The following is a 72,089-nucleotide window of genomic DNA, read 5'->3' as shown; positions in this document are numbered from 1 at the left end:
TCTTTTATATCTGTGAAAAATGATATTGGAATGTGGATAGGGATTGTGCTGAATCTGTAGATCCCTTTGGACAGTATGAATATTTCAACAATATTAATTCTTTGGTGAAAGGAATATATCTTGGGCCCCCAAAATCACTAAGGAAAACTCAGGCTGGAAACTGCTTAGGGTCAACCTGCCTCCTATTCTACTCAAAGTCACCCCTCAGCTCACTGAGATAGATGCATAATTGATTGCCTCCCTTGGAGAGGCTAAACAGAAACTCAAAAGAATGTAACCATTTGTGTATCCCTTATATCTGTGACCTGGAAGCTCCCTCCCCGGCTTCGAGTCTTCCCGCCTTTGCTTCAAGTTGTCCCACCTTTCCAGACTGAACCAATGTACTTCTTAATATATTGATTGATGTCTCTTGTCTCCCTAAAATGTATAAAACCAACCTGTGCCCTGACCACTTTGGGCAATGTCCTCAGGACTTCCTGAGGCTGTGTCACGGGCTCGTCCTCAACCTTGGCAAAATAAACTTTCTAAATTAACTGAGACCTGTCTAAGATTTTCTGGATTCACGCTTCCAAGCCATTTATTTGTGTCTTCTTCAATTTCTTTCATCAATGTTTTATAGTTTTCAGTGTACACACTGTTCACCTCCTGGTTAAATTTATTCCTGTGCATTTTATTTTTTGGTGCTATTATAAATGAGATTGATTTCTTAATTTATTTTTCAAATAGTTTGCTGTTAGTATACAGAAATGCGGCTGAATTTTGCATGTTGATTTTGTATCTTGCAACATTAGTAGATTTGTTTATGAGTTTTAAAAGTTTTTACGTGGAGTCTTTAGGGTTTTCTTATATAAGGTCATTTCATCTGCAAACAGAGACAAACTAGAATGGCTACTATCAAAGAGACAAAAGATAACAAGTGTTAGTGACAATGTGGAGAAGAGGGAACCCTTGAACACTACTGGTAGAAATGATTTGTATAGCCATTATGGAAAACAGTATGAAAATTTCTCAAAAAGCTAAAAATAAAACTACCATGTGATCCAGCAATCCTAACTCTAGGTATATGTCCAAAGAAATTGAAATAAGTAAGTCAAAAAGATATCTGGACACTCATGTACATTGCATCACTATTAAAAATAGCCAAGATATAGAATCAACCTAGATGTCCCTCCATGATGAATGGATAAAGAAAATGTGGCATATATATATATTTCATACCTTACATTTATACATTTATTTTATATATATATATATATATATATATATATATATAAAAACCCAAAGAAGCAAAGAGGCAAAAAAGCAAAAGCAAAGAGCACAATGCTAGATATATATATATATATATATATATGTGTGTAGATATATATATGTGTGTGTATATATATGTGTGTGTATATATATATATGTGTATATATATATATGTAATATATATGCCCCACAGTAGCCACTGGAGAAACATAAGTGAATAATATTCCACTCCATATATATTCCACTCCATTTAGCCCTAAAAAATAAGTAAACCTTATCATTAGAATCAACATGGATGAACCTGGAGGACATTATGCTAAGTGGAATAAGCAAGGTACAGAAAGACAAATACTGTATCATCTCACTTATATGTGGATTCTATTAAAAAGGTGAACTCAAAGAAGCAAAGAGGACAATGCTGGTTACCAGGGGCAGGGATATGGGGCAAACAGGGAGATATTAGTCAAAAGGTACAGAGTTTCAGTTATGCAGAATGAGTCAGTTCTGGAAATCTAATGTAGATCATGGTGACTATAATCAATAATACTATATTGTATACTTAAAATTAGCTAAGAAAATACATCTTAAATCTTCTCACCACAAAAAAAGGTAACTATGTGAGGTGATGGACATGCTAATTAACTTGACTATGGTAATCATTTCACAATATATACATTTATAAAAACATGTTTCATACTTTACATCTATACAATTTTTTTTTTTTTTTTTTTTTTTTTTTATGGGAGACTAGAGTTTTATTATTACTCAAAATAGTTTCCCTGAGAATTTGGGGATTAGAGTTTTTTTTTTTTTTAGTCTTTTTTTTTTTTTTTTCTTTTTTATTGATCATTCTTGGGTGTTTCTCGCAGAGGGGGATTTGGCAGGGTCACAGGACAATAGTGGAGGGAAGGTCAGCAGATAAACAAGTGAACAAAGTTCTCTGGTTTTCCTAGGCAGAGGACCCTGCGGCCTTCCGCAGTGTTTGTGTCCCTGGGTACTTGAGATTAAGGAGTGGTGATGACTCTTAACGAACATGCTGCCTTCAAGCATCTGTTTAACAAAGCACATCTTGCACCGCCCTTAATCCATTCAACCCTGAGTGGATACAGCACATGTTTCAGAGAGCACAGGGTTGGGGGTAAGGTCACAGATCAACAGGATCCCAAGGCAGAAGAATTTTTCTTAGTACAGAACAAAATGAAAAGTCTCCCATGTCTACCTCTTTCTACACAGACACAGCAACCATCCGATTTCTCAATCTTTTCCCCACCTTTCCCCCCTTTCTATTCCACAAAACCGCCATTGTCTTCATGGCCCGTTCTCAATGAGCTGTTGAGTACACCTCCCAGATGGGGTGGTGGCCGGGCAGAGGAGCTCCTCACTTCCCAGTAGGGGCGGCCGGGCAGAAGCGCCCCTCACCTCCCGGACGGGGCGGCTGGCCGGGCGGGGGGCTGACCCCCCCCACCTCCCTCCTGGACGGGGCGGCTGGCCGGGCGGGGGGCTGACCCCCCACCTCCCTCCCGGACAGGGCGGCTGGCCGGGCAGAGGGGCTCCTCACTTCCCAGTAGGGGCGGCCGGGCAGAGGCGCCCCTCACTTCCCCGACGGGGCGGCTGGCCCGGCGGGGGGCTGACCCCCCCACCTCCCTCCCGGAGGGGGCGGCTGGCCGGGCAGAGGGGCTCCTCACTTCCCGGTAGGGGCGGCCGGGCAGAGGCGCCCCTCACCTCCCGGACAGGGCGGCTGGCCGGGCGGGGGGCTGATCCCCCCACCTCCCTCCCGGACGGGGCGGCTGGCCGGGCGGGGGGCTGACCCCCCCACCTCCCTCCCGGACGGGGCGGCTGGCCGGGCGGGGGGCTGACCCCCCACCTCCCTCCCGGACGGGGCGGCTGGCCGGGCGGGGGGCTGACCCCCCCACCTCCCTCCCGGACGGGGCGGCTGGCCGGGCGGGGGGCTGACCCCCCACCTCCCTCCCGGACGGGGCGGCTGGCCGGGCGGGGGGCTGACCCCCCCACCTCCCTCCCGGACGGGGCGGCTGGCCGGGCGGGGGGCTGACCCCCCCACCTCCCTCCCGGACGGGGCGGCTGGCCGGGCGGGGGGCTGACCCCCCCACCTCCCTCCCGGACGGGGCGGCTGGCCGGGCGGGGGGCTGACCCCCCCACCTCCCTCCCGGACGGGGCGGCTGGCCGGGCGGGGGGCTGACCCCCCCACCTCCCTCCCGGACGGGGCGGCTGGCCGGGCAGAGGGGCTCCTCACTTCCCAGTAGGGGCGGCCGGGCAGAGGCGCCCCTCACCTCCCGGATGGGGCGGTTGGCCAGGCGGGGGGCTGACCCCCCCACCTCCCTCCCGGACGGGGCGGCTGGCCGGGCGGGGGGCTGACCCCCCCACCTCCCTCCCGGATGGGGCGGCTGGCCGGGAGGGGGGCTGACCCCCCCCACCTCCCTCCCGGACGGGGCGGCTGGCCGGGCAGAGGGGCTCCTCACTTCCCAGTAGGGGCGGCCGGGCAGAGGCACCCCTCGCCTCCCGGATGGGGCGGCTGGCCAGGCGGGGGGCTGACCCCCCCACCTCCCTCCCGGACGAGGCGGCTGGCCGGGCAGAGGGGCTCCTCACTTCCCGGTAGGGGCGGCCGGGCAGAGGAGCCCCTCACCTCCCGGACGGGGCGGCTGGCCGGGTGGGGGGCTGACCCCCCCACCTCCCTCCCAGACGAGGAGGGAGGACGCTCCTCACTTCTCAGACGGGGTGGCTGCCGGGCGGAGGGGCTCCTCACTTCTCAGACGGGGCGGTTGCCAGGCAGAGGGTCTCCTCACTTCTCAGACAGGGCGGCCGGGCAGAGACACTCCTCACATCCCGGACGGGGCGGCAGGGCAGAGGTGCTCCCCACATCTCAGACGATGGGCGGCCGGGCAGAGACGCTCCTCACTTCCCAGATGTGATGGCGGCCGGGAAGAGGCGCTCCTCACTTCCTAGATGGGATGGCGGCTGGGCAGAGACGCTCCTCACTTTCCAGACTGGGCAGCCAGGCAGAGGGGCTCCTCACATCCCAGACGATGGGCAGTCAGGCGGAGACGCTCCTCACTTCCCAGACGGGGTGGCTGCCAGGCAGAGGCTGCAATCTCGGCACTTAGGGAGGCCAAGGCAGGCGGCTGGGAGGTGGTTGTAGCGAGCCGAGATCACGCCACTGCACTCCAGCCTGGGCGCCATTGAGCACTGAGTTAACGAGACTCCGTCTGCAATCCCAGCACCTCGGGAGGCCGAGGCTGGCGGATCACTCGCAGTTAGGAGCTGGAGACCAGCCCAGCCGACACATCGAAACCCCGTCTCCACCAAAAAAATACGAAAACCAGTCAGGCGTGGCGGCGCACGCCTGCAATCGCAGGCACTCGGCAGGCTGAGGCAGGAGAATCGGGCAGGGAGGTTGCAGTGAGCTGAGATGGCAGCAGTACCGTCCAGCTTCTGCTCGGCATCAGAGGGAGACCGTGGAAAGAGGGGAGAGGGGAGAGGGGAGAGGGGAGAAGGGGGAGGGGGGAGGGGGGAGGGGGGAGGGGAGAGGGGAGAGGGGGGAGGGGAGAGGGGAGAGGGGAGAGGGGAGAGGGAGCTCTATCTACCACACAGTCCTTCGGATTAGAGCTCATTTATACAATTTTTATTTGCCAATTATACCTCAGTAAAGCTGGAAGAAATAAATATTGGGTTTTCAAAAAGAAAGTAAATCTTATTTTATCACTACTCTATTCTGCACCTTCTAGTGACTGTCCACTGTATACAGAATAAAAATTACGCTCTTTAGCCTAGCCTACAAGGTCAAAAATTATCTGGTCTCCTGCCACTTCTCTGAACTCATCTCTTATCAATCACTTCCACTCTTGATCACTCTGCTCTTCTCTGTTCTTAGAACATCTCAAGTTTATTCTTCTGGAAGAGCTGTTCTTTCTGTCTGGAAAGCTCTTCATATTGATCTTTCCATGGCTGGCTCCCTCTAGTCATTCAGGTTTTGTTTTATATGTCATTTCTACAGAGTGGCCTTCCAGATCACCCTAGCTTTTAAAGCCTTTTCCTCCCAATTACTTTTATCATACAGCCCTCTGCATTTTATTCATGACACTTATCAATATCTAAAATTATTTTGTATTTTGTTTGTTTCTAGAACACAATCTTCTTGAGGGCAAAGACTTTGTCTTTTTTGTTTGCTGATGTTTCTCCAATGCCTAGAGCAGTGCCTGGCTCATAATAGTAGGCATTTCAGTAAATGTGTGGCTTGAATGAAGAAATCGAAAACAAGTTGCAGCTTTTGAAGAAGTCCCTATGGGGAGGTTTTTGTTTTTCCGAAATAGGCTGAAAAAACCTTTAAGTAGATGTTGTCAGGAGAAGGTCTAGGCTAGGGAATTCCCAATACTGTGTAAACTTTATCATCTCTATTATTCATTGTTGTGTGTCCTATGTTCTTGAAATAGTGCCTGGCTTATCGTAGGTGCTCAGTAAAGATTTGTTGAATAAATGAATGGTGCCTGACACAAAGTGTGAACTGAAAATATTTGGAGAAAAAAATTAGAAATTAAGACATGCGACAGATACCTGGGTGACTGGTTTACGTCTTTCCCCTTCCCATGTTCAAATTACTCCCCTCAATCAAGAATATTAGCTTATTTATTCAAATACATTTATTGAAGACTTAATTTGTACAAGTGACATTGTAATATGACCAATTATCCAAATTAACTTACTGAAAGCATTACTAAACAGAACTTCTTTAATAGTTGAGTTGATCTTATATCTTTGTCAGCTGGGCAGTAAGAAAGTTGGTGGAAGATCAGGATCATACTACACTATGCAGTGTATGCAGTAACAATGTTACAGACTGAACAATATTTTTGTCTACCCTTAATGCTCATGTCAACTGTTGGGATTTTAAGAAAATGTTTCTATGAAGTTCCATGTATTTCCAGAAATCTCACAAAAGGATTAACTGTGTTGGTCAAAGTGGTTTTCTCATGTGCAAGTCTCATAGCATTATTTGGATGCCTGCTTATTGGATAAAAATTTAAATGTCAATTATCTTGGCTCAGAAAGACAACTGATTTCAATTGTTTTCGGACAATGAAGAGCTTTGCAATGTCGAGGACACTGAGGGGTGCTATAATGAGCCTCCATGCACGTATATCCATTTAACCTAATGAGGTAAATTCCTACAAGTGCAATAGCTGCATCAAAGTTTATGCGTTCTTAAAATGTTCATACTCATTGCCAAATTACTTTCCCAAATGGTTAGAGCAAATCTATATTCCTGCCAAATATCTGTGCAATATTGCTGTTGTCTCGTTTCTCTTCTAGAAGTAGATATTCTCACATTTTCTTAACCTTCTAAATTTTGCATATAATTTTCAAAATCTTATATCCTTTTGATAATTCAATTTTTATTTCCTTGACAGTTATTGAGGTTGCACATATTCTCATATGATTATTATTATTTTAATTATGTGAATAGTGTGTTTATATTCTTTGCCCATTTTAAATTTTATTAATCATATTTTGTATAATCAATTACTAATTACCGAGTTGAAGGATTTTGCTGTGTATTAGAGCTGTAAACGTTTTATCTCTGTCTTATATTTTAAAAATGTATTCTCCTGGGTTTTGTCATTTTAGTGTATTTGTAGAACCTTTGGATGTGTAGGAGATTTTAATATTTACATGATTAAATTGATCAAGTTTATATTTTATCCCTTCTTGATTTTTTACCCTGATAGGATATGTATACTCAGACTGAATTTACAAAATATTGTCCTATATTTCCTCGTATGATATCCATTTCACCTCATTTCATTTTTTAAACTATGTGATTCCATTTATAATAAGTTCAGATAATCATTCAAAATATTTACAAATAAGAAACTAAATTTATTTTTTCCAAGTGTGTATTCAATGGACCCACTTACATTGAATAATCCTTCATTCCCTCACCTCTTTGATATATTCATTTTAATATAGTTCATCCCTCTGTATACTTGGAAGTATTTCTTGACTCTTTTTTCTATTCCACTAATTCATTTGTCTATTCTTTTGTCAACAGCATGCTCCTTTGATTACAGTGGTTTTATTCAAGATGGATTAAAGACTTAAACGTTAGACCTAAAACCATAAAAACTCTAGAAGAAAACCTAGGCATTACCATTCAGGACATAGGCATGGGCAAGGACTTCATGTCTAAAACACCAAAAGCAATGGCAACAAAAGACAAAATTGACAAATGGGATCTAATTAAACTAAAGAGCTTCTGCACAGCAAAAGAAACTACCATCAGAGTGAACAGGCAACCTACAAAATGGGAGAAAATTTCGCAACCTACTCATCTGTCAAAGGGCTAATATCCAGAATCTACAATGAACTCAAACAAATTTACAAGAAAAAAACAAACAACCCCATCAAAAAGTGGGCAAAAGACATGAACAGACACTTCTCAAAAGAAAACATTTATGCAGCCAAAAAACACATGAAAAAATGCTCACCATCACTGGCCATCAGAGAAATGCAAATCAAAACCACAATGAGATACCATCTCACACCAGTTAGAATGGACAATCATTAAAAAGTCAGGAAACAACAGGTGCTGGAGAGGATGTGGAGAAATAGGAACACTTTTACACTGTTGGTGGGACTGTAAACTAGTTCAACCATTGTGGAAGTCAGTGTGGCGATTCCTCAGGGATGTAGAACTAGAAATACCATTTGACCCAGCCATCCCATTACTGGGTATATACCCAAAGGACTATAAATCATGCTGCTATAAAGACACATGCACACGAATGTTTAGTGCGGGACTATTCATAATAGCAAAGACTTGGAACCAAGCCAAATGTCCAACAATGATAGACTGGATTAAGAAAATGTGACACATATACACCATGGAATACTATGCAGCCATAAAAAATGATGAGTTCATGTTCTCTGTAGGGACATGGATGAAATTGGAAATCATCATTCTCAGTAAACTATCGCAAGAACAGAAAACCAAACACCACATATTCTCACTCATAGGTGGGAATTGAACAATGAGATCACATGGACACAGGAAGGGGAACATCACACTCTGGGGACTGTTGTGGGGTGGGGGGAGGGGGGAGGGATAGCATTGGGAGATATACCTAATGCTAGATGACGAGTTAGTGGGTGCAGCGCACCAGCATGGCACATGTATACATATGTAACTAACCTGCACATTGTGCACATGTACCCTAAAACTTAAAGTATAATAATAATTAAAAAAATGTAAAAAAAATAAAATAAAATGTACTTTGCTATCTGTTAGGTCAATTCCCTTCATAGTATTCTTCTTAAAAAATATCTGGGTGCTTCTTGTACATTTCTTCTGTCATCTAACTTTAAATTTATTTGTTATATTGCAAAAAAATCCACTTGGATTTTGATTGAAACATTAATATATTAACTAATTCTATAGCTGAGAATTAGCACTGTCAACTATCAGTAAATAAATAAATCGTAGCTTTTTAACCTTAGATTGCTATTCAAGTAGTAAACCATTTTGATTGCAATTCAAAATATGCAATTCATTATGTCTAATTCTGTGATTTGCTGCTCATGTGCTTTTTCTATGGCCTTCAACATTTCATTAAAGATCAGCATTCACATGGATGTCTTGTGCTTCAGTGTCAACTGTTCTGGAGGGCACTTGCCTTACGCCTGGAGGTGACCCCCAGAGCCCTCAAATATGATTTTCATAAAAACCAACATAGTCTCATTTTATCTCATGTCATATTAAACATATTATATATTTGAAAATTCAATCCAAACAACAGAAAATTAATTTATATTTTGGAATACATTACATCTTTATAGTATTTTCTTCCTTCCAAGGACAATGCTATGTCTGTTCATTTATTCAGGTATGGCTTCAATATGTTCTTTTATAATTTTTCATTATAAAGTGTATTTCTTGGCCGGGCATGGTGGCTCATGCCTGTAATCCCAGCACTTTGGGAGGCCGAGGCAGGCGGATCACTTGAGGTCAGGAGTTTGAGATCAGCCTGGCCAACATGGTGAAACCCTGTCTCTACTAAAAATACAAAAATTAGCTGAGCATGGTGGCACACGCCTGTACTCCCAGCTACTCGGGAGGCTGAGGCAGGAGAATCACTTGAACCCGGGAGGCGGAGGTTGCAGTGAGCCAAGATTGTGCCACTACACTCCAGCCTGGGCGACAGAGCGAGACTCAAACAAACAAACAAAAACTGTATTTCTTGTTATTTTATCATTTTTGTGGAAATTGGAAGTGTGATTTCTTTTTCTTTCCATTTCAAATTCTAATTGTATATTGTCAATATAAAACAAAACTAATCTTTTTTCTAGCCAACTTACTAAATTTTCTCACCCTGATAGCTAATTTACTGGGTTACTTTGTGTTTTTCTAGGTATAAAATAATAATATTCTCAAATAATATTAATTTTGTCCCACATTCAAAAATGTATACTGCCTGCCTCGGCCTCCCAAAGTGCTGGGATTACAGGAGTTTGAGACCAGCCTGGCCAACATGGTGAAACCCCGTCTCTACTAAAAAATACAAAAATTAGCCGGGTGTGGTGACAGGCGCCTGTAATCCCAGCTACTCGGGAGGCTGAGGCAGGAGAATCGCTTGAACCTGGGAGGTGGAGGTTCCAGTGAGCTGAGATTGTGCCACTGCACTCCAGCCTGGGCAACACAGCAAGACTCCCTTTCAAAAAAAAATAATAATGTATACCACATATTTAATTTTCCTATCTCATTGCATTAGCTATTGCAAGTAATAATTACAGAGAGAGAAAAATGTTTCATATACTAATGCTTAACAGTTATACAGAAAACCTGAACACTATGCAGTCATTAACAATGAAATTTTGAAGAATATTTAATGACATGGGAAATGTTTCTCATGTATTAAGTGAAAAAAGGGATTTGTTTTTGGAATATGATATCGATTTTAAAACACACACACACACACAGTCATATACATCATTCTCAGTGGAAGAAAAGGCTGGGTGAATACACGTCAGTACACAAGCTATTATCACTGGATGATAGAATGTTCCCCTTTTTAATATTTTGAGGTATTTTTCAAATTTCCATGATAAGCACATATAATTCTTATGATCAGAATAAATGCTTTTATTGCAATATATAGAGATTTGTAGGGGAAGTGCTGCCAGACAGTGAGAGGGATCTCCCTAGTTAGTCTATAGTGTCTACCCATTAAGTTCCAAAATATTAACTGCAAAGAGATTTTTCATATAATGGCAGTTGCTCAACCTCCTGTCTTTATATTTCTATGACTCTAGTTGCTATCTTCGCAGATTTGTGGAATGCTGGCATTGCAACTCTCTTTAGTGCAAACTGGTTCTGGTAATGCTGTCTGCAAAATACATTTGCTGGAAAATATATTTGCAATATGGCTACCCTGTTGGATATAAGTAGGAGAAAGGAACAATTTCTGCTGAGTTCTGTCCAAAAGACTCTCCCCTGTTACTTAGAGTCCCTATGCCCCCTCACCCCATAGATACTTTTCTGTTTTCCCAACCATCAGTTATCTCCTTAACTGACACAGTTACAGTTAAAACTTGTCCCCTTGCAGTTTTGCTGGTGCTTTACTCTATTTCATACAGGTTATAAAAGTGATTGTTCTGATACCTGAACGCTGAGTGCGAGCCCGCAGAGATGAACCCGTTAAGATGAAGCTGATCAACTAGCTGAATGAGCGAGAGGTCCAGCTTGGGATGGCCGATAAGATGTCCTGGCCTTCCGAGTACAAGGACAGTGCCTGGATCTTCCTGGGAGGACTTCCTTATGAACTGACTGAAGGGGACATCATCTGTGTGTTCTCACAATATGGGAGATTGTTAACATCAATCTCATGCGGGATAAGAAGACTGGGAAATCCAAAGGATTCTGTTTCCTCTGCTATGAAGGCCAGAGGAGCACAATTCTGGCCATTGACAATTTTAATGGGATCAAGATCAAAGGAAGAACTATCCGAGTGGATCATGTGTCTAACTATTGGACTGCTAAGGACTCAGAAGAAATGGATAATGTGACCAAAGAGCTCCAAGAGAAGGGCTGTAGGGCTTGTACTCCCTCACCAAGTTTGTCTGAGCTCTGAAAATGAAAAACCAACAAAAAAGCACAAAAATGACAAAAAGGAAAAAAAAAGAAAGAAAAAGAGAAAATTGGCCGGGAGGTACAGGCAGAGCAACCATCCTCTTTCATCACCCAGAAGCAAGACAGTGAAAGAAAAGGATGACCCTGGCCCTGAGTAGCACAGCAGCAAGAACTCAGAGAGAGCTCAGAAGTCAGAGCCCAGGGAGGGGACGAAGCTCCCTAAGGCCAGGACTGCCTACTCTGGTGGAGCAGAGGACCTAGAGAGGGACCTGAAGAAAGAGAAACCCAAGCATGAGCACAAGTCCTCAAGCGGGAGGGAGGCAAGAGAAGAAAAGACCAGGAATAGGGACAGAGGGCGGAGCTCAGACACACATTCTAGCCAGTACAATGGGTGTTCTGAAGGGCGTAGTCATAGAAGTAAAAGTAGGAGCCGAATTTAAGTTCTTTGTAGATTCTGGATATTAGCCTTTTGTCAGATGGATAGACTGCAAAAATTTTCTCCCATTCTGTAGGGTGCCTGTTCACTCTGATGATGGTTTCCTTTGCTGTGCAGAAGCTCTTTAGTTTAATTAGATCCCATTTGTCAGTTTTGGCTTTTGTTGCCATTGCTTTTGCTGTTTTAGTCAAGAAGTCTTTGCCCATGCCTATATCCTGAATGGTATTGCCTAGGTTTTCTTCTAGGGTTTTTACAATTTTAGGTCTTATGTTTAAGTCTTTAATCCATCTTGAGTTAATTTTTGTATAAGGTGTAAGGAAGGGATCCAGTTTCAGTTTTCTGCATATGGCTAGCCAGTATTCCCAACACCATTTATTAAATAGGGAATCTTTTCCCCATTGCTCTTTTTTGTCAGGTTTGTCAAAGATCAGATGGTTGTAGGTGTGTGGTGTTATTTCTGAGGCCTCTGTTCTGTTCCATTGGTCTACATATCTGTTTTGGTACCAGTACCATGCTATTTTGGTTACTGTAGCCTTGTAGTATAGTTTGAAGTCAGGTAGCATGATGCCTCCAGCTTTGTTCTTTTTGCTTAGGATTGTCTTGGCTATACGGGCACTTTTTTGGTTCCATGTGAAATTTAAAGTAGTTTTTCTAATTCTGTAAAGAAAGTCAATGTTGGCTTGATGGGGATAGCACTGAATCTATAAATTACTTTGGGCAGTATGGCCATTTTCACGATATTGACTCTTCCTATCCATGAGCATGGAATATTTTTCCATTTGTTTGTACCCTCTCTTATTTCCTTGAGCAGTGGTTTGTAGTTCTCCTTGAAGAGGTCCTTCACATCCCTTGTAATTTGTATTCCTAGGTATTTTATTCTCTTTGTAGCAATTGCTAATGGGAATTCACTCATGATTTGGCTCTCTGTTTGACTATTATTGGTGTATAGGAATGCCTGTGATTTTTGCACATTGATTTTGTATCCTGAGACTTTGCTGAAGTTGCTTATCAGCTTAAGGAGATTTTGGGCTGAGACGATGGGGTTTTCTACATATACAATCATGTCATCTGCAAACAGAGACACTTTGACTTCCTCTCTTCCTATTTGAATACCTTTATTTCTTTCTCTTGCCTGATTGCCCTGGCCAGAACTTCCAATATAATGTTGAATAGGAGTGGTGAGAGAGGGTATCCTTGTCTTGTGCTGGTTTTCAAAGGGAATGCTTCCAGTTTTTGCCCACTCAGTAAGCAAATTTACAAGAAAAAAACAACCCCATCAAAACATGGGGGGAAGGATATGAACAGACACTTCTAAAAATAAGACATTTATGCAGTCAACAAACATATGAAAAAAAGCTCATCATCACTGGTCATTAGACAAATGCAAATCAAAACCACAATGAGATATCATCTCATGCCAATTTGAATGGTGATCATTAAAAAGTCAGGAAACAACAGATGCTGGAGAGGATGTGGAGAAATAGGAATGCTTTTACACTGTTGGTGGGAGTGTAAATTAGTTCAACCATTGTGGAAGACAGTGTGGCGATTCCTCAAGGATCTAGAAGCAGAAATACCATTTGACTGAGCAATCCCATTACTGGGTATATACCCAAAGGACTATAAATCATTCTACTATAAAAACACACGGACACGTATGTTTATTGCAGCACTGTTCGCAATAGCAAAGATGTGGAACCAACCCAAATGGCCATCAATGATAGACTGGATAAAGAAAATGTGGCACATACACACCATGGAATACTATGCAGCCATAAAAAAGATGAGTTCATGTCCTTTGCATGGACATGGATGAAGCTGGAAACCATCATTCTCAGCAAACTAACACAAGAACAGAAAACCAAACACCACATGTTCTCACTCATAAGTGGGAGTTGAACAATGAGAACACATGCACACAGGGAGGGGAACGTCACACACTGGGGCCTGTCGGGGGGTGGGGGGCTAGGGGAGGGATAGCATTAGGAGAAATACCTAATGTAGATGACAGGTTGATGGGTACAGCAAACCACCATGGCACATGTGTACCTGTGTAACAAACCCGCACGTTCTGCACATGTACCTCAGAACTTAAAGTATAATAATTTTTTTTTTAAAGACATAGGAGCCGAGATAAATCCCATACGCATAAAAGGGCCCGGCGCTCCCGGGAGCGGGAGTCTTCGAATCCCAGTGACAGTAGGCATCACTGAAGACTGCTCAGCTGCTCAGCAGATTTGGAAATAATTTTTTTTTTTAATGCAGTCAAATTTAGTTGGGTTGTTACTATTTTTGTATGTAAAACTTCTGGGGCTGCGCTTTTAATCCCTTGAGTATTAGAGTCATTGGGAGGGCTGCAGTTTCAACAGCTAGATATCCTGGATATTTTTCACACCATCCATTGTCCCTGTACCAGAATATGTGTCCTGAATTTTGGTTCATAAATATGGCTCTTGAGCCCATAGACCCCAGTTGAAGATGGAATTTTCAGGAAAGGGAAAATAAGAGATAATTCTATAATTCTAGTCTTTGTTTTCAATGTTTAGAGCCCAGCATCATGGGACCTTTCCAGTTACTAGGTTTGGACAGCTTGATGTGAATGAATGGAGTAGGATTTTTAAGATCAACCGGCCCCATGCCCAAACCCTACTGTTTAAAAAAATTGTTAATGTCTTTTCTTTTTCATTACAACTTTTTTGTTTGGAAAAAAAAAAGTAATTGTAACTTTTGTACCCCAGTGGAATTAAAGAACTTTCAGTGTCATCTTTAATACCCTTTGTCTACTCTTCCTACAGAGATTTTGTTTAGGGAAGATGTTCACCTGAATTTACTTCTAGTTATGAGTCAGCCAATCTAAGCCACAGAAACATCTTAAATATTGAGAATGGAGGTCCCTAATGCTTTGTTGTCTGTAACTTTTGTTTTCTTTTTCTCCTGGTGGAAATAGAGTAGGGGGCGATGGAGGTTAAGGAAATCACAGCCAAGGCTGTCAAAGGCCCATTAGGTGAAATCTAAGACAAGTCTGACACTATACTTTCCTTCAAACACTTAGGCTGTGGATATACCCCTTACGCCATTTGATTTTATGTTAAAACATCTGAATTGCTTTATTGGTTAAAGAAGATTTTCATGGAATTGTTAATTATTTATTTTAATGGACTGCTGTATACCGAGTGTGTGCCCTTAGTTTGAGGAAATCAGGAAATCCATCATCTTGATACAATTTGGATTTGTAAAATATTTTCTTCCTTTCTTTTATTTCCAAACAGAAATGCCGCTATTTAAGAGCAAACTGTTGCTTTGTCAAAGCCCATATTCTGTTACTCATTGTTATTTATACAGACTCTAATAAAACATAATGCTACCAATCAAAGGTGATAGATACAAAGCATTGTTTTGTCTTCTGGCATTATGGATTATGCTAATGGCCATCTGCCCATAATTGATATTTTGTTCTTCAGTCATAGAAAAAGAAACATAATCAACTATAAAAGACTATTTTGTTGTGAATAAATGCTTACGCAATTGTCTTTTATTCTCCATTATGTTTTTTCATAATTTCCTAGTTAATTATTTAGTAGTATAATACTTTTATAGCAATAGAACTGTCATTGCATTCCAAAAAGGGATTTGAAATATATTGTATACACACGGTGATGTCATCCCTAATATCCTCATGCAGCTGGGAAAAACAAATCAACTCAATGACATTTAACACATATTTGGGCTGATTTTTTGTTTGTTTTTCTACATGTTGGAGGATAACTCATACTTTAGTTTTCTGTAGAGTAAGAATTATATATAAAAAAAATCAATCCAGAAAAATATAGACTTAATGGTTATGGTGGATAACCAATTAAGCCAAGTCTCCTTGGATTTTGTATATACATTCCTAAATTAAAGGAAAATTCATTTTCTATAAAGAATTTGTCGGCAACTCCACTCTCCATTACAATAAAAGACTCCCTTTTGCAGGTGTGCCTGAAAGTCGTCGTGGACATACGAAGTCAAAACAAAACATTCATGGTGTGTGTGAAGAGAACGCCACTAAATACTACTAAATGCTAGAAGCAAACACAAAAGAAGTTAAAGATGTGGAACTTGCCCTGGAAGAATTTATGATTCAGCTGGGAGCTGTACTCTACAACTTAGGAACATTTATAAGCAAGACATCCAGGGTGAATTGATAGAGGTTGTAAGTGCTGAAAAGTAAGGATTCATGTGATAGAACTGCCAGCAAAAATTGCTCACTATTTTTAAAGGTCTAATGTCACTAAGAAGACAAATTAAATCTTTTCTGAGATCTCTGGAATCTGCATGCATAGAGTAAGTAGATGTCATTTGAAGACGGTAACAAAAAAGCTCTACATTGATAACTGAAATGTCATCACTGGGGATTTATGTCTTTGAATTAGGCACTTCCTTCCCCATGAATTAGGTATGATTAGTATCTCAGAGAGGCTAAGTAGTGAAATGCACCTATATCCATTTATACTGGTGAGGTAAATTCCTATGTATAGAGTATACGTGAACATGATCTACCTCAGCATTCATGCTTGTCTGTATATAATTCAAAGATGTATTATAGATGTTTTTCTTCTCAAAAAAAAGTTTTAAAAAACTAAATTTGAAGTAATTTTTATCCATCTTTTGCTTGTATTTATGACACTTTTCAACTTATTCTACTCTCAACAAATGTATTCAGGAGGAGTCTGTAAAGTTCCGAACGTCTATCAATACCCATGACACCATTCCCACGATTTTCTCTTTATAAATAGGAACCGCATGAGTCCAATATGCTGACCACAACTAACCAGGGATTAGGGCCAGCTATATAGAGAACAAGAACTAAAGCAATCTAATCATCTCTCTCGGGGAATTTTAATTTGGAGATATAGAAAAGAGCAGAAACAGAATGAGACAAAACAAGAAGTAGGAGAATGAGGCAGTAGAATCCAGGATTATTCAGAAGCTGTCACATGAGAGGAGACTACAAAGAAGTCAGTGGGCAATAATCAAAATGGAACAGAAGAAGCAGATAAACAGAAATGCTGAGTCAGGAATGTGGTAGAGTTGCTAGAATAGGGAGCAATTAACATATGTTGGTGAGGGGATAGGAGTAAAACTGGGTTTCTTCTTGGAGAATCTCTCCTGTCCTCCACTTGTCTGTGTATCTTTCCAATGAACACTTTTGAACTTGAACTCAGTCAACCTGAACACAACTCTGTTCCTTGCACACTGAAAGATCCCAATAACACAGTGTCTCATCTAAATTTGAGAACCTCCTGCTGAATTCCATTCCAAATTTCTTCTCCCTGCTTCTGTCTCTCCTATAAAAAAAAGTTCCCAAGTCGCCGGGCGCAGTGGCTCACGCCTGTAATCCCAGCACTTTGGAAGGCCGAGGCGGGCGGATCACCTGAGGTCGGGAGGTCGAGAGCAGCCTGACCAACATGGAAAAACCCCCTCTCTACTAAAAGTACAAAATTAGCCAGCTGTGGTGGCGCATATTTGTAATCCCAGCTACTCGAAAGGCTGAGACAGGAGAATCGCTTTAACCTAGAGGAGGAGGCTGTGGTGAGCCGAGATCGCGCCACTGCACTCCAGCCTGGGCAACAAAAGCAAAAACTTCATCTCAAAAAAAAAAAAAAAAAAAGTTCCCAAGTCAAGACTCCATTTCCTTTTGTTTGTAAGTACAAAGAAAGAATGGGTGCTTGCTTAAGAAGGCCTTTGTCTATCAGAGGATACTAGCACTGGTTTGCAAAAGTTGTCTACTTACTGTCTTCTATTCTTCCCCTTCCATTTCTTCTTGATCTCATTCCAATTAGGCTTTTGACTCTACCATTCCACCACAACTACTTTTATGTATGCCAGGAATCATCTTCACACTGTTAAATCCAGTGTCAAATCCTCCATCCTCATCTTATTTAACATATAGCAGCATTTGAAATAGTTGATGACTCCCTTTTTCCCAAAAACTTCCTTCATTTGGCTGCTGACATTATACTTCCAATTTTCCTTCCACCCCACTGGCCACTCCTTCTCAGTCTTCCTTCCTAGTTCAATCTCATCTGCCCAGACTCGTAATGTTGTCATGCCACAGGGCTTAGTCTTCGAACCCTTTTAAAAATCTACACTCACTTTCTAGGTGATGCCATGCAGCCTTAGGCCTTCACAATCTATTAGCTGATGATTTCCCAATTTTTGCACTCGTTCTAAGCTATCCTCTCTACTTCAAACTCATATATTTAATTGCCAAATCAAGATCTCCATTTGGCTAAGTATCGCAATACTATTAGGTACCCAACTGAATTCCCAATTTTTTCTTCTTCTCATAATTTTCTGTTCCTTTTAAGTTCTGAGTTAATGTTAATTCCATCCTTCTAGTTGCTCAACTCAAAATTTCTGGAGTCACCCTTGATTTCTCCCTCCTCTCAATCTTAAAACCATCCAGAAATGCTCTGAGTAATATCTTTAACATATATACAGAATCTCTCCACTTCTCACCCACTCCCATTGCTACAAACTCGATTCAAGACACATATTCTCCTGTCTTGATTATTTTAAGAGTTTCCCTGTTTACAAACCTGGTCCCATAAATCTGTTCTTGACACATCAACCAGGGTGCTAAGAGTTTCCCTGTTTACAAACTTGGCCTCATAGGTCTGTTCTTGACACATCAACCAGGGTGATCTTGTTGAAACAGAAATCAGATCTTGGCATTCCTCTGCTAAAACATAATTTTTGGCTTGAGATCTCACTCAGAGTGATAGCATTTAAAACTTGCCACCTGGCAGGGTGCAGTGGCTCATGCCTGTAATCCCAGCACTTTGGGATGCCGAGGTGGGTGGAACACTTGAGGTCAGGGGTTTGAGACCAGCCTGGCCAACGTGGTGAAACACCGTCTCTACTGAAAATACAAAACAAACAAAGAAACAAACAAAAAAAAAACCAAATAGCTGGGCATGGTGGCGCGCATCTGTAGTCCCAGCTACTACGAAGGCTGAGGCAGGAGAATTGCTTGAACCCGGGAGGCAGAGGTTGCAGTGAACCAAGACCATGCCATTGCACTCCAGCCTGGGTGACAGAGTGAGACTCTGTCTCAAAAAAAAAATGCCACCTTTTCTTTCCATCTGACACTGCCCATTTAATTCTCCCTATTGCCCTCCCCTGCTTTTTTTTTTCTCTGTAACACTTTGACTCTTCTAAAATACTATTTGTTTTACGTATATATATTATTTATTGCCTGATTCTGCTCATGAGACTATACATTTTTTTCTTTCTTCTGCGTGACTCAAATATATAAAATAAGTATTTGCTAAGTGAATTAGTTAAGTCACTGACGTGCCCTAACACTAGAACAAGAAGGAGTCACCTGAATACAAATAAAAAGGCAAAAATATTAGGAATCTGTATTAGTCCATTTTCACACTGCTATAAAGATACTATCTGAGACTAGGTAATTTATAAATAAAATAAGTTTAATGACTCACAGATCCACATGGCTGGGGAGGCCTCAGGAAACTTAGAATCATGGTAGAAGGCAAAGGGGAAGCAAGACTCGTCTTACATGGCGGCAGGAGAGAGAAAGAGAGAGCAAACGTGGAAGTGCCACACTTTAAAGCCACCAACTTCCATGAGAACTCACGCACTATCATGAGAACAGCATGGGGGAAAATGTCCGCATGATTCAATCACTTCCCACAAGGTCCCTTCCTTGACACGTGGGGATTACAATTTGAGATGAGATTTGGCTGGGGACACACAGCCAGACCATATCAAAAACCTTCCCTATATCCCGTCACAAGCTAGCTGAGTCTTTGTTAATTGCCCCTTCAATGTATTTTCACAGCAAGCTGTGAATACTCTATCAGAACACTTTTTGTACTATTATAACCATCTGTTTATTTGTCAGTATTTTAAACTATTGACAGTGGGCTCCTATGTGGCATGGATGGTTTAATATTTACTTATGCTTTGAATTGATTGAGCATAGAACCATCTAAAAATAAGTATTTAGTACAGTTTGCTGAATATATGGATAACTCCGTAAATACGGGTTCTTGTGAGTCCTGGAGACTGCCTTACCCACACATTGTCAGTGTTGACATTGTCTTCTTCTTGGAAGAATTAGAAGTCTTTCTCAGCTATGTATTTAGGATAAGTCCTTTTCCTTATCTAGTTCAGATTCCTCACCAGAAACCTCTATTGGCTTACTCCAAAGAGGTGGGCTAAACAAAGCTGACAAAGCCACAGTGAGTGGTGGCTTTCTTATTCCCCTAGAAAGACTGGGTGAGACTTAAAGCTCCCAAGATTCCTGTCCCAGAATGAATGAAGCATCAGAAAATAAACAACCGTTGAGTGTAAAAAATTGTATCTTCAGTCTCAGCACACATAAAGACACCCCTCACTCTGAGGTATTATCTTGCCCTTTGGAAAAACAGACAAGAAGTACAAGCTATCTCTGCTTATATTTGATGGCTTTTCTCAGGTAAATACAATTTGAGCTCTGAAACAGCAGATATTTCCCATCTTTGTTCAAAGAGACCCACTGCTCCCTTCTCTTAGTCTACTCTCTCCCTCCAAAGTTACACTGTGTTAGACATGGCTCAGGCGTGGTTAAAATGTTGTTTTTACCATTAGATGAAGCAGTGTAAAATTAATTTCGTTATTCGGCTGGTTTCAAAAATACCTTCCTTTGCTGGCTGTGATGGCATCCTTACAGATGTCCCTGTCAACCCGTTGACTAAATTGTCTCAGTAACTGGTACTAGGGAATGTGATGCTTTATGGATTTGAAATAAAGCTATGAAAAAATATAAATTGTCAGGGTGATTTTGTTGTTGTTTGTTTTTGTTTTCCAGCCAGGCCTATTTCTTCTAAGACAAGGTTTAGCATCTCCTCTTTCTTTGCTTTTTTTTTCCTTTTCCTTTTTGATAGACCTTAAAGGAAATATGCCAAGGCAGCTGCAGTGTGAAACCAATAGGGAAAAGGCTTATGTCCAATCATTCCTCAACCCTGAAAAATCACACATTCTCCATTTCTAAACAATGAACAGATGGGTCCGGGAATGCAAGAGAGTAGAATGTAGTAGAGGGGTATGTTGTAGACAGTAGCAGGTTGTTTCATCTACTTTCCACCCTTTGACAATTCCAATGTGTTAGGAGTATTCAAAACTTGACCTATTATCAACCAACCCCCTAATAATCAGTTAGCACCTTAATTATCAGCTAACTGGTAACTAATATTAGTGTTATCAGTGGAACTTTTGGCATAGATTACATGGTAGTCAGCATTTAAACATTTTCCTGAGGAAATTCTGGTCATTTCCTTGTGAAAAGCACATTTTACATTTATAAAATAATCCCGCAGCAGAGTGTCAGGTGAAACATCATTCTTGATATCATTTTCTATTAAAAATCCATGTAAATAGTAAGCACTCAATAAATGCTTTGTGAATTAAGTCTGAGCCCACACTCAGACCTAAGACAGTGGCAATCCATTCAAAGAAAAAAAAATAGAGACTCAATAAATGGTCAGGAAGCTAGGCTGGATTGTCCCATTCCCAATCCAATCTTCCTCCCACTAAGCAACTTGCTGTCATGACGTAGGAATTATATTAAATACTCTGATTCTCAAGCCTGGAATTCTGTAGGACAGTAAACTGGAAGGAGCCTAGTGATAGTTGGTATCTAGATGCTAAATGTAATTTATATTTTTACTTTTTGCATTTTTATGAGGCAGAAAATAAAAGTACACAGTTTGAAGACAAACTGAGCAATCATCTACCAGTTAAACAAAAGGTTAACTTATTTTCGTGCCAAATTCAGGATTCTAATTATACTCAACTATAATCATTGTTCTATTCATTCTACTTTAATGTCTTGAGAGCTGCTCAAAAGTAGGGACAATATTCCATTCTCAGTCCATGTGGATAGCACTCCGGCCCAAGGAAGCTGCTCTCTAAGAACCGAACTAATTAATAAACTGTTATTAATAAAAGAAATGGCTTAATTGCAGTAAAGGGCCATTCGCACACACAGTGGAGCGCACACACGCACACACACACACACACAATTTAAGATTAGTCATTGGCTGGGCGAGGTTGCTCACACCTGTAACCCCAGCACTTTGGGAGGCCAAGGCGTGAGAATCATCTAAGAACAGCAGTTTGAAACCAGCCTGGCCAACATGGTGAAACCCCGTCTATACTAAAAATACAAAAATTAGCCCAGGGTGGTGGCAGGTGCCTATAATCCCAGCTACTGGGGAGGCTGAGGCAGGAGAATATCTTGAACCCAGGAGGCAGAGGTTGCAGTGAGCCGAGATTGTGTCACTGCACTGCAGCCTGGGCAACAGAGTGAGGCTTCGACTCAAAAAACAAACAAACAAAAAAAGCAGGGGTTACAGTCCTAGTCTCTGATAAAACAGACTTTCAACCAACAAAGATCAAAAAAGACAAAGAAGGGCATTACATAATGGTAAAGGGATCAATTCAACAAGAAGAGCTAACTATATATGCACCCAATACAGGAGCACCCAGATTCATAAAGCAAGTTCTTAGAGACCTACAAAGAGACTTAGACTCCCGCATAATAATTGTGGGAGACTATAAGACCCCATTGTCAATATTAGACAGATCGATGAGACAGAGAATTAACAAGGATAATCAGGACTTGAACTCAGCTCTGGACCAAGCGGACCCAAGAGATATCTACAGAACTCTCCACCCCAAGTCAACAGAATATACATTCTTCTCAGCACCACATCGAACTTATTCTAAAATTGACCACATAATTGGAAGTAAAACACTCCTCAGCAAATGCAAAAGAACGGAAATCATAACAAACAGTCTTTCAGACCACAGTGCAATCAAATTAGAACTCAGGATTAAGAAACTCACTCAAAACCACACAACTACATGGAAACTGAACAACCTGCTCCTGAACGACTACTAGGTAAGTAACAAAATTAAGACAGAAATAAATAAGTTCTTTGAAACCAATGAGAACAAAGACACAACGTACCAGAATCTCTGGGACACAGCTAAAGCAGTGTTTAGAGGGAAATTTACAGCACTAAATGCCCAAAGAAGAAAGCGGGAAAGATCTAAAATCGACACCCTAACATCACGATTAAAAGAACTAGAGAAGCAAGAGCAAACGAATTCAAAAGCCAGCAGAAGACAAGAAATAACTAAGATCAGAGTAGAACTGAAGGAGATAGAGACATGAAAACCCTTCAAAAAAATCAATGAATCCAGGATCTGGTTTTTTCAAAAGATTAATAGATAGACCGCTGGCCAGAATAATAAAGAAGAAAAGAGAGAAGAATCAAATAGACACAATAAAAAAAATGATAAAGGGGGCTGGGCATGGTGGCTCATGTCTGTAATCCCAGCATTTTGGGAGGCTGAGGTGGGCAGAACACCAGAGGTCAGGAGTTCAAGACCAACCTGGCCAAAATGGTGAAACTCTATCTCTACTAAAAACACAAAACTTAGCCAGGCATGTTGGCAGGTGCCTGTAATCCCAGATACTTGGGAGGCTGAGGCAGGAGAATCACTTGAACCTGGGAGGTGGAGGTTACGGTGAGCCAAGATTATGCCACTGCACTCCAGCCTGGATGACAGAGCAAGACTCCGTCACACACACACACACACAAAAAAACTGATAAAGGGGATATCACCACTGTTCCCACAGAAATACAAACTACCCTCAGAGAATACTATAAACATCTCTACAAAAATGAACTAGAAAATCTAGAAGAAATGGATAAATTCCTGGACACATACACCCTCACAAGACTAAACAAGGAAGAAGTTGAAACCCTGAATAAACCAATAACAAGTTCTGAAATTGAGGCAGTAATTAATAGTCTACCAAGCAAAAAAAGCTCCGGACCAGATGGACTCACAGCCGAATTCTACCAGAGGTACAAAGAGGAGCTGGTACCATTCCTTCTGAAACTATTCCAAACCATAGAAAAAGAGGGGCTCCTCCCTAACTCATTTCATAAGGGCAGCATCATCCTGATACCAAAACCTGGTAGAGATACAGCAAAAAAAGAAAATTTTAGGCCAACATTCCTGATGAACATTGATGCGAAAATCCTCAATAAAATACTGGCAAACTGAATCTACCAGCACATCAAAAAGCTTATCCACCACGATCAAGTCAGCTTCATCCCTGGGATGCAAGGCTGGTTCAACATACGCAAATCAATAAACGTAATCCATCACATAAACAGAACCAATGACAAAAACCACGATTATCACAATAGATATAGAAAAGGCCTTTGATAAAATTCAACACCCCTTCAAAATAAAAACTCTCAAAGGAACGTATCTCAAAATAATAAGAGCTATTTATGATAAATCTAAAGCCAATAACATACTGAATGGGCAAAAGCTGGAAGCATTCCCTGTGAAAACTGGCACAAGACAAGGAAGCCCTCTCTCTCCACTCCTATTCAACATAGTATTTCAAGTTCTGGCCAACGCAATCAGGCAAGAGAAAGAAATAAAGGTATTCAAATAGGAAGAGAGGAAATCAAATTGTCTCTATTTGCAGATGATATGATTGTATATTTAGAAAACCCCATCATCTCAGCCCAAAATCTCCTTAAGCTGATAAGCAACTTCAGCAAAGTCTCAGGATACAAAATCAATGTGCAAAAATCACAAGCATTCCTATACACCAATAATAGACAAACAGAGAACCAAATCATGAGTGAACTCCCATTCACAATTGCTACAAAGAGAATAAAACACCTAGGAATACAACTTACAACGGATGTGAAGGACCTCTTCAAGGAGAACTACAAACCACTGCTCAAGGAAATAACGAGGACATAAACAAATGGAAAAACATTCCATGCTTATGGATAGGAAGAATCAATATTGAGAAAATGGCCATACTGCCCAAAGTAATTTATAGATGCAATGCTATCCCCATCAAGCTACCACTGACTTTCTTCACAGAATTAGAAAAAACTACTTTAAATTTCATATGGAACCAAAAAAGAGCCCGTATAGCCAAGACAATCCTAAGCAAAAAGAACAAATCTGGAGGCATCATGCTACCTGACTGCGAACTATATACACTACAAGGCTACAGTAACCAAAATAGCATGGTACTGGTACCAAAACAGATATGTAGACCAATGGAACAGAACAGAGCCCTCAGAAATAATGCCACACATCTACAACCATCTGATCTTTGACAAACCTGACAAAAACAAGCAATGAGGAAAGGATTCCCTATTTAATAAATGGTGATGGGAAAACTGGCTAGCTATACGCAGAAAGCTGAAACTGGATCCCTTCCTTACACCTTATACAAAAATTAACTCAAGATGGATTAAAGACTTAAATGTAAGACCTGAAATCATAAAAACCCTAGAAGAAAACCTAGGCAATACCATTCAGGATATAGGCATGGGCAAAGACTTCATGACTAAAACACCAAAAGCAATGGCAACAAAAGCCAAAATTGACAAATGGGATCTAATTAAACTAAGGAGCTTCTGCATAGCAAAATAAACTATCATCAGTGAACAGGCAACCTACAAAATGGATGAAAATTTTTGCAATCTATCCATCTGACAAAGGGCTAATATCCAGAATCTACAAGGAACTTAAACAAATTCACAAGAAAAGAAAACGAACAACCCCATCAAAAAGTGGGTGAAGGATATGAACAGACACTTCTCAAAAGAAGATATTTATGCGGCCAACAAACATGAAAAAAAGCTCATCATCACTGGTCATTAGAGAATTGGAAATCAAAACCACAATTAGATAACCTCTCATGCCAGGTAGAATGGCAATCATTAAAAAGTCAGGAAACAACAGATGCTGGAGAGGATGTGCAGAAATAGGAACACTTTTACACTGTTGGTGGGAGTGTAAATTAGTTTAACCATTGTGGAAGACAGTGTGGCTACTCCTCAAGGATCTAGAACCAGAAATATCATTTGACTCAGCAATCCCATTACTGGGTATATACCCAAAGGACAATAAATCATTCTACTATAAAGACACATGCACATATGTGTTTATTGCGGCACTATTCACAATAGCAAAGACTTGGGACCAACCCAAATTCCCATCGATGATAGGCTGGATAAAGAAAATGTGGCACATATACACCATGGAATACTATGCAGTCATAAAAAAGGATGAATTCTTGTCCTTTGCAGGGACATCGATGAAGCTGGAAACCATCACTTGCAGCAAACTAACACAGGAACAAAACCAACCACTGCATGTTCTCACTCATAAGCGGGAGTTGAACAATGAGAACATATGGACAAGGGAGGGGAACATCACACACCAGGGCCTATTGGGGGTTGGGAGCTAGGAGAGGGATAGCATTAGGAGAAATACCTAATGTAGATGACGGGTTGATGGGTGCAGCAAACCACCATGGCAGGTGTATACGTATGTAACAAACCTGCATGTTCTGCACATGTATCCCAGAACTTAAAGCATAATTTAAAAAATAAAAATAAAAAATAAGCAATTCATACTTGTTTAAATTAAATGTAAATTTCTTTAAATTTCTATATAACATGTCAGAAGCATGATACCATCTTTAAATGACTGTACTATATATTACTTTAAGTGTTTGTGAATTCCCATGTCATGGAGAAATAAATTATGAAATATAAATATGCTGTCATATTTTTTTGCAATAATGAAAATTTATCAAATGCACTGTATTACACCATTTGAATGTGGCATATAAAATCTATGGTTTATTAGTTAATTTAAATATTGCATTAACAATGTCTTATTCTATAAAATTTAACACAATCTTATTTGCAACTTCAATTGCCACAGCTCCCACTGAAAACAGAGACTGCCACAGATTGACCCACAGGTACTGGACTTTTCTCCACAATCGCCATTACCAGCTGAGTGTGCCATGTTCTTTCTTCCAGGAAAATCACAGCTCAGCAAGACTGGTGCAGTATTCTTAAGAAGACCTTCCTGTTCCTAACACAGTATCCGTATCTAAAAGCAATAAGGTCATCATTCTCAATCAAAAAAAGATGAATTATTTATGAACCTTAGAAATCATGAGTGGGATAAATAAGGATGATAAAAGGAAAGAGTATCTTTCTTCTCAACAGAATTAAAAATTTAAAAAATCAGACTATTCTTAGTTAAATAAACAGCATATGGATAGTGTCATGAGTAGCCTGCTTATTCATTCTTAATCCCTTATCAATCTCTTATTTCTATGGATTAGCTTCTTAGCACAGCTCATTTATGCAGAAGAACCTTGTCCAAATAAGGGAGAGAAATACTCTTGAAATGTTTGGCAGGCCACGAGTGCAGAATATTTGAAAGAAAATGTCATGTCGTGTCCACCTGGGTATATTTACATGTCTTTTCTTGATTTGTGAACCAAACAGTGTAGACTCCACTTGTCTTCAGTGGCTGTTTGAAGAATTTAAAAGAGTGAGACACCACTAGATCTCTGTGCCATCAGACAACCTAGGGTATTGGTTGAGACAGGTAAGCCTGAGTGTATGCTGAAAGGTATTCACTAGAGGATAGATGGGAGTGAGTTTCAGAAAACAGACTGATCTTGACAGTGAGCCTCTCTCCTACAGAAATCATTCATTGTGGGTAACTTTGGGAAGACAATGAGTTTTTATGTAAAGAAGGATGTTTTTGCTTTGGTTTTTGTTTTGTTTTGTTTTTGTTTTGTTTTGTTTTAGTTCTTGTAGTAAACTGATGGCAGGGAGAATGCTGGAACCCTTGTCAAGTCACTGATAGAAGGGGCTAACTGACCATACAAGCAATTGGTTTAGTGATATAATGTGCCAGAAAAGCTACACAGCTGAGCTGACATCTCCAGAATGAAACAATCATCATTCCCACAGATCAGCATACAGCTGCTTTTCTGGCTTAGGTAGGGTCACGAATTTCATTATCTTTTATTTATTTTAAACTTCATTTTATTTTCATGACATTGGAAAGATAAATATGATTCATACAGCTTGATGTTGTAGCTCAGGTGAGGCTATGGAATAGTAGCTGGCTTGCTGAGTCAATTAAGCCATAATTAATCACTTATTGACTGCAGAAACATACCAAGTTTATTTAAAGTTTGGTGACGGCAGTAGGGTATGTGTGTACAAATGTGTGTATGCGTCTGTAAAGTGTCTTCTCTGGTCTCCAGAAACCTAGAGATGAAATTGTGTTCCTGAAAATAGCCTGATTAAAATGCACTCTTTCCTGAACTCTTGTGTTTGTCTCATTGGTTTCCCACATCCACTTTTACTTATACTCATATCAGCCTGAGCAATTGGAGCCATTGGCCTGGAACACAAATCTGATTATGACATTCCACTGTTTAAACTCTCCAATGGCTTCAATTTTGTTGGAAAATAAAACTAAATTCTTTATGATGACATGAAATGACCATCACCATTGGCACTTGTCATAGCTTCCTTTACGCACCCTCACATAACCAAAAGATAAACTACACTGGACTGTTCCCAGAAAACAGCATAGGATGTTTAATTCCAAGATTTTGAACATTCTCTTTTATTGCCTAGAATGCTGCTACCACCACACTCCATGAAGTCTTAACTCCAGTTTTAGCCTGGAGAAGCGTGAGTCTACTTTGAAAGACAGATACCCAAAATAGACAATTAGTCTTCTGCAGCAAAGCAGCAGATAAAGAGAATTGAAAATACCCTTGCAATGAACACCTAGTTAGTGCTGAACTAGATATAAAAAAAAATTCTTTCATGTACTTAGTTGAGATCGTAATTTCTGGTGTCCGAAATTAAGAAAAAACTGCTAAGTAAGAAGTATGTGAGTTAATATTAATGCTGTAACTATTACAGGGATAAGAATGATAAGGGGTTGTGGGTATCAGTAATATAAGAATTGGAGCTTTTGACCTCCATCTGAGAACAGATTAGGCCTTTGGCTTATGGAGGAAAATAATTTGAAGTAAAATCCTGGCTTAAAGACAGGAACCTTGAAGGTCTGCATCTTTGGCTAAATGATGAGGTATGGGGGAATAAAAGAAATGACAAATTAAGATTCCTAACAATCCAGGGATACAACAAGTGAGAAATTTTGTGTTTTCATGTCTCTGGGTAGGAAAAAACCATCAAAATATCTCTTCTAAAAATTCAAAGCTCTAGGTCTGTGCCACATGTGGATATGAAACTACACTCCACCTGTGTGATGCAGGAAACCTCAAGCCAAGAAATTGGCATAAAATTGGAAATAAACTGCCTTTATCCCTGGACATTGGCAAACATGAAATCATCCTGAAAGAATTTGCCTCCAGTCCAGATGACTCACAGCTTCCTGAAACTACTCGTAGACATATAATAGTGAAACCGCAGACCAACAACAGGGGAACAATCCTTTCTTTTTTTTTTATTATACTTTAAGTTTTAGGGTACATGTGCACAATGTGCAGGTTAGTTACATATGTATACATGTGCCATGTTGGTGTGTTGCACCCAGTAACTCGTCATTTAACATTAGGTATATCTCCATTTAGGGAACAATCCCAAGAGCTACCAAGGGAGGGAGAAGTTTACCTAACAAGAAGTAATATACCATTACATGGGTGTAAGTTTCTCAAAAGCAGTAAAAGAAGCCAAAAGACAATGAAATCATTACTTCAGGCAATGGAAGAAAGTAATTGCAAACCTAGCAATCTGTAACTGACTGATTATAATATAAAAATGAACATACATTCAGATAAAGAAAGACTGAGAGGTCACCAGATTATAGATTTTGCTATAATGTTAATGGAACTACTATATAAAAATAAAAATTACACTCAGAGGAAGGACTGAGATGTAACAAGCAATGGTGAAAAAGAAGCTGATAAATACGTGGGTAATTTAAGCGTGAGCTACATAAAACAATAACTGTAGCTTAACTTTAGATGGGCATAAAATGAAATGGAATTAAAATACTAGACATCTAAGAAGGGAAGAGCATGATCTCTGTAAAAAGTGATCTAAGAACTTTATTGTGCAAAAGGGGAGTAGAGGCACTGATAAGTTTAGAGTTTAAGTCACTTCTTTAAAATCTCAAAATTGATGACTAAAACATTAGAAATAAAATGTGAAAAAAAGGAAAACAGAAATGAATGAAATGTATTATTTATATGCTAATGGAGGAAAATGTAACAAAGATGAGCAGATTAGTAAATAGAATGCAAGAAAGGAGGGAGGTAAACTGAAGCAAAGAGAGAATCTAGAAAGAAATGCAAAAAGAAAATGGTACAAATATATTGAAATATATCTGTCATCACAATAAATGTAAATGTCCTTAATTGTCAGTTAAAATCAATGGTCTTATATTGCATATAAAACATGTAGCCATATGTTGTTTATAAGAGAGATGATTAAAATGTAAAGACCTTGAGACGTTTAAGATAAAGGAATGGAAGAAATCAAATCAGGATTAATGTGCCATGGGTATATTAATATCAATATTAAGCAAAACAGAATTTGGACAAAAGAGCATTTTTAGTTATATGATAATGCTAAAATGTATACTAAAGAGATATTAGTGGGAATTTATAAGCACCTAACACATAACATCAAAACATGTAAAACCAAAAATATTAGAATTATAAAGAGAAAAATCATAAATATATGATCATGGTGGAAGATTTTAATATCTCTTGCTCAGAAACTAATGAATCAATCAGTAATATATATAAAGACTATAAAATATTTGTATATCAAAATTAGCAAGCTTTATTTAATGGACATATAGAATCTCACACGTAGCAATTAGATAATAAAACTTTTTTTTAAAGCACCAATGGGGCTTTATTAAAAAATTAACCACATTTTTTGTGGCACATAAACACCATGGAATATTATGCAGCCATAAAAAAGGATGCGTTCATGTCCTTTGCACAGACATGGATGAAGCTGGAAACCATCATTCTCAGCAAACTAACACAAGAACAGAAAACCAAACACCGCATGCTCTCACTCATACGTGGGAGCTGAACAATGAGAACACATGGACACAGGAAGGGGAACATCACACACCGGGGCCTGTCAGGGGGTGGGGGACTAGGGGAGGGATAGCATTAGGAGAAATACCTAATGTAGATGACAGGTTGATGGGTGCAGCAAACCACCATGGCACGTGTATACCTATGTAAGCAACCTGCACGTTCTGCACATGTATCCCAGAACTTAAGGTATAATTAAAAAAAATAATTTTAATCCACAAAGAAAATCTTAACAAATACCAATCAATATCATATGGACTATCCATATGGTTTGAGATGAAATGAAATAACAGAAATAAAAAGCTAAAAGTAAACGAATTCCTTGCTACTTAGAAAGATTAAAATATATTTATAATAACTTATGGAACAAAGAGAAAGCCATAATAGAAATTAAATCATATTTTGAAATGAATGACAATGAAAACATTTCGTATCAACAGTTGTGATACACAGCCAAAGCAGTAATGACAGGGAAAGGTTTAGACCCAACTGCATGCATCAGAAAAGATGAAAAGCTTAAAACGAGGGAGCCAAATGTGCTACACAAAAACCTAAAACAAAGAATAGCAGCACAAAAGCAAATAAAGTAGAAAAGGAGCATGTAAATATAAAAACCGAAGTAAAGAAAAAACAAAGAAATAATAGGAGCAATAATACAAAATGTATGTTTTTTTAAAAAAAGTCAAATAGATAAAAACTCTAGAAATAAAGATTAAAAGGGTAAACAAAAGAGCCAAATAAACAATATTATAAGTGAAAGTATGAACGTAACTGCAAATATACTTATAAAATTGTAAAAGTATAAAGGAATATTATGAACAACTTTCTGCCAGTATACACTTAAACATGTATAAGATGGACAATTTCCTAGCAAAACTTCTCAGAAGTGTGTCACAAAAACACTGAAAACCTGAATAAACTTATAACCAGTAAATATATTAAATCAGTAGATAAAAATCTGCCTGTGAAAATATGTCAACACGCACACACATAAACATATATGCACATATCCAGGAAATTTTCTAGTCAAGTTCTATCAAACCTTTAAGGAAGAGAGACCCCCGTATCATACAAAGTGTTCTTGGGGCCCAGCTTCAGTGTGATTGAAAAGCATCTTGGAAAGTTACGATGTGCAGTAGCCAAGGATGAGAACCACTGATCTGGACCTACCCCTTCCTTTTGTAGCTGAGAAAGGTGAGACTTAGCCAGGTAAAGTGATTCAGCTCACGGAGCCAGTTATGTTCCTTGAATTGCAGGTGATATTTTTATTGGCACGGGAAGATCTCGTGAAAATCTCACTCGGACATTTTTCTCATACTGACCTGTAAATCTTACACTTTTCATACCTTTTCTCTTTTGGGAATGGTTATCAGTAGTAGAAAGTTGTGTTTTTGATGAGCCCATGATAGGAAGTAACACGTGGTTACTGAGCGCCATTTCACTTTGGAGCAGTTTTGAAATTGAAATCAAATTTTTCAGGAGGAGTAAAGCAGCAGAAAACAAATTTCCCACTTGACCAGCTCAACATTAGGTTTTCACAACACAGAAAACGAAATAGAAGTATTTCCTACTTTTTTTTTTTTTTTTTTTTTGAGACAGAATCTCACTCTGTCGCCCAGGCTAGAGTGCAGTGGCGCAATCTCGGCTCACTGAAACCTCTGCCTCCCGGGTTCAAGCAATTCTCCTGCCTCAGCCTCTGAGGTAACTGGGATTACAGGCACATGCCACCACGTCTAGCTAATTTTTGTATTTTTAGTAGAGACGGGGTTTCGCCATGTTGGCCAGGATGGTCTCGAACTCCCCACCTCAGATGATCCGCTCGCCTCGGCCTCCCAATGTGCTGGGATTACAGGTGTGAGCCACCATGCCCGGCCCCTTCTGTGTTTCTTATACTTAATCTCAAGAAAAGGCTATCCCCAGTTTCTTCCTGGCTAAAGAACAAACAACGAGAAAAAAACTAACTTCTTGTTAATTTTGGCCAAGTTGTGAAAAATTAGGATTTTCAAAATGATTTTACTAAAGCTAGAGGGAAAGCAAAATGAAAACAAACTAAAAGAAAGGGAGGATCAGAAAAATAGTCATATCTCAACTGCAGTTTTCTAACCTGAGGAGATACCGATATGGTAAGAAGGTCCCCATGCATAATAAGAACCCTGCCCAGAAAAGATCCCCATTGCATTCAGAAGGTCTTTTCATACAGAACTTGAATCAGCTGAATTCGATCAAGGGTGATCAGAGTGTTGATGGCCCAGCTCCAAGTGCATCGAGCAAACCTACACTTTTCCTGGTACATAGTAGCAAGATCATAAAGCACTAAAACTCAAAACCATCCTCCAACCACCTTCCCTTTGTCCTGTGGTTATCTCCTCACAAGTGCCTACAACATCTTACTCTTTGTCAATACTTTCACCTTTTACTTTTGTCAATGGAACAAGTCTACAACCTCCAGGCCTTAGAATTAGTGGCCTCCAAGGTCCATCCATGAGATAATGAGGTAAGATGTTTCCAAATCATTTCAATAATCTGAGAGCACTTCTTCATCAGAACTCTGGCAAAACTCAGTGCTAACTTCAGTGACTTTGTTTTCACTTCTTACTAATGTTCTAGTCAAATCATAAAGGTCCTTTTGCCATTGGGGTGTTCAAATGAGATAGCAGGTCTCATCACAACAGTAGCAACACACAGGTTTTGTCTTGAAACTGCCTATCAAAAATGGGCTTCCATAGAGTGCTACTATATTTTCAGAGGTAGGCAGCTTAGTGGATTAAATAAAAGTTAACAGTAATCCAAACTTTAATTTTACCTTTAAGTATCCATTCTATTTTCTCTGCAAACCTAGGAATTTGCTATTGGAATGTGATAATTTATGCATTTTCTGCAGTGCTTTCTTCCAAATGTCTGACAAGAGTTAGTGTTATTTTAAAAATCAGTATCAGTTTCTACAACTGTCATATTTTTTCTCTTTCTTTATAATGAATTTATTGTCTAAACACATACTTGTATGTGCAGCAACATGGATGCAGCTGGAGGTCATTTTCCTAAGTGAATTAACGCAGGAACAGAAAATCAGATACCACGAGTTCTCACTTATAAGCAGGGGCTAGACATTGGGTATTTATGGACACAGGATGGCAACAACAGACACTGGGGACTAATCGGGGGGGTTGTTTTTCAATCCAATGAGTACTATGCTTACCACTTGGGTTACAGGATCATTCATATCCCAAACCTTAGCATCACGCAATATGCCCATATTACAAACCTGCACATGTACCCTCTGAATCTAAAATAAAGAATAATTTTTTTTTTTTGAGATGGAGTTTCACTTTTGTTGCCCAGGCTGGAGTGCAATGGCATGATCTCGGCTCACTGCAACCTCTGCCTCCCGGGTTCAAGCGATTCTCCTGCCTCAGTCTCCCGAGTAGCTGGGATTACAGGTGCCCGCCACCACAACTGGCTAACTTTTTGTAATTTTAGTAGAGACAGGGTTTCGCCATGTTGGCCACGCTGGTCTCGAACTTCTGACCTTAGGTGAGCCACCCGCCTCGGCCTCCCAAAGTGCTGGGATTACAGGCATGAGCCACCGTGCCAGGCCAGGATGAAATTATTTTTTTAAAAAGCACTGAAGCAGTTTTTTATGAAAATAATGTACATATCTAGTTTAATTTATTATATGAACAATTACTGCTAAATTTTTAACATGGAAATTTTGTTTTACTTTGCTCACAAAATAGGGCCAACTAACTCAAGAGTTCACTGGACATTGTCTTTGAAAGCATAAAAAGACCAGGCTCTCAAAAATAGAGAAACTGAGTGCTTTTGGCTTTATTTTGACTGTTTCTTCCTCTGAACTATGATTTCCTATCATCTTTGTAACCAAGCAAAATAACAGCTCTTAAATGAAAGAAGAAACCATATCTCAAAGGAGATTAGCTTAAACCCCGGTGTAATCTCTCCATTTTCTCCTACATCTAAGGATTGCATTGATCATTTCCAAGAGTCACTACCAGACTGACAAAATAAATCTTTCCAAAAGTAGCAGAGAAATTGCCAGATTTTCACTGGTGTGAGAATCTATAAGTATGGACATTGATATTCTCCCATCTTTACCCTGCCTCAGGACATAGTCTAGTGTTTCTTAATGAAAAGCAATTTATATAAAAAATTCTCTTTTCAAATAGAAAGTTACTAGGTTGAGATATCTTACAAGACTGAGCAGAAGACAAACGGAGTACAAAAATGATTCTGGATAATGCACATATTTTTAATCAATAAAATAATTGTGTTTTCGTATTGCTATCCTGGGATCAAACGATTGTAGAACAGCTTTATCATTTTGAGACTGTTACCCAAATTGTATCTAAAATTTTACCTCTAAAAAGGAGTCAACTAGTGCAGGTGACTCTGTTAACTATAGCTAGGCAAGTTCTCAGCACACCCTCCCACCTCCCTTATTTTTGCTGCGCTGGAGAATGCCCACTTCGTGTGGTCATGACAGTGGCATCTAAAATGGTGTCTCCTCCCAATTACCCACCTCCTGCTCTCTGCCACAGGGGAATGGACCTGATTTAGGCTGAGTCATTCAAAATAGAACATCCTTTTTGTCACAGTGATTGGTCCAAGGGAGACATAATTAAAGCATGTCCTGTCAGAGTCCTCCCCTGGAAGACTTTCAGAAGAAAGTTATTTTTCTATTGGAGTTGTTCAACTGGGAACATATGAAGCCTAGTTGTTGCCAGAAACTCCACAGTCTTGTGGGAAAACCATATCTGCAGCTGATGAGAATAAGGCCAATGTATAGTCAGGGACAGAGTTAAAATGTGTGATGAGCAGGGGAGAGAAATCGAAAAAGTATATGGGAGAGCCCATTGACATGCTTTCTACAGGAAGAAACCAAATCAAGTCCATTCACAGTTACGTACATTAGCGTCACTGTTTTCATAGTAACATCTCTGTGCCTCAGTTTTTTCATTTGTGAAATAGGCAAAACTATATTGATCATGCAAGGTTTTTAGTAGTAAATGAGAGGATGTGATAAGCATAATGTAGAAGCTCATTCAATGTTAGTTTCCCAAAATATAGCTTATCTGACTATCTTGAGATAGGTAAGTTTGAGTCATACTTTAATCCTTTAGATTACATTTGCAGTGAGGTTATAGTAACACCTTAATTAACTGCTTGGCAAAGACAGAAATGTTGTCTATAGCTACAAATTCCAAATTATATCACCGAGCACAATAAAGCATAACACTGATGTGAAGAAGATGGAAGGGGCAAAATGTGATTTAAGGGAGTAGCTAAGGTGTAATCTGTTGTTTTGAGATAATATTGTCAGAAGATAAAAGTTGGAAAGGCTGTCTGGGACAGCTTTTATTGTCTGGGACAACTGCATGTAGATTTGCCATGTGGGGAATCTATGCAGGCAATAATATTGTTCAGGCTGATAAGATGTAAGAGACTATCTGGAAACATTATGAAACCAGACATGTATCACAATTGCAACAGAACCACTACAAGTAATATAGAATAAAGCATTTATTATAGGCATTATTTGATTATATGCTATTGTAGGAAGTGGTAAAGAAATCTATATTTTCCCATTACTTCTGAGTCTTGTGTTTACTCTGAAGACAGCAGGACAGGCAGTAAGGAAGGAAAGATGCCTGCAAAATGGTGGAGAAAAGGGATAACCAGAATTCCCAAAGATGAGCAGAAATCCACATCAGTTTCCCACGACCTCTAAACCTTCAACTTGGATGATGCAGATGAAGTGCAAGAGAAGTCAATGTCCTTCATCGGGAAGCTAAACACACACCTGGCCCAACAGTCAGAGAAGATGAAGCTGAAGATACCGCAGGAGCTGAAGGAGTTACAAGTCTGTCTCTAACACCTACATCAAAAAGGTGAGGCAGCAGATCAGTGACAACGTGCATGGACTGTCACACTGCAAAACCCTACACTAACCTTCTCTGTGTAAACATGGGTGCTGTTTCTCAGTGTAAACATATGTGTACGTGTGTGTGTATGATATTGATTTTGATTACTTACATGCCATACAATTTGCCATTTAAAAGTGTATAATCTAGCACACTTTTAGTATATTCGCAAGGTTGTAAAATTATTGCCACAACCAATTTTAGAACATTTTCACCCAAAAAGGCACGCCATTCCCTTTAGCCCTTTAGCAGTCATGCCCATTTCCTCCATTCCCCAGTGCTAAGCAATTTCTACTCTAATTTTGTATCTGTGAATTTGCTTATTCCAGAGATTTAACGTAAATGGAATCCTGTGTTCCTTTGCAACTGGCTTCTTGCACTTAGCATTTTGTTTAAGGTTCATCCATATTGTAGCATGTATCAATACTTCATCTTTTGCATTGCAGAATCATATTTATTTGCATGGATGCGTCTCATTTTATGTATTGAATCAGTGGATGGACATTTGAGTTGATTCAATTTTGCTGTTATAAATAATGATACTATAAATAATCATGTTCATGTTTCTGGGTGGACATACGTCTTCATTTCTCACAAGTATATACCCAGAAATAGAATTGCTGGATGAAATGGTAACTCTATGGTTAACCATTTGAGAACAATGCCAGGCTTTTTTTAGCAGCTGCACCATTTTACATTCCCACCAGCAATGATTGAGGGTTCCAATTTCTCCACATTCTCAGCAACGCTTTTTATTGTTTTTTAAAATTAATATTATAGCCATACCAATTGGTATGCAGTAGTATCTCATTGTGGTTTTGATTTGCATTTCCCTGATGATTAACGATCTTGAATATTTTTTTCATGTGCTTATTGATCAACTGTATACCTACTTTGGAAAAATGTCTATTCAAGACCTTTGCACACTTTTTATTTGGGTGTTTTCTCTTTTTCATGCTGAGCTGGAGGAGTTCTTTACATATTTTACATATTAGTCACTTATGTGACATAAAGTATGAAAATAGTTTATCTCATTCTCTGGGATGTCCATTCATTTTATTGATAGTGGCTTTTGAGGCACTAAAGCTTTTAAGTTTTATGAGGTCCGGTGTTTCTACTTTTTTTGTCACTTGTGTGTTTGGTGTCACATCTAAGAAGCCATTGCCAAATCCAAAGTCATGAAGACTAAAATCTATGTTTTCTCTTAAGAGTTTTATAGTTTTAGCTATTGCTGTAGGGCCTTTGTTTTATTTCAAGTTATTCGTGTATGGCCTGAGGTATAAGTCCGACATCATTCTTTTGCATATAATTTAATATAGACGAAAATCATAGTTTCAGGGGCAAGAAAACAGCATACTGGGAATCTGAGAACCTTAAATTTAGTCCTTTTCCTGACATTAATATGGTTGGTTCAATATTTGTCAATTATATATACTTTACTAATTAGGATATTGAGATCTATGTGGGGATTTTTTGTCCTCTGGGATCTATTATGGACTGAGAGAGATGTATTAAAGCCCTTCACTACTAATATGATTTTATTCTTCTCTTTTTACTCTTGAAATGCTTGCCTTATGAAAATTAATGCTATATTATTTAGCACATGGATTTTCATAATTGTTGGATCTCTGATGGGAATTGCAACCTTTATCATTACAAAGTGTTCCACTAAGCTTAAACAAATTTACAAGAAAAAAAAACATTAAAAAGTGGGCAAAGGACACGAACAGAAACTTCTCAAAAGAAGACATTCATGCAGTCAACAACATGAAACAAGCTCAACATCACTGATCATTAGAGAAATGCAAATCAAAACCACAATGAAATATCATCTTATGCCAGTCAGAATGGCAATTATTAAAAAGTCAAGAAACAACAGATGCTGGCGAGGTTGCAAGGAAAACAGAAGGCTTTTACACTGTTGGTGGGGATGTAAATTAGTTCAACTACCGTGGAAGACAGTGTGGAGATTCTCTAAAGATCTAGAAGCAGAAATACTATTTGACCCAGCAATCCCATTACTGGGTATAAAACCAAAGGAATATAAATCATTCTATTATAAAGATACATGCATGTGTATGTTCATTGCAGCACTATTCATAATAGCAAAGACATGAAATCAACCCAAATGCCCATCAATGATAGACTGGATAAAGAAAATGTGGTATATATACACCATGGAATACTATGCAGCCATAAAAAGGAATGAGTTCATGTCCTTTGCAGGGACATGGATGGAGCTGGAAGCTATTATCCTCAGCAAACTAATGAAAGAACAGAAAACCAAACACCACATGTTCTCACTTATAAGTGGGAAAGTGGGAGCTAAATGATACCACATGGACACATGGCTGGGGAACAACACACACTGAGGGCTGTCAGGAGGGTACGGGGAGGGAGAGCATCAGGAAGGATAGCTAATCCATGCAGAGTTTAACACCTAGGTGACGGTTTGATCTGCACAGCAAACCACCATGGCACACATTTACCTATGTAACAAACCTGCATATCCTGCACATGTACCCCAGGAACTTAAAATAAAAGTTGAAGAAAAAAAACCAACAAAGTGTTTCACTATTTTTTCTATTATAATGCTTTCTGCGATAAATTCAACATGTCCAATTTTAAAAGTATGAACCCTGATTTATTTTTGTTTGCATTTGCATGGTTTAACTCTCTCCATCATTTAATGTTAGTGTTTCTGAGTCATTTTTAAGTACAGCGGTTTTGCTATGTAATGAGATCTGAAAACATATCCTTTAAAAAGTGACTTTAGCTGATTTTATTTAAATGGTAGGCACTTATAGGCTTAGTTTGTCAAGTTATTTCATGTTATGTTTTCTGTTTTAAATGTCTTTAATATATTTTCTTTACTTTTTTGTGTATTTCTTCTGAAGCTTGGGAAGGGTTATATTTTTAATCTGCTAGTTTTGCTTTAATTATAAAAAACACATTTAATCCTCTCTCCTTTAGATAGTATTCTTTGCTTATAATGAACAATGGTGGAATTAGTATATTTCCACTTTCTCCACCTTTCCCTTCTACTTCTCTACTACCCAAATTTTGGTTAATTATTTTATTTCTCCAATGTTTATCATTAAAAGTATCTGAGTTTTTATATTATTTTATCTAGTTACAATGATGGTTTGATCTCAGTTATGAAAGATGAACTTACTACCATAGAAAAAGCTAGCCATTTTCCTCTAGTTCTTCTCTTCCTTAATTACTTAATTTCTATATTATCAGAATTTACAGAATTTATATTTTTAAAATTTGTACTCATAATCTCTACATGTATTTTAATTGTAGCCCTACATTTCAATGGGTTCAATCCTTACTGCTAGACTTTCTTCCACTTATGTCCTCGTTATTTCTAGAGGCCTGTTATGAACTCAGCATGACCATTGTATTAGTTTCCCATTGCTGCAGTAGCAAATTACTACAAACTCAGTGGCTTGAACAACATAAATTGATTATCCTTCAGTTCTCTAGGGCAAAAGTTAGATGAATTTCTCACCAAGCAGAAATCAAGGAGTCAGTAGAGCTCTGTTCCTTTCTAAAGGCTCTAAGTGAGAATTGTTTTTTTTTGTTGTTGTTGTTGTTTTGTTTTGAGATGAAGTTTTGCTCTTGTTGCCCAGGCTGGAATGCAACGGCAAGATTTTGGCTCACCACAATCTCTGCCTCCTGGGTTCAAGCAATTCTCCTGCCTCAGACTCCCGAGTAGCTGGGATTACAGGTGTGCACCACCACGCCCAGCTAATTTTGTATTTTTAGTAGAGATGGGTTTCTCCATGTTGGCCAGGCTGGTCTCGAACTCCCGACCTCAGGTGATCCGCCTGCTTCGACCTCCCAAAGTGCCGGGATTACAAGCATGAGCCACTGTGCCCGGTCGAGAATTGTTTTATTGTACATTCAGGTTGTTGCAACTGTAGCACTAGCATTCCTGTTTCCTTTGAGGCTGTCAGATGAAGGTGATATCTAGCTTGTAGATGCTGCCTCCATGCCTTGGCTTCTGGCCCCTTTTCTCCATCTTTCACACCAGCAATGGTGGGTAGGAGTCCCTCTCACACTTTGAATTTTCTTGCATCTCTCTGACTCAGTCTTCTGTCTCCCTCTTCCAGTTTTAATAAGGACACATGTGATCACACTAGGATCATGTGAATAATCCAGGATGTTTTCTCTATTTTTAAAGTAAACTTAATACCATCTCTGAAGTTTCTGTTTGCATATAAAGTAATATATTCACAGGTTGCAGGGATCGAACATCTTTGGAAGGCAATTTTTCTGCCTACCACAATGACCAAGCTGCTTTAAGATCCTCTTTTTGTATCACAGAAGAGAAGCCAGTGAACAGTTTCCCAGAATCCTCTCCCCGAAATGATTCTGGATTACAGTATTCCAGTAAGAGGCACTTGCATGAATGAGATTTAAAAGGTGGAAGAGAACAGTCTATTATACTCTGGGGTAGTTGCAGACAGGTGCATAGGCAGATGTGAAAGTCACACGGGCTTCTTAGTAAGCACTTAAGAGATATCTGCTTTGTTGTGGCAGAATGAGATAGCTATTGGGAGCTTCCTCGAGATTCTTGAAAATCACAACAGCTTCTTAGCACATAAATCATGTAATTTATGATATGAAGTAAGCATCTTGCTTTGCTTTAGTGAATTGTCATATTCCTTTCTAAGTATGGATTGCTTCCAGTGTTTTATCCTTTGTATTTAAATTTGTAAAATTTCCCCAAAAGTTTCTTTAATGTGAAAGTTTTTGCCAGTGTTACTTCCTTTGGGACATCTTCATTCTTCCCATTACAACCACTTTCCAATTTCACGTGCAGTGTTTTGTTTGCTGATTTATTTCTTGCATTTTCATTCTTTGTCCAATTCCATCTTTCTGTTGTCCATGTATCTAAAATGTCACATAGCTTTATCACTGAAAGGAAAGGAGGCAACACAATTAACATGCTTTGCTATGTATGCATTAAATATTAGATGTGCAGTGACCAATTACTGACAGTCTTTGTAGAAAGTGATGTGATTGGCCATTTATGATGCACGTCTGTTATTTATATAATGAAATGTGGACTGAAGAGTTAGCAGCAAAATACGTACTTTATGGAATAACCAGTGGGTATACAGTGGTACCCGACATCTGAACTACGTTTTGTGGGAGTAGTGTTAGTTAACTAAGCCATTACGTACTTGTTTTTTTAGGGCTGCTATAACAAAGAAGCACAGACTGGGTGGCTTAAACAACAGAAATTTATTTATTTGTAACAGCTCTGGAGGTTAGAAGTAAAAGATCGAGGTGTTCGCAGGGCTGCTTCCTTCTGGGGGTTGTGAGGGAAGGATCTGTTCTAGGCCCCTCTCCTTAGCTTGTAGATGGCAGTCTTTTCTCTGTATTTTCACACTGTTCTCCCTTTGGGTGTGTGCACCCAAATTTCCTCTTTTTACAGGGACACCAGTCAGAATAGATCGTACCCTAATGAATTCATTTTAACCAAATTATCTCTGCAAAGACTCTATCCCCAAATAAGGTCACATTCTGAGGTACTGGGGAACTGGACTTCAAAACAGCAATTTCAAGACGGGTAACTGAAACGTTGGTATAAAGACATACGCTTTTGGGAGTTTGGAAAATCGAGTAGAATATATTTCCCGTGTGTCATTTTTGAAGATGCTACTAAAGTTCACATTTAGCTATATCTCTCCTAGGGCCCTTTCAGGTAAATGGAAGCTACTCTCTCTTGGTACAAAAGCGTTCTGTGTCTTTATACTTGAATGACAGTTTCGTTATGTTTAGAATTTTTGTATCATCAGCTTTTCTTTTGTTGAGGTCTTTGAAGTTAATATTCCAGTCTTTTTTCTTTTAATTTAGGTATATTTATATAAATTAGAAGCATAAACAGTATGTGTTCAGTTTGACTAGTTTTAGCAATTGTATAGAGCCATATAACCACCACCATAGTCAAATATAGAGCATTGTCATCACCCCCCAAATTTCTCTGTGTCTCTTTGCAGTCAGTCTCCCTTGTACACCCAGCCCCAGCCAATCTCCCTTCTCATTTCTATAACCAGGAAGCAGTTTCCCCTGTTCTTGGATTGTATATAAATTGAACCATACAGGTATGTTACTCTTATGTGTCTGTATTTCATTCAAAATAATGCTTTTGAGATTAATCTTTGTCTTGTGTGTATTAGTAGTTTTCTGAGTGGTATTGATTACAGGAATGTGCTACAATGCATTTTAAACATTCCTCTGTCGATGGGCATTTGAGTTGTTTCCAGTGGTTTACGTACATTCTAGTAGAAAATTTTTGTGAACATGTTTTTATTCTAGAAACCGATAGTGGGCCGTGGTGTAGGTGTACCTTTAACTGTTTAAGAAACTACCTGTAATCCCAGCACTTTGGGAGGCCAAGGCGGGCGGATCATTTGAAATCAGGAGTTTGAGACCAGCCTGACCAACATGGTGAAAACCCATCTCTACTAAAAACACACAAAAATTAGCCGAGTGTGGTGGCACATGCCTGTAGTCCCAGCTACTCGGGAGGCTGAGGCAGGAGAATTGCTTGAACCCGGGAGACAGAGGTTGCTCTGAGCCGAGATCACGCCACTGCACTCCAGCCTTGGAGACAGATTAAGACTCTGTCTCAAAAAAAGAAAAAAAAGAAAAAAAAAAGAAACTACCAAACAGTTCTACAAAGTGGATGCACCATTTTATATTCCTACCAGCAGTGTGTGAGAATTCCGGTGATTTTGCATTTTCAATATCATTAAGGGAATTATGCATTTAAAAAATTTTAGCCATCCAAATTTTAGTATAAAATGGTATCTTATTGTATCTCCTTTACAATAATGATGTTAAGAACCTTTTCATATATCTATTTGCCATTCTCATATCTTCTTTTGTGAATTAGTTTATTCAAGACTTTTGCCCATTAGAAAAACCTGGGTTGTTTGCCTTTTGTTTATAATTAATAAACCATTTTTAGAGAAGTTTCAAGTTTACAGAAAAATTGGGCAGAAAATAGATTTTTCCCATTTACCCCAATACTCTCCCACACACAGTTTCTCCTATTACTAACATCTTGCATTAGTGTAATACATTTGTTACAATTGATAAGCCAATGTCAATACATTATTATTGACTAAAGTCTATAGTTTACATTAGGGTTCACTTTCTCTGTTGTACATTGTGTGGCTACTGAAAAATATATAATAACATATATCCACCATTATAGTATTGTAAAAAATAGTTTCGGCTGGGCGTGGTGGCTTACACCTATAATCTCAGCACTTTGGGAGGCAGAGGCGGGTGGATCACCTGAGGTCAGGAGTGCGAGACCAGCCTGACCAATATGATTAACCCTCATCTCCACTAAAAATACAAAAATTAGATGGGTGTGGTGGCATGTGCCTGTAATCCCAGCTACTTGGGAGGCTCAGACAGGAGAATCGCTTGAACCTGGGACTCGGAGGTTGCAGTGAGCCAAGGTCGTATCGTTGCACTCCAGCCTGGGCAACAACAGAGAAACTCTGTCTCAAAAAAAATAAATAAATAAAATAAGAATAGCTTGATTGACCTAAAAATCGTCTGTCCACCACCTATTCATTTCACTCTCTCCCCAAACCTGGAAACCACTGATCTTTTTACTGTTTCCATTGTCTTTACCAGAATGTCATATAGTTGGAATCATACAGTATGTAGTCTTCTCCTATTAGCTTCTTTCACTTAGCACTATGTGTGTCTTTTCACTCAGCTATATGCGCACATGTCTGTTAATATGGTTTGGATGTTTGCACCCTCAAAATCTCATCTTGAAATGTGATTCCCAGTGTTGGAGGTGGGGCCTGGTGAGAGGTATTGGATAATAGGGGTGGATCCCTCATTAATCCTTCAGCACCATCCACTTGGTGATAAGTGAATTCTCACTCAGTTAGTTCACATGAGATCTGGTTGTTCAAAAAGTATGAGACTTCCCACTTCTCTCTATCTTACTGCTGCTTTCACCACATGGCACACTGGCTCCCCTTTGCCTTCTTCTGTGATTGTAAGCTTCCTGAAACCCTCACCAGAAGCAGATGCTGTCATGCTTCTTTACAGCCTGCAGAACCATGAGCCAATTAAACCTTTTTTCTTTATAGATTACTCAGTCTCAGGCATTTCTATATAGCAATGCAAGAATGGACTAATACCAAAAATTGGTACCAAAGAATGGGCTATTGTTATAACAATATCTAAAAATGTAGAAACAGCTTTGGAGCTGGTTATTGGGCAGAGGTTGGAAGAGTTTGGAGGACTTAGGAGAAGACAGGAAGATGAGGTTAAGTTTGGAACTTCTTAGAGACTAAATGATTGTATGCAAAAATGCTGATAAGAATACAAACAGTGAAGTCCAGACTAATGAGGTCTCCGATGGAAATGAGGAAGTTATTGGAAACTGGAATAAAGGTCACTCATATTATACTCTAGCAAAGTGCTTTGCTGCATTGTGTTTACGTCCTAGGGATCTATGGAAGTTTGAACTTAGGAGTAAATGACTTACGGTATGTGACAGAAGAAATTTCTAAGCAGCAAAACATCTAAGATTTGGCCTGGATGCTTTTAACACTCTGTGATCAGATATGAGAGAAAAGAAATAAATTTGGAACTTATATTTAAAAGGGAAGCAGGGTATAAAAATTTGGAAATGGGCAGCCTGGCCAATTTTGGTAAAGGAAAGAGCATTTTCAAAAGAGGAATTCAAGAGGGCTGTGGAGCAACCACGTGCTAGGGAGACTAGCATGACTAAAAGCCAGCCAGCTACTTATAGCCAAGACAATGGGAAAAAGGCCTCAAAGGCATTTCAAAAATTTTGAAGACAGTTTCTCCCCTCACAGGCCCAGAGCCCTGGGAAGAAAGAATGGTTTCACGGGCCAGGCCCAGGGCCCTGCTGCCCCAAAGAAGCCTCAAGACACTGCTTCCTGCATACAGGCAACCCCAGTTCCAGCCTCAGATCAAAAGGTCCCAGGTACAGCTTGGGATGCTTTGGAGGGCACAAACCATAACCCATGGTGGCCTCCACAGAACAATAAGCCTGCAGGTGCACAGAATGCAAAAATGAAGGAGGCTTGGCAGCTTCGACCAAAATTTCAGAGGATGTATCAGAAAGTCTGGGTACCCAGACAGAAACCTGCCACAGGGGCACAGCACCACAGAGAAATTCTACTAGGTCAGTACTGAGGGGAAATGTGGGGTTGAAGCCCCGACACAGAGTCTCCAATGAGGCATTGTCCAGTTGAGCTGTGGGAAGGGGGCCACCACCCTCTGGACTCTAGAATGATAGAGCCATGGGCAGCTGGCATACTGAATCTGGAAAAGCCACAGGTGTTCAACTCCAACTTGTGAGAGCAGCCACAGAGGCTTCACCCTGCAAAATCACAAGGGCAGAGCTGCCCAAGGTCTTGGGAGCCCACTCCTTGCACTGGTGTGCCCTGGATGTGGGACATGGTATCAGGGATTATTTTGAAGCTTTAAGGTTTAATGACTGCCCTGCTGGTTTCAGATTTGTGTGGGGCCTGTAGCCCATGTATTTTGGCTAAGTTCTCCTGTTTGAAATGAAAATGTATACCCGATGCCGGTACCACCATTATATCTTGGGAATAAGTAACATGCTTTTTATCTCATAGGCTCACAGGTGGAAGGAACTCTTCTCCACATGAGACTATGGACTTGGGACTTGGAACTTATGAGTTAATAACACCGGAACAAGTTAAGACTTTGGGAGACTATTGCAAAGGCATGATTGTATTTTGCAATGTGAGACAAACACAAAATTTGGGGGACCAGGGGCAGAATGATATGATTTGGATATTTTTAGTATTAGTCCATTCTCACACTGCTATAAAGAAATACCAGAGGCTGGGCGCGGTGGCTCACACCTGTAATCCCAGCACTTTGGGAGGCCGAGGTGGGTGGATCATGAGGTCAGGAGTTCAAGACCAGCCTGGCCAACATGGTGAAACCCCGTCTCTACTAAAAATACAAAAATTAGCTGGGCGTGGTGGCACGCACCTGTAGTCCCAGCTACTCAGGAGGCTAAGGCAGGAGAATTGCTTGATGCCGGGAGACAGAGGTTGCAGTGAGCCGAGATCGCACCACTGTACTCCAGCCTGGGAAACAAAGCGAGACTCTGTCTCAAAAATAAAAAAAAATAAAAAAAAAAATAAAGTAAAAAAGAAATACCAGAGACTGGGTAATTCATAAAGAAAAGAGGTTTAATTGGGTCATGCTTCCATAGGCTGTATAGGTAGAAAGATGAGGGACACATTAGGAAACTTTCAATCATGGTGGAAGGTGACAGGGAAGCAGCCTCACCTTACATGGCCAGAGCAGGAGGAACAGAGCAAAGGGAGAGATGGTGTATATTTTAAACAACCAAATCACATGAGAACTCACTATCATGAGAACAGCAAGTGAGAAATCCACCCCCATGATTCAATAACCTCCCACCAGGTCCCTCCTCCAACCCTGGGGATTACAATTCAACCTGAGATTTGGGCAGTGACACAAATTCAAACTATATCATTCTGCCCCTGACCCCTCCCAAATGTCATGTCCTTCTGACACTGCAAAATACAATCATCCATCTCAATAGTCCCCCACATCTTAACTCATTTCACCATTAACTCAGAAAGTCCGCAGTTCAGTCTCATCTAAGACAAGGCAAATCTCTTCTGCCTATAAGCCCATAAAATCAAAACCAAATTAGTTACTTCCAAGATACAACAGGGGTATAGGCATTTGGTAAATACTCCTTTTCCAAAAGGGAGAAATAGGCCAAAAGACAGGGGCCACAACCGCCACATAAGTCTGAAACCCAGCAGGGCAGTCATTAAACATTAAAGTTCCAAAATAATCTTTTTTGACTCCATGTCCCAAATTCAGGTCACACTGATATAAGGGGTGGGCTCCCAAGCCTTCAGCAGCTCCACCCCTGTGGCTCTGCAGGGCTCATCCCCGACAGCTGCTTTCCTGGGCTGGCACTGAGTGCCTGTGGCTTTTCCAGGTGCACAGTGCAAACTATTTCTGGAGATACCATTCTGGGGTCTGGAGGATGGTGGCCCTATTCTCACAGCTCCACTAGACAGTGCCCTGGTGGGAACATTTGTGAGTGCTCCAATCCCACACTTCCCCTCCACATGCCCTAGTAGAGGTTCCCCATGAGGGATCCACCCCTGCAGCAGACTTCTGCCTAGACATCCAGGCATTTCCATTTATCCTCTGAAATCTAAGCAGAGACTCCCAAACTCAACTCTTGCTCTCTGTGTACCTGCAGCCTTAACACCACATGGAAGCCACCAAGGCTTGTGGCTTGCACCCTCTGGAGCAGCGGCCTGAGATGTATCTCGGGCTCTTTCATCCACAGCTGGAGCTGGAGTGGCTGGGACACAGGGAGAAGGGTCCCAACATTGTGCAGGGCAGCAGGGTCCTAGGCCTGATCCACAAAACCATTTTTCTCCCCTAGGCCTCAGGGCATGTGATGGAAGGGGCTGCCTCAAAGGTCTCTGAAATGCCTTTGAGGCATTTTCCCATTGTCTTGGCTATTAACATTTAGCTCTTCTTTACTTAAGCAAACCTCCTCAGGAAATGGGTTTTTCTTGACTACCACATGGTTAGGCTGCAAATTTTCCAAACTTTTATGCTCTGCTTCTCTTTTAAATGTAAGTTCCAACTTCATAACATCTGTGTGCTATGCAGACGAGAATATGCTTTTGGAAGCAGCCAGACTACATCTTGAATGCTTTGCAACTTAGACATTTCTTCTTGCAGATACCCTAAATCATCTCTCTCAAATTTAAAGTTCCACAGATCCCTATAGCAGGGGCACAATGCTACCAGTCTCTTTGCTAAAGCATAGCAACAGTGAGCTTTACTCCATTCCCAATAAGTTCCTCATCTCTACCTGAGGCCTCTTCAGACTGGACTTCACTGTTCATATCACTATTAGCATTTTGGTCACAACCATTCAACAAGTCTCCAGGAAGTTCCAAACTTTCCCTCATCTTCCTGTCTTCTTCTGAACCCTCCAATCTATTCCAACCTCTGTTCATTCCCCAGTTCCAAACCTACTTCCACATTTTCAGTATCTTTACAGCAATGCCCCAATTCCTGGTACCATTTTTCTGTTTTAGTCCATTCTTGCACTGCTATAAAGAAATACCTAAGACGGGGTAATTTATAAATAAAAGGGATATAATTGGCTCACAGTTTTGCATAGCTGTGGAGGCCACAGGAAACTTTTTTTTCTTTTTTTTTGAGACGGAGTCTTGCTCTGTCACCCAGGCTGGAGTGCAGTGGCGCAATCTCAGCTCACTGCAAGCTCCGCCTCCTGGGTTCACGCCATTCTCCTGCGTCAGCCTCCCGAGTAGCTGGGACTACAGGTGCCCGCCACCATGCCCGGCTAATTATTTGTAATTTTAGTAGAGATGGGGTTTCACCGTGTTAGCCAGGATGGTCTCGATCTCCTGACCTCGTGATCCACCTGCCTCGGCCTCCCAAAGTGCTGGGATTACAGGCGTGAGCCACCGTGCCCAGCCAGCCACAAGAAACTTTCAATCATGGCACAAGGGGAAGGGGAAGGGGAAGCAGGCACAACTTCACATGGCCCGAGCAGGAGACAGAGAAGGGGGAGATGCTACACACTTTTAAGCAACCAGATCTCCTGAGAATTCACTCACTATCATGAGAACAACAAGGGGAAAATCCATTCCCATGATTCAATCACCTCCAACCAAGCCACTCCTCCAACACTAGGGATTAGAATTCGACATGTGATTTCAGTGGGGATACAAATCCAAACCACGTCACTTTGTCTCCTTCAAATCTCATGTTGTTAGGTGATTCCCAGTGTTGGAGCTGGGACCTAGTGAGAGGTGACTCAATCATGAGGCAGATCCTTCATAAAGGGTTTAACCTCATTCACTTGATTATAAAGGAATAGTCACTCTTAATTCACCTGAGACCTGATTGTTAAAGTTTCTGGGACCACCTCTCTCTCTCTTGCTCTTGCTCTTGCTCTTGCCATGGAACATACTGGCTCCCCTTCACCTTCCACCATGATTGTAAGCTTCCTGAGGCTGCACCAGAAGCAGCTGCTGGCACACTTCCTGTATAGCCAGCAGAACCATGAGCTAATTAATCCTCTTTTCTTTATAAATTACCCAGTCTCAAGTATTGTTTTATAGCAATACAAGAATGGATTAATACATATACCTTGTTTTTTCAAGGTTTGACAGCTAACTTCTTTTATTTCTGAATAATATTCCATTTGATGTACTACAGTTTATTCATTGTTGAAGGATGTCTTGGTTGCTTTCAAGTTTTGGCAACTATAAATAAAGCTGCTAAAACCATTCATGTGCAGGTTTTTATGTGGATATGTTTTCAAGTCACTTCATTAAATACTAAGGAATGCAATTGCTAAATAGTAAGAGTATGTTAAGCCTGTGTATGAAACTGTCCAATTATTTTCTAAGGATGTTTTTCTTTAATTGTTGATTTTAGGAGTAATTTATATGTTTATATATTCTTAATAAACACTTATATTTATATATTCTAAAATTTTTATATGTTCTAGGTAGTATTCCTTTGAGGGTGTATATGTTTATATATTCAGTGGTTTGTACTTTCATTTTCTTAGCGGTATCTTTTTTTTTTTTTTTTGAGACAGAGTTTTGCTCTTGTGTTATAGGGCAAGAAAATGGGGGTCATGACCAACTCAGTATACCACTGGAGGCTATATGAGCAAACACCAAACTGCTGTCATGAAAGCAAGATGTTGGAAAACTAACAACTGCATCTGCCGCCAGAAGGGGTGCTGAGGGCAGTCATGCCTCAAGCACAGTGTTCCTTGTGATTATCTATAGGAACATCTGAAGCCTGTTGTACAAAGAAAGCAATTATGTGTACCTGTGATAAATCAAGCAGCTGACCAACCATTACCTCTTCCTCCCTGCTCTTTCTACCTAATAAATATGAAGGGCTGTAGAAGCTCAGGGCTGCCTTTCCTCACTAGAAGCAAGGAGCCCCCTGACCCCTTCTTTTAAAACAGATCCTCTTGTTTTTGTCTCTATTTCTGCGTTCGTCCCCCTTTGTTCACTCTCGTAGAAACCATCAGCGACAAGTGGCGCCTTGAACACAGACAGTGAGCAAAGAAGGTCTGCTGGAGGAGAGAACGTGAAACTGACAAGACAAACGAGAAACCCCGGGAGGAGTGTGGCGGCAGCAGATATAAGGTTAGTGCCCTAAAGAGGGACTGGGAACAGGACGTTTTCTTAATCAGGGTAACATGGGGCAGAATTTTTCTATTGAGGAGCAACATTATGTGCAGTTGCTTGAAGTTTTACTTAAACAATCTGGTGCTCAGGTTAGTTCTCAAACACTAAGATGCTGCAGGAGGTTATCACGCATAACCCATGCTTTCCACAGATAGGCACTCTTGATGTGGAAAATTGGGACAGAGCAGGAGAAGGATTAAAACGAGCTCATCGAAAAGGTCTTAAAGTTGATCCTTGTGTTTTTTCTGCTTGGAGTTTAGTTCGTACTGTCCTTCTGCCATTATCTCCTTCTTATTCTGCTAGACAGCAGGAGTCATGTTCTGAGTCTAAAAATTTAAAAGAATCTTTTGTCCCACCCACAGTACCAATTAAAAATAATAAACAGGGGAGGGAGGATGAAAATTGGCCTGTGTCACCCCCTCCAGTAGCAGAAACATCTGTACCACCTCCTTCAGTAGCAGAAATAGAGACCCCAATACAAAGAATTTTACGCTCTGCTGCTATAGCTGGACAGCCCTTAGGACCTTGCACTTTTCCCATTTCCATAAGGCCCAATCCAAATAATCCACAGCAGTTTATTCATGAACACACCACACTAGAGTTTAAGTTGCTGAACGAATTGAAAGCTAGTATAGTGAATAATGGAGTCCAAAGCCCATTCACTTTAGGATTGTCAGAATCTATATTTGGTGCCATGCGTCTTCCACCATTTGATGTAAAGCATTTGGCTCGCACTTGTTTGTCTGCTAGTGTGTACCTGACATGGAATTTAAATTGGCAAGAACTGTGTGCAGACCAGGCTAGAAAGAATCGTGCTGCTGGACACGGAGACATTACAGAGGATATGCTATTAGGTAATCGCCCTTATTCAGACCCGCAACATGAAATGGCACTCCCAGATGCTGTTTATAAGCAGTGTGCCTTGGCTGCTAAATGCACCTGGGCCACAGGGGGCCCTTCCAGAGGAAGGGGTCCCCGTAAAATCATTTTTATGTATCATGCAAGAATTGCAGGAACCCTATGCACATTTTCTTGCAAGACTACAAGAGGCAGTGAAGCAACAGATTCCTCATACCACTGCTGCAGAAATGCTAACCTTAACTCTAGCTTTTGAGAATGCAAATGTGGATTGTAAACGTGCACTGGCACCTGTGAGATGTACAAAAACCTTGGGAAATTTTCTTAAAGCTTGTCCAGATGTGGGAACTGAGCTTTATCGCTCTACAATGATGGCTCAAGCAATGGCTAATTTAGTAATGGACAAATCTAAAAAGGGCCAAGGGGCGAATCTTAAAATGAGAAAATGTTGTAATTGTTGAAAAATCGGACATTTCAAAAAAGAATGCCGTCAGACCTCCGGGCAGAAGGGATCTTATAATGCAGTTCTCCACCCCCAAAAGAAAAAACGCCAGGACTTTGCCTTCTTGCAATAAAGGAAATCATTGGGCTAGTCAATGCCATTCCAAATTTCATCAGAATGGCACCCCCATGTCGGGAAACGAGAAGGGGGCCTGAACCCAGGCCCCACAAACAATGAGGGCATTCCCAATCCAGGCCACAGCCCTGTCTCAGGGATGGGTTCCCGGAGGCACATTGATTCCCTCTCCCCAGGAACACCCGGAAGCTCAGGATTAGATCTCCCAGTCAGAGAACAGGTTATATTAGTTGGAGGAGACAAACCCACCAAGATTCCCACTGGTATTTGGGACCTTTGCCAACAGAATATATGGGATTAATTTTGGCAAAAAGCTGTCTTAACTTACAGGGCATTACTATAGTCCCAAGAGTTATTGATTCTGATTATGAAGGAGAAATTCAAGTAGTGGTAATGTCACAAGATCTTTGGGTTTTTGAACTGGGAGAATATACTGCTCAGCTATTGCTTATTCCTTGCAAGTTACACCCTTCTCCACGTAAGGAGAAACAAGGGAATCAAGGATTTGAGAGTAAAAGTAGGAGGGAAATTTACCTATCCCAACTCATAGCTTCTAATCGACCTACCTGTACAGTGCAAATTACAGGAAAGACATTTTATGGGCTTATGGATACAGGAGCTGATGTGTCAGTAATATCTAAAGACAATTGGCCCCCATCCTGGCCCTTGCAATTAACTTCTACATCCTTAGTCGGAGTGGGAACAGCTCAAAGTGTTCAACAGAGTGCTGAGATTTTACCCTGTCTCAGACTAGATGGACAGTCATGTACTTTTCAACCTTATGTTGCAACTGTAGCTGTTAACCTATGGGGTTGAGACTTACAGCATGGGATATGAGACTTACAAATGAAACTATTGAGAATCCAGGATTTAAAATGTTACAGAAAATGGGATATCAGAGCAAAAAAGGCTTAGGAAAGTCCCTACAGGGAAAGCCTGAGCCTATATTAATAACTGGGCAAACATACAGAATTATGTAATATTATTCTGCTGATCACTAGTGCTTTTTTGTTTTTGTTGTTGTTGTTGTTGTTGTTTATTTATTTATTTTTTGCTCTGTCGCCAGGCTGGATTGCAGTGGCACAATCTTGGCTCACTGCAACCTTTGCCTCCTGGGTTCAAGCAATTCTCCTGTCTCAGCCTCCTGAGTAGCTGGGATTACAGGCGCATGCCACCACACTCGGCTAATTTTTGTATTTTTAGTAGAGACAGGGTTTCATCATATTGGTCAGGCTGGTCTCAAACTCCTGACCTCAGGTGATCCACCCACCTCAGCCTCCCAAAGTGCTGGGATTACAGGTGTGAGCCACCGCACCTGGCCTTTACCAGTGTCTTAATGAGCAAAATAATTTTCTTTGTATGAAATCCAATTTGTAATTATTTTCTTTTATATAAAAAAGATAGAAACTTTGTAGTTGTCACTTTTATGTTAAGTCTATGATTAATGTTTGTACATGGAATAAGGTAAGGTTTGAGGTTGACTTTCTTTTCCAAATGGCTGAATGGTTGTTCCAAAAGTGAGAAATCAATATCAACAGCAATTTGCACTCCTAACCTTGAGATGTTTATTTCTGAAAACCAATCACTACTGAAGTTAATGAGTATTCCTTGGAGAAATGGATGATTCCAGGGCTGGGACGAGAAAAGTACAAGATGAGCCAGGAATATCATATTGTACAGGAAAGAAAGAAGTGCTCAAAGAATGAGATAAGCATGACAATAAGACACATAATCTAGCTTAAAGGGGTCTCAACTGGGCAAATCTGGAAAATGTAAGCATTGACATGAATAATGATAGTAATGGATTATAATCCAGTGCATTAGATAGGAATCCAGAGGTCCATACTAATATATATTTTGTATGTAAATGTATATATATATATCTATATATATTTTACATATATATATAGATATGTAAAAGAGAATGGAAAACATTCCTATAGAGTAGAATGTAATTACTATTAAATACTTCCTAAAACTTGCAAAATAATTATTTTACCTTTGGGGAGAAATCTGGCAGAAACCACCTTAAACAAGTGATAAAAGTTACCACCAACAGTGATAGAAAAAATTGAAATCATGTGCTTTCTGATATGAGGCACTCAGAAAAAACATTATACTTTTTTTTTTTTTTTTTTTGAGACAGAGTCTCCTTGCTCTGTTGCCCAGGCTGGAGTGCAGTGGCACGATCTAGGCTCACTGCAACCTCCACCTTCCAAGTTCATGCCATTCTCCTGCCTCAGCCTCCCAAGTAGCTGGGATTACAGGTGCCCGCCACCACGCCTGGCTTATTTTTTGTATTTTTAGTAGAGATGGAGTTTCACCGGAAAAACACTACACTAGTGAAGAAAATGCATAATATTTATCTAATAATGAATAAACACCAGGAATTGAGGGACATTTTTAGTTACTAGCCTGCACTTTTCAAAACTGCCAAGGACATGGCAAGGAAAAGACTGAAGAATGGATCCAGACTGTGGAGACTGAAGAGACATGATAACTGTATTAGTCCATTTTCATATTGCTATGAAAAAATACCTGAGATTGGGTAATCTATAGAGAAAAAGAGGTTTAATGAACTCACAGTTCCACATGGCTAAGGAGGCCTCACAATCATGGCAGAAGGTGAAGGAGGAGCAAAAGGCATGTCTTACATGGCAGCAAGCAAGACTGCATGCGCAGGGGAACAGCTCTTTATAAAATAATCAGATCTCATAAGACTTACTCACTATCACAAGAAAAGCACAAGAAAAAAACGTGCCTCCATGATACAATTACCTCCCACTTGGTCCCTCCCATGACACGGGGATTATGGGAACTACAATTCAAGATGAGATTTGGGTGGGGACACAGCCAAACAATTTCATTCCATCCCTGACCCCTCCCAAATCTCATGTCCTCATATTTCAAAACCAATCATGCCTTCCCAACAGTCCCCCAAAGTCGTAACTCATTTCAGCATTAACTCAAAAGCCCAAGTCTAAAGTCTCATCTGAGATAAGGCAAGTCCCTTCCGCCTATGAGCCTGTAAAATCAAAAGCAAGTTAGTTACCTCCTAGATACAATGGGGATACAGGCGTCAAGTAAATACACCCATTACAAATGAGAGAAATTGGCCAAAGGGGCTACAGATTCCATACAAGCCCAAAATCCAGTGGGGCCATCAATCAAAATGATCTCCTTTGACTCGATCTCCATCTCCTTTGATCATGTCTCACATCCAGGTCACACTGATGCAAGAGGTGGGCTCCCTTGGGGAGCTCTGCTTCTGTGGCTTTGCAGGGTACAGCGCCCCCCCACCCCCGCCGGTGGTTGCTGTCATGGCTGGCATTGAGTGTCTGTGGCTTTTCCAGGAACACACTGCAAGCTGTAAGTGGGTCTACCATTCTGGGGTCTGAAGCATGGTGGCCCTCTTCTCACATCTTCACTAGGGAGTGCCCCAGTGGGGACTCTAAGTGGGAGCTCCGACCCCAGATTTCCCTTCTGTACTGCCCTAGCAGAGGTCCCCCATGAGGGCCCTGCCCCTGGAGCAAACTTTTGCCTGAACATCCAGGCATTTCCACACATCATCTGAAGTCTTGGCGGAGGTTCCCAAACCTCAATTCTTGGCTTCTGTGCACCTGCAGGCTCAACACCATGTGGAAGCTGCCAATGCTTGGGGCTTGCACTCTCTGAAGCCACAGCCCGAGGTGTACCTTGGCCCCTTTACCCTCGGCTGGAGTTGCTGGAGCACAGGGCGCCAAGTCCTTAGGCTGCACACAGAAGGGGGGCCCTAGATTTAGCCCAGGAAACCATTTTTCACTCCTAGGCCTCTGGGCCTGTGATGGGAGGGGCTGTGTCTCTGACATGTCCCAGAGATATTTTCCCCATTGTCTTGGCTATTAGCATTTGGCTCCTCCTTACTTATGCAAATTTCTGCAGCTGGCTTTAATTTCTCCCCAGAAAAAGGGTTTTTCTTTTCTATTGCATCGTCGGGCTACAAATTTTCCAAACTTTTATACTCTGCTTCCTCTTGAGTGCTTTGCTGCTTAGAAATTTCTTCTGCCAGATACCCTAAATCATGTCTCTCAAGTTCAAAGTTCTACTGATCTCTACAGCAGGGGCAAAATGCCACCAGTCTCTTTATATTGCAAGAGTGACCTTTGCTCCAGTTACCAAAAAGTTCCTCATGTCCATCTGAGACCACCTCAGCCTGGACTTTATTGTCCACAGCACTAGCAGCATTTTAGTCAAAGCCATTCAACAAGTCTCTAGGAAGTTCCAAACTCCCACATCCTCCTGTCTTCTGAGCCCTTCAAGTGTCTAGGAAGTTCCAAACTTTCCTACGTTTTCCTATCTTCTTCTGAGCCCTCTAAACGGTTCCAACGTCTGCCCGTTATCCACTTCCAAAGTTGCTTCCACATTATTGGGTATCTTAATAGCAGTACCCCAGTCTATCCATACTAAATTACTGTATTAGTCCATTTTCATACTGCTATGAAGAAATATCTGAGACTAGGAAATTTGTAAAAGAAAATAGGTTTAATGGACTCACAGTTCCACATGGCTGGGGAGGCCTCACAATCATGCCAGAAGGCAGAGGAGGAGCAAAGGCACATCTTACATGGCAGCAGGCCAGAGAGCATCTGCAGGGGAACTGCCCTTTATAAAACCATCAGATCTCATGAGACTTATTCACTATCATGAGAAGAGGATTGGAAAAACCCACCCCAATGTTTCAATCACCTCCCACCAGGTCCCTCCCATATCACGTGGGGATTATACAAGCTACAACTCAAGATGAAATTTGGGTGGGGACACAGCCAAACCATATCAATAACTAAATATAATACATGCTCCAGGCTTGGAACTTGGATCTAAAAATTTCATTTTGGGTACAGTTGAAGGAAATCTTAATGGGGTAAGTGGAAGCATTATATTAATTTTAAGCTCCTTGATTTCGATAAGACTGTGGTTTTGTAGGATAGTGTACTTGTTTTTCGAAAATGCTCACTGAAATACCAAGTGGTAATGAGCCTTTCTGTTTGCAACTCTCAAATGGTTCAGAAAAAGGATTATGTAAGCACATACACATATATACATACAAATATTGAAATAGAGAACAAGAGTAAGTCAAACTTGGTAAAAAGATAGCAATTGGCAGCTGGGCACGGTGGCTCATGCCTGTAGTCCCAGAACTTTGGGAGGTCGAGGCAGGCAGATCACGAGGTCAGGAGATCGAGACCATCCTGGCTAACATGGTGAAACCCCGTCTACAAAAACTTAGCCGGGCGTGGTGGCAGGCACCTGTAGTCTCAGCTACTCGGGAGGCTGAGGCAGGAGAATGGCATGAACCCAGGAGACAGAGCTTGCAGTGAGCCGAGATCACGCCACTGCACTCCAGCCTGGGTGACAGAGTGAGACTCCATCTCAAAAAAAAAAAAAAAAAAAAAAAAAAGCAGATACCAATTGGCTCACCTGGGGGTTAGAATATCTAGGAATTCATAAAATTCTTACAAGATATTTTATAAATTTGAAATGATTTCAAGACAACTTTAGAAAGAATGGATAAGAATTAATGTGTCAAAAACAATTTACACTTTAAAACTTACTGTCATACTATTTTTTTAAATTTGAAACACATCAAACATCAATTCTGTGAGAAAGTATTTTTTACTCACTTTTTATAAATGAAGAAAAATAAGGAAATTTAGATTTAGAGAATCTGGAATTTTGTCCATGATATAAAATGTCATATGTAGAATCTGCACCAGGTTTTATCACCTCCAAGTCCAGTGTTTTTTTATAGTTTCATGCTGTCTTTGAAGATGATGTCTTAATGTTTGCCATGTATAAGTTGTTCATCTCTGGACCTTTGCTTTTTCATTTAATCTGTTTTCATTGGTGGGCCATTCTGCAGGTCCTTTTCTCATTTAGAAACACTGAAACTCTTACAGTAAATGACTGAAACTGTCCCCTGCAACAGTAAACTTCTGTGATTCCATTCCCATTTTTCCCAAACAGTGATGTACTGGCAGGAACCAGCATGAAATTTGAGAAAGAGGCTGGGAATTATCCTTATACAGCTCAAACCTCCACTTAATGAGAATTTTTCTTCAAATAATCCATTTCCTGAATTGAGACAAATTATCACTGAGTATTGTTTGTTTGTTTGTTTTTGCAATTAGAGTTATCATCAGTTTAAAATAATGGATTAAAAGATGTTAATTGCAAGCCACATGGTAGTCTCAAATCAAAAAACCTACATCAGATACACACAAAAAAAATTAAAAGTAAGAAATTAAAACATACCGCCAGAAAAAAAAAAAAAACTTTCACAAAAGGGAAGAGAGGGAAAAAAAGAGGGAAGGAAGACCACAAAACAACTAGATAAACAAATTTTAAAATGGCAGGAGTAAGTCCTTACTTATCAATAATAACATTGCATGTAAATGAAATAAACTCTACAAACCAAAGAAACAGAGTGACAGAATGGATTTTTAAAAAGACAAAATTGGTCAGGCACAGTGGCTCACATGTGTAATCCCAGCACTTTGGGAGGCTGAGATGGGTGGATCACCTGAGGTCAGGAGTTCGAGACCAGCCTAACCAACAAGGAGAAACCCTGTCTCTACTAAAAATACACAGCGGGAATACTAAAGCAGACAAGCTTCTGGGACACTTAAAACTCGGCCAGGCGCAGTGGCTCACGCCCAGCACTTTGGGAGGCCAAGGTGGGCAGATCACAAGGTCAGGAGTTCAAGACCAGCCTGGTCAATATGGTGAAACCCCGTCTCTACTAAAAAAAAATAACAATAATAATAATAATACAAAAATTAGCTCTAATGCCTACAAAAAGACATTTCACATAGACATACATAGATGCAAAACAAAGAGGTGGAAAAAGATATTCCATGTGAATAGAAACCAAAAAAGAGCGGGAATAGCTATACTTATCTCAGAAAAAATAGATTTTAACACAAAAACTATAGCTATAAAGAAGCTTGTTATCTAATTAAAAAGCAGTCAATTCAGAAAGAGGTTATAATAATTTTAAAAGTATATGCATGCAACACTGGAGCACCTCAATATATAAAGCAAATATTCTTAGAGCTAAAGAGAGAGATAGACCCCAATACAATAACAGCTGGGGACTTCAACACCTCATTTTCAGGATTGAACAGATTATCCAGACAGAATATCAACAAAGAAACATCAGACCTAATCTGCACTATAGACCAAATGGATCTAATAGGTATTTACAGAACATTTCATCCAATGGCTGCAGAAAACACACTTTTCCTCAGCTCATGGATTATCCTCAAGGATAGCCCGTAGGTTGGGACACAAATTAGTCTTAAAACATTCAAAAATTGAAATAATATCAAGTATCTTATTTGATCACAATGGAATAAAACTAGAAATCAGTAACAAGAGAAAATTTAAAATCTACACAAATACATGGAAATTAAACAATATTTTCCTAAATGAGAAGTGAAACAGTAAGGAAATTTAAAAGAAAATTAAAATATTTCATGATACAAATGAAAATGAAAACACAACATATCAAAACCTATGGGGTACAGCAAAAGCAGTACTAAGAAGGAAGTTTGAACTATAAGTGCCTACATCAAAAAAGAAGAAAAACTTCAAAATATACAACTTAAGAATGCATCTTAAAGAACTAGAAAAGCAAGAGGAAATCAAACCCAAGGCTGGTAGAAGAAAAGAAATAATGAAAATCACAGCAGAAATAAACAAAATTTAAAACCAAAAATAGAAAAGATCAACAAAATGAAAAGTTGATTTTTCAAAAACATAAAGAAAATTGACAAACTTTTAGTCACACCAAGAAAAAATGAGAGAAGAACCAAATAAATAAATCAGAGATAAAAAAGGAGACATTGCAACTGACACCACAGAGATTCACAGGATCATTAGAGACTACACTGAGCAACTATATGCCAATATATTGGAAAACCTAGGAGAAAGGGATAAATTCCTAGACACATGCAACCTACTTAGATTGAACCATGAAGAAATTCAAAACCTGAATAGACCAATAACAAGTAATGAAGTTGAAACCATAAGTAAAAGTCTTGCAGCAAAGAAAATCCTGTGACCCGATGGCTTCACAGATGAATTTTATCAAATGTTTAAAGAAAAACTCTTATCAATCTCACTCAAACAACTCCAAATGACAGAGGAGAAGGGAATACTTGTAAACTCATTCTATGAGGCAACTATAACCCTGATACCAAAACCAGACAAAGACAGATCAAAAAAGACTACTACAGGCCCACAACCCTGATGAACACTGATGCAAAAATTCTCAACAAAATACTAGTAATCCAAATTCAACAACACAATAAACACATCATTCATCATTACCATATGAGATTTATCCCTTGGATGCAAGGATGGTTCAACACACAGAAATCAATTATTGTGATACATCATATTGAGAAGTGACAGCGTGCTGGCAGTCCTCACAGCCCTCGCTCACTTTCGGCACCTCCTCTGCCTGGGCTCCCACTTTGGTGGCACTTGAGGAGCCCTTCAGCCCACCGCTGCACTGTGGGAGCCCCTTTCTGGGCTGGCCAAGGCCGGAGCCGGCTCCCTCAGCTTGCCCGGAGGTGTGGAGGGAGAGGCGCGGGCGGGAACCAGGGCTGCGCGCACTGCTTGCGGGCCAACGCGAGTTGCAGGTGGGCGTGGGCTCGGCGGACCCCGCACTCGGAGCGGCCCCAGGATAGCAGCCACGGAGGGTGTGCTGGGTCCCCCAGCAGTGCCGGCCCACCGGTGCTGCGCTCGATTTCTGGCCAGGCCTTAGCTGCCTTCCCGCAGGGCAGTGCTTGAGACCTGCAGCCTGCCATGCCTGAGCCTCCCCCCGCCTCCGTGGGCTCCTGTGCAGCCCGAGCCTCCCCGATGAGCGCCGCCCCCGATCCATGGCACCCAGTCCCATCAACTACCCAAGGGCTGACGAGTGTGGGTGCACTGCGCAGGACTGGCAGGCAGCTCCACCTGCAGCCCCAGTGCGAGACCCACTGGGTGAAGCCAGCTGGGCTCCTGAGTCTAGTGGGAACTTGGAGAACCTTTATGTCTAGCTAAAGGACTGTAAATACACCAATCAGCACTCTGTATCTAGCTCAAGGTTTGTAAACACACCAATCAGCACCCTGTGTCTAGCTCAGGGTTTGTAAATGCACCAATTCGCACTCTGTATCTAGCTACTCTGGTGGGGACTTGGAGAACCTTTGTGTGGATACTCTGTATCTAGCTAATCTGGTGGGGAGGTAGAGAACCTTTGCGTCTAGCTCAGGGATTGTAAACGCACCAATCAGCGCCCTGTCAAAACAGACCACTCGGCTCTACCAATCAGCAGGATGTGGGTGGGGCCAGATAAGAGAATAAAAGCAGGCTGCCCCAGCCAGCAGTGGCAACCCGCTCAGGTTCCCTTCCACATTGCGGAAGCTTTGTTCTTTCACTCTTTGCAATAAATCCTGCTGCTGCTCACTCTTTGGGTCCACACTGCCTTTATGAGCTGTAACTCACCGCGAAGGTCTGCAGCTTCACTCCTGCCTGAGCCAGCGAGACCACGAACCCACCAGAAGGAAGAAACTCCAAACACATCCGAACATCAGAAGGAACAAACTCCAGACGCGCCACCTTAAGAGCTGTAACACTCACCGTGAGGGTCCGCAGCTTCATTCTTGAAGTCAGTGAGACCAAGAACCCACCAATTCTGGACACAATATCAACTGTATGAAAGACAAAAATTACAACCATTTCACCGATGTGGAAATAGCATGTGATAAAATTCAACATCCCTGTAAGATAAAAACCCTAAAAAAAACTGGGTATAGAAGGAACAAAAGTCATATGCAACATACTCACAACTAGTGTCATACTGAACAGGGAAATATTGAAAGCCTTTTGTCTAAGATCTGGAATACAACAAGGATGCCCACTTTCATCATTGTTATTCAATATAGCACTGGAAATCCTGGCTAGATAAATTAGACAAGAGAAAGAAATAAAGGGCATCCAAATTGGAAAGGAAGAATTCATATTATACTTGCTTGCAAATGATGATGGTATATTTGGAAAAAACTAAAGACTCCATAAAAAACTATTAGAATTGAACAAACTCAGTAAAGTTGCAATGTACAAAAATCAGTAACATTTCTATATGCCAACAGCAAATAATCTGAAAAAGAAATCAAGAAAGTAATCCCATTTACAACAGCCAAATATAAAACAAAATACCTAGGAATTAACCAAAGCAAATGATCTCTGCAATGAAAACTATAAAACATTAATACAAGAAAATGAAGACACAAAAAAATGGAAAGATATTTTATGATCAGACATTGGAAAAATCAATACTGTCAAAATGTCCATACTATTCAAGGCAATCTATAGATTCAATGCAATCTCTATCAAAATACCATTGACATTCTTTACAGAAATAGGAAAAATAATCCTAAAATTTATATGGAATCATAAAAGACCCAGAACATCCAAAGCCACTGTGAGCAAAAGAAGAAAACTGCAGGAATCACATGAACATGACTTCAAATTATACTACAGAGTTATAGCAACCAAACCAACATGGTATTAGTATAAAAGCAGATACAAAGACCAATGAAACAGAATAAAGAACACAGAAACAAATGTACTTATTTACACCCAACTGATTTTCAACACAGGTGCCAAGTACATATCCTGGAAAAAGGACACTCTGTTCAATATATAGGGCCAGGAAAATTATATATCCATCCATATGCAGAAGAAAGAAACTAGACCCCTATCTCTTGCCATATACAAAAATGAAATCAAAATGGATTAAAGACTTAAATCTAAGATCTCAAACCATAAAGTTACTAAAAGAAAACATTCAGGAAGCCCGGGCGCGGTGGCTCATGCCTGTAATCTCAGCACTTTGGGAGGCTGAGGTGGGTGGATCGCCTGAGGTCAGGAGTTCAAGACCAGCCTGGCCAATATGGTGAAACCCCCATCTCTACTAAAAATACAAAAATTAGCCAGACATGGTAACATGTGCCTGTAATCCCAGCTACTCTGGAGACTGAGGCAGGAGAATCACTTGAATCTGGAAGGTGGAGGTTGCAATGAGCCGAGATCATGCCATTGCACTCCAGCCTGGGTAACAGAGTGAGACTCCACCTCAAAAAAAAAGAAGAAACATTGGGGAAAATCTCTAGGACATTGGTCTGGGCAAAAATTTCTTGAGCAGTACCCCACAAACACAAGCAACCAAGGTAATCACGGACAAATGGAATCACATCAAGTTAAAAAGGTTCTGTACAACAAAGAAATGAATCAACAAAGTGGAGAGACAACCAACAGAAAGGGAAAGAATATTAGCAAACAATCCATCTGACAAGGGATTAATAACCACAATAATGTAAGGAGCTTAAACAACTCTATAGGAAAAAATCTAATAGTCCTTTGAAAAATTGGGCATAAGATCTGAATAGACATTTCTCAGAAGAATACATACAAATGGCAAACAAGCATATGAAAAGGTGCTCAACATCACTGATCAGAGTAATGCAATTATGAACTACAATGAGATATCATCTCACACCAGTTTAAATGGCTTATATCCGAAAGTCAGGAAATAACAAATGCTGGCAAGGATGTGGAGAAAAGGGAACCCTTCTACACTGCTGGTGGGAATGTAAATTAGCCACTAAGGAGAACAGTTTGGTGGTTCCTCAAGAAAATAAAAGTTGAGACACCATATGATCCAGTAATCCCACTGCTGGGAACATACCCAAAAGAAAGGAAATCAGTGTATTGATTTCCTCATACTGATGGGTATCTGCAATCTCGTGTTTGTTGCATCACTGTTCACAATAGCCAAGATTTGGAAGCAATGTAAGTGTCCATCAACAGATGAATGGATACAGAAAATGTGGTACATAGACACAATGCAGTACTATTCAGCCACAGAAAATAATGAGATCCTGTCATTTGCAAACACATACAACGGAACTGGAGGACATTATGTTCGGTGAAACAAGCCAGTCCTAGAAAGACAAACTTTGCATGTTTTGATTCGTTTGTGGGAAATAAAAATTAATACAATTGAACACATGGAGATAGAGAGTAGAATGATAGTTACCAGAGGCTGGGAAGGGTAGTGGGGGCCTAGGGGGGAAGTGGGGGTGGTTAATGAGTCCAAAAATATAGTTAGAAAATAGAAAGTATAAGCAAGGCTGGGCGCAGTGGCTCACGCCTGTAATCCCAGCACTTTGGGAGGCTGAAGCAGGCGGATCATTTGAGGTCAGGAGTTCGAGACCAGCCCGGCCAACATGGTGAAACTCCGTCTCTACTAAAAATATAAAAATTAGCTGGGAGTGGTTGTGGGTGCCTGTAATCCCAGCTACTCAGGAGGCTGAAGCAGGAGAATTGCTTGAACCTGGGAGGCAGAGGTTGCAATGAGCCAAGATCCTGCCACTGCACTCCAGCCTGAGCAACAGACTGAGACTCCGTTTCAAAAAAAAAAAGAATAAACAAGACATAGTATTTGGTAGCACACACGGTGACTATAGTCAATAATAATTTATTGTACATTTAAAAACAACTAAAAGAGTAAAATTAGAATGTTTGTAACACAAAGAAATGATAAATTCTTGAGGCGACAGGTATCCCATTTGCCCTGATGTGTTTATTACGTATTGTATGCCTGTACCAAAATATCTCATGTACTCCACAAAAAATACATCTACTATGTACCCACAAAAATTAAAAATTAAAAACAAAAATAATCACTGAGTGTTTAGGAGATGCCAAGGGCCATGAAGGAGGCTAGCAGGAAAGCCCAGAGAACCTGAGAGGAGAGGATGCTGGCTCAGGTGATGCAGGCCAGAGAAACTTCTAAGGCCGAGTGAAACCCTGTTTTCTCTTTTTCATATGTCCCTGGAACTGCTGTCCTCTCCAAGGAAGACCACCATGGTCTACAGTGATGAAAAGTTTCTGGAGATATAATTGCCTCTTTACTCTGAGAGGAGATTGTGTATCCATATCCCAGATGTAGTATGGATTTTTTCCAGATTGATAGGACAAAATAGAAAATGTAAATGATGAGTTAATGGGTGCAGCACACCAACATGGCACATGTATACATATGTAACAAACCTGCACACTGTGCACATGTACCCTAGAACTTGAAGTATAATAAAATATATATATATAAGAGAAAAAAAAAGAATCTATGCTTTCAACAAAGCAAGAGGCTTATGTAAGAGAAAACCACCACAAAATACAAGATTTTCAAGGTGATCATCATTGCTACTGTTAACTAGAAATTACCCAGTAAAAGTACTGTGAACTGCCAAAAAAAACAAAAAAAAAAGAAAAGAAAAGAAAATGTAACATGTAGGTCTTTGAACTATAATAATAAATGCCTTTTTTTCCCCTAAAAAACTTATAAGAGCAGAATGCTTTGAATTGACAAAAAGCAAGATCCTGATATAACCTTATTTTATTCTTCCAGCTAGTTATTCAAAGGTATACTTTAGACTTTTAAACTTCATGGGTAAACTCATGGATACTAGGTTAACGTAAGAGAACTACCTACCTATTAAACTTCACATGCAGTTAATATGAGTCACTGCAATGCTACTAAATCTCAATTGTCTAGTGAACAATAATATGTAATCTGTGCACAAAAGTTTTTTGTAGTTTGCCAGATACTTTTATATGTTATGATTTGATATTCACTGCAGCCTTATGATATAGATATTAGTAGGATGCACTTTATTGATAAGGAAACAGAAGCTCAGAAAAAAGAATAAATGACTTACTCAAGCCACAAAGGTTGCAAGCAACAGTATGAAGACAGAACTCCTCTTTCCAAAAATTATTTTTTTTCCATAATGTTTCCCTGAAATGTGCTTCACTGCTTTTACATAGGCATACAGATTCCCTGGAGTAAACACGGCTGCTTTTGATTCTATCTTTGTCATACCATGACACTGCCAGTTTTCCCTACGTGCAGCATCCTTGATGTTACAGGGCAGCAATATGCTTACGTCTGCTTGACTACAGACACTCACACAAGGAAAGAGAGGCACTCATGCACAAGCACACGCTTCAGAGTTCCTCACAGGAGAGGATTACTTTTCATGTGTCCCAATTGTACCTGCAGGATTTTAATTTATGGAGATGACTGAGTGATGACACAGATAGGCCAATGTAATTGAAAGATTTTTGTTACTTACATTTCCCAATGTAAGTAGGAGGAGGCTCACCACATCATGCAGGGACACGTGGGTGAACACCAGGAGGCAGAAAGGAGTGAGTGGAAGCTATAGTCTTCACTGGCGTATCTGTGGGAAAGGCAAGGCAGGGCAGGCCAAACGGTTTAGAATGGGGTAGTTCGAATAATTCCAGCTGGTTTAGGGGGATAGGGCAGATCACTAGTTGTCTGATACCTGGCTTCAGGTTAATTTAGAGCAGGGAAAATATTGGCTTGGTACATGAGAACTAGATAAAGGAAGTAGTTTAAGAGTATGGGCTCTGGATGGCAAGGAGGATGCAAAGAACTTTGGCCATTAGTTTGGCCTTGTGATTAATGGATGCCAAATAGACAAATATAAATCTAAGAACACGGAACAGGGCAGTAGATTCAGAAATTGTGTTTTTTTTAATATGGGGCTCCTGCTTTTATCTGCAGCGTACCCTAAGTTTCTCCATGTTTAAGTCCTCTACTGCCAGGTAACAAACTATCTCAAAACTTAGTGGCTTACAGCAACTGGCATTCTATTTATTCATGGTTCTGTGGATCATAAATTCAGTTAGGGCTCAGCTGGATGGTTCTTTTGTTTGTTTGTTTGTTTTGTTTTGTTGTGTTTTTTGCTTTATATATGGTCAGTTGGAGTTAATCACTCAGCTGCATTCAGGTGGTGGCTCTGCTAGGCTGGAAAGTCCAAGAAAGGAGCTTCAGTCTCATGTTTGTTTACTGTCTTGCTGCTCCTCCACATGATCTCTCTTTCTCTACGTGGCTAGATTCAGCTTCTTCACAGTATAATGATCCCATGGTAGTTAGACTTCTTACATATGGTGGGTGGCTCTTAATAGGAAGTGTACCAAGTGGCAAAGGCAGAATCTTCAGTTATTTAAGGTCTTGTCTCATAAACTTTAAGGCACTGCATCACATTGTGTTTGTCAAATCAAGTCACAGGGCCACCCCAGATTAATGAGGCAGGGAAAATTATTTCTACCTCTCTGCTGAATGGCAAATAATTTGTGGTTACCTTCAATTCACCACACCCATTCTGCCTCGTGAAAAACTGAGTCTAGATCAAAGTAACTAGCCAATCTAAAAGAGAGGCTATTAAACAGTTAAAACAGGCAAACACAGATGATAACAGATCACTTTCTGGAGATCCATAAGAACAAATTCAACATGATGCCAGATATTTTCTAAAATGTACAAAAATGGCAGAAACAAAACACATGTATAAACTCTTGTATAATCACTGTGACCAATTATATTAAAATAACTAGGCAAGAGAAAAACTAACAACTATCTAGTGCAGCACACTGCAGGCAATTAATTCTATATTATGGCAATACAAAAGCCTATACATGAAGAATACAAAATACTTAACATAAAACATTAATTCATAAAAATCTCTCAGTTATAGAGAGCTGATTTTCCAGTTCTATATCTGGAACTATGACTTTATTTGCACCACGCTTTTTCTATATCATCTAAGAAACTGAAGCGTTGAGTCTCCTTAGAGAGAGAGAACAAGAGAGGGCAAAATTTGAATTTGCAACAATCTTATTAAGTGATATTTTGTGAGAAGGAGAGGTCTTAAGAATGTTCCTTTTTTATTTTAAGACATCAATATTATTTCAGGTATTTCAACCATAAGAATACATCAATTTAGTACATTAATAAACACGTAAAAATGTTTCCAGCACTTTAGTAAGCTGGAGAGGGCAAAGACAGGAGGGAGGAAGTTGTGCCTCTTCATTCCTCTCTCTGGGCCAGAGGTCTCTATTGCCCTCCAAATGCGGTTTCTGTACAAAGCAGTCCCAGGTGCACCTGGCTAAGAAGGGGGATGGGGGAAGTCTACGTGGGAAGAGATCTGGCTCTTGGCAGCATTCATCCAGTCCTCTCACAAATATTCTTTCCGAAGCTGTTTCTGTTCCTGGCTGTATATTTGAGTGCTGAGTTAGTTCACCCAGTCGATGTGTGCACACTCATCTGGTGGCTCAAGAATCATGGGAAATTTTCATGTTCATTTCAAGAGAATTTTACACTCTGGATGCTTGATGTGTACCAGGGCACGGTTTGGAGCCTGAAACATGGTGGTAGTGAGTGCCTTGGACTTGTGCTCTTGCCAAACGGTGGAGTCTAAGCCACCCTTAGGGCGTTCCAACCCAGAGCTGTCCTGATAAATTTTACTGGCCCGAGACAAGTACTCCCTATGAGTACTTGTCACAGGGAGTACTTGTGTCTGCCCCCAGCATATTCACGTTAAGTGGAAAGGAACATTTAAGGGCCACTCGAGAGGGGGAAAGAAAATGAGGAAGGCGACATGCAGCTGTGAGCAGGGTGAATGGAGAAGGAAGTGCTGATATGCATTGGCACTGGTGGGAGAGCCTCACAGGCACCTGGAAGCTGGTTAAAATGAGCATTAAGATTCTACATCTTCTATCAACTGATACTACATACCTCTTCCTGACTGCTTCTGTTGTGAGTCAGTGCTAAGCTGCTTGTCTCCATTCCCTTTCTCCAACCAGGGAAGCACCTCCCAAAGTCACTGCTCAGTTCTGGGCAGGACATTTCCTGTCTTCCAGGGTCTCAGAGCACACTCAGAGGGAACAATAGTGGTTGCCTCGTCTGGTTTCCTCCCTGAATCCCTCTGCTGTGGGGTTGTAGGGAGAAAATTAGGGCAGCATCTGCCTAATCATCTCTGGTTCCCCACTAGACCTGCGTGGGCCCACTGAAGTCACAAGGGTCCAGCACATATTAATTATTCAGAGCAAGGGCATGGGCGGGCTTTAGAGTTAGAGAGGTTGGCATGATGGTATAGCACCATCAACCTATTGCTTTATTAGGTTTAGATATTTACCTCCTGGGTCTCTGGCTCTAAAATGCCCATTCCCATGTCTGGTCCTTGTGTATGAGTCATTGTGACAGCCCTGCCAATCACCTGGCCCAGTGTCTGCTACAGAAAGTGTGCTCTAGGCCGGGCGCGGTGGCTCACGCCTGTAATCCCAGCATTTTGGAAGGCCGAGGCGGGTGGATCAGCTGAGGTCAGGAGTTTGAGACCAGCCTGACCAACATGGAAAAACCCTGTCTCTACTAAAAATATAAAATTAGCTGGGCGTGGTGGCGCATGCCTGTAATCCCAGCTACTCGGGAGGCTGAAGCAGGAGAATCGCTTGAACCCGGGAGGCGGAGGTTGCAGTGAGTCGAGATTGTGCCATTGCACTCCAGCCTAGGCAACAAGAGCAAAACTCTGTCTAAAAAAAAAGAAAAAGAAAGAAAGAAAGTGTGCTCCCAGGAGTCGAACCCTGAGTACTCTTCCTGTATTAGGGCCTGGATATGAAAGGTGAAGCTGGACACTACCTCTGTTCCAGTCAGGCCCATCCTGTACTCTGAACTGTAAACGGGCATGATGGCCAGAGACCTACTTTCCACATTTCACATCCCTCCCCTCAATCCTTACACTGAATATTTACGGAGCAGCTAGTAAACACTGCCAGGTGCTGAAGATAAAATTAAGAGTGAGAGTGGATCCCTGCCTGCCAACTTCTCAGGTGGCGGAGCTCATAGCACAGGAGAGGCCAAAAGCTCACATTCCTCCTATCTCTTTTTTTCACTGCTTATCCTTTCACCACTGTGATCTTCCCCGTGTCCCTGCTTGGGGCTTGGCCCTGTTTCTCTGCTCTTTCCCAGCCTCCTACTTCCATGGATGATCATTCAATTCTATCCTAAAGGACCGAATCGAATTTCTTTAAAAATCTATTCAGCCAGTTTTATTACATCAGTCATTGTTTCACAATCGAGACTGATTCATGGTCAGAGATAAAATACACTGAACAATTTTTTTTCTTTTTTTTTTTTTCTTTTTGAGATGGTGTTTTGCTCTTATTGCCCAGGCTGGAGCACAATGGCGTGATCTCGGCTCAGGCAACCTCTGCCTCCCAGGTTCAAGTGATTCTCCTGCCTCAGCCTCCCAAGTAGCTGGGATTACAGGCGCCCCCCACCACACCTGGCTAATTTTGTATTTTTTGGAAAGACAGGGTTTCTCCATGTTGGTCAGCCTGGTCTTAACTCCTGACCTCAGGTGGTCTGCCCCCCTCAGCCTCCCAAAGTGCTGGGATTACAGGCATGAGCCACCACGCCCAACCTTACATTTAACAATTTGAAGAGTATTTTTTGACTCTTTGTGCAGCCACAACTTCTAATTTTCATCTCAGCATCTTCACTCTGGGATTATTTTACTCGCCAAACATTAATGAAGCCTCTACTCTGGGCCAGAACTTTTCTAGGCATTAGGGATAGACCAGATAGCAAAAGCAGTGTTTCTTTGACTTATATATTCTAAAATGGAAGCAGATGATGAGCAAAGTACTGTATATACATACGACATGGTGGCCGGTAGCACAATAAATGTTATGTAGATAAATGAAGCAGAGTAAAGGGTTACAGATTGGGGGCAGAGAACAGGGTGCTCTGATAGGTCCGGTGGTCAGAAAAGTTCTCTCTGAAAGCAGTAGGAGGAGTCACGCAGCCAACTGGGATGACAGCCTTGCAAGGCAGAAGGAATAGAAGATGCAAAGGCTATGAAGCCAGAACTGCTTGATGGGTGTGAGAATCAGCAAGGAGGACAGTGATTAGAGCACAGCAGAAAATGGGAAGAGGCACAGGATAGAAGGAGGGGCCTTGTAGGCCTTGGCTGCAACTTTGCTCTTTATTCTCAGGTGAAACTGTTGGAGGATTTTGAGCAGGAGAGTGAAGGGATCTTTTTTTTTTCTTTTGAGACGGAGTCTCGCTCTGTAGCCCAGGCTGGAGTGCAGTGGCGCTATCTCGGCTCACTGCAACCTCTGCCTCCAGGGTTCAAGCAATTCCCCTGCCTCAGCCTCCCGAGTAGCTGGGATTACAGGCATGCGCCACCACGCCCAGCTAATTTTCTGTATTTTTAGTAGAGACAGGGTTTCACCCTGTTAGCCAGGATGGTCTCGATCTCCTGACCTCGTGATCCGCCCGCCTCGGCCTCCCAAAGTGCTGGGATTACAGGCATGAGCCACCGCGCCCGGCCCTAATTTTTGTTTTAAAGGATTCCCGTGGCTACTCTATGGAGAATATACTATAGGAAGAAAAGAGTGAAAGCTAAGTGATTAGTTGCAGCAGTCTGGGTGAGAAAGAAAGGCTAGGAATCAGGGTGGCAGTGGTAGAAATGACAAGACGTGATTGAATTGGCAATATATTTGAAAGCAGAGCCAACAATTCATGTTGGCTCTAGAATCAGGGATCCATTCAACGTAGAAAAACAAAATTATTTAAAAACACAAACATCTTAACAG

At 40.6% G+C, this 72,089-nt stretch overlaps 1 long non-coding RNA gene and 1 pseudogene across 1 annotated transcript; one reads left to right on the top strand and one right to left on the bottom strand.

Moving 5' to 3' along the window:
* The first annotated feature begins 10,956 nt into the window (after positions 1–10,956).
* Positions 10,957–11,848, top strand: LOC739999 (RNA-binding motif protein, X-linked 2-like; annotated as a pseudogene).
* A 27,811-nt stretch (positions 11,849–39,659) lies between these two features.
* LOC129138642 (uncharacterized) lies at positions 39,660–66,868 on the bottom strand. Its single transcript, XR_008541970.2, has 3 exons — positions 66,761–66,868; positions 62,199–62,269; positions 39,660–41,708 (listed from the first exon to the last, which is right to left on the bottom strand). It is a non-coding gene; the product is annotated as an uncharacterized LOC129138642 (long non-coding RNA).
* Between the last annotated feature and the right edge of the window lie 5,221 nt (positions 66,869–72,089).

The sequence above is a fragment of the Pan troglodytes genome, chromosome X (assembly GCF_028858775.2).
Source record: "Pan troglodytes isolate AG18354 chromosome X, NHGRI_mPanTro3-v2.0_pri, whole genome shotgun sequence".
NCBI classification, from domain to species: Eukaryota; Metazoa; Chordata; class Mammalia; order Primates; family Hominidae; genus Pan; species Pan troglodytes.
The sequence above is the reverse complement of the archived record's forward strand: the minus strand, read 5'-3'. Positions and strand labels throughout refer to the sequence as shown.